The following is a 71503-nucleotide window of genomic DNA, read 5'->3' on the forward strand; positions in this document are numbered from 1 at the left end:
AAAGGTTAAGCTTTAGCTAAGGCTGACAGCTACCTTCACTTGATATAGCTCTCTTGCTTTCGGTATCTAGTTGGCTGTCTCTCTGTGGCAGAAAGCACAGTTACTGTGGTTTTGATCTTAGCTTTGTCTTGTAATTACTGTTTTCACAGAAATGACACATTTCTCTGGCATATTTTTTATACTGTAAAACAGCTGTGGAAGATTGACTCTATTTTTACCAAACTGTGTAGGGAAGTTTAGTTTCAAACTTAAAATTTAGGTATAGGCAGCTATCTTTGCGCTAGTATGTGTATAGTCAATGTATGTCTGCCATTTCATTAACACTACCATCTCTCCACCTGCAGTGTTGTTGCACATGCGTTTACCGAGCATATAACTAAAGCTATATCTGAAAAGTTGATTCTGAAATCCAGTCATGTCAATATTATTGACCATCTTTTGCTTATAGCAAGCCAGCTAATTCGAATTGAATTAATAATGCGTATACTGTGTGATTAAGGTCAAACATTGTCTTCACATGCTTCAGAGGTTTAGAAAGACACGTCGTTTCACATTCTAGTTTCTGAGGCATTACTAAGAGCTGATAACATGATTGGAGATGTACTGGCAAAGTAGTCTACAGTTTTTACCTGTGAATACGGGGCTTCTAAAGATTATGTTGCCTGCAGAAGTGGGGTTTCCAAACAATTATATTGACCAAAATTAGATCTTCAGAATCTCTGTGCCCCTCAGTTATACGCTTAGCTCTTCCTGTTTATTCATACATCCGTGTTAGACTAAGATCAAGTCTCATTAGTGAAATGGGGCCTTGATCCACCTCCTTTTAAGCACTGATCATTACATGGAGGAAAGACAGAAAAGTAGTCAAAGCGTTTTAGAGTCACACAGCTGACGTCCCAGTTCTGCCTCCTCCCCTGAGTCTCGTGTTCTCCAATTCTTCCCAGGTCTCTATTCACATCTTAGCTCGGCATGCTGCCCTCCTGCCTTTCTGCCCCCACCCTCCCCGCTGTCTAACTAATTGTCAAGGTTCTTGTTGGCATTATGCTAAAATGCGTCTCTCTGCAGCAAAAGCCGTCGGGTGATATGGAAGGTACCCTCGGCAAGGACTATTCCACTGAATGAGTGAATAAACTTGAGTGTGTGGATGGGAAAAGCTGCTCTAAAAATTTTGCTGTTCGCTCATGCTCTCTCGTCTTCCCATGTCGTAGATCCCTCTCTACAACTCCACAAACTGTTCCGTGGCTGTCCTAAAACCAAGCCCACTATCTCTCGTCCACGTTTCAATCCCACAAGCAGTCATTTACATTCAAACAGCAACTTCATCCCAGGTAGTAAGAAAACTAATTTCCCCACATTAATAGATCCCTTAGAAACGCCCACTTATTTCCTCCATAAAATACTTACCATAATCCTAATCAACTAAATCCGTCTGCTGATTGCTCCCTTTCTGCAAAGAAAAATAAGAATGTTTGGAATCAATTCGAGCACTCTTGGCCTACCTGTAGGATTGTTGGGGTAACAGCTAATAGCAACGAGCTGACAGGCTGTAGAGGGTTGATAAGCATTTCTCATTATCGAACCCCATTCACATAGCTGGCTGCCACATACACACACAGACACACACGCACACACACACACACACACACACACACACACGCACACGCACACACAGACAATCTCTCAGAGTAATAGATGTTCTCCAAAATATACTCCTCTCACAGTAACAATAGATATAAATAAATAAATCATTGACGGTGCATGTGTGTGGGGGAAAAAAAAAAAAAAGGCAAAGCATCTGGAAAGCTATAAACTGATGCATACCTAGACGGGATAAACAAAATAACAGAAAAGCCGTACCATACAATAGCTCGGCAGGAAAAGACCAGTTTGGCAAACCTCATGATCGCTTTTTGTTGTGACTGTCAGACATGCGGTTTCAACCCAGCGGCCATTTTCGAGGCCATAATTTGTTATCAGGCAAACGGTACGTTTAGCGTCTTTCAATCAGCGTCGTTCTACCTTAGACAAGTTTGCCGGTTGCCGGAAGCAAATGCAACTGTCCCGTGCTTGTTGTGTATCTTCATGATTATTGAGCGTCGCACAAGCGATTTTCAGTGCTTGTGACGGATGCACCGAAAGTAATGCAGCCTAATGTGAATCACAGATATGCAAATGCAGAGATACAAGCATCTCTGCTTTAAGAGGTCTGACAATTATGCGTACGGCAGATGTTCCTGGAATATCTGGACTAGGGAAGCACCAGTATCATATTTGTCTTTCATGTAACCCAGACCTCTAAATCACCACCCACGTTTTGTACAAAATGTACATGTAGAGTGGCTTCAGAAACTATTCGGACCCCTTTGCTTTTTGCAAATATCCTCACGTTGTAGATTTCATTTTAAATTTAAAAGAAATTCGATTTTTCTCATGATCTACACTCAATTACCCCGTAGTGACAATGAAACTATGTTTCTAGAAACCCATTTATTGAAACTCAAAAAACTGAGATCTCTCATTTCCAAAAGTATTAAGCCACTTTGTTGTGGCACTCCAAATTGTGGTCAGGTACATCCCGTTTGCTTTAATGATCCTTGAGACGTGTGTAGAACTTGAATGGAGTCCACCTGTGGCAGACTGAATTGATTGGACGTAGTTCAGGAAGGCACACACCTGTGTATATAAGGTTCCCGCAATTCACACTTCGCGTCAGGACCAAACCTTCCTTCCCCATTTTATTAGTATCTTATCTAGTTTCAGTAAGGCTTAGTGTTTGCATTGTATTGTCATGTCATAATGACATGCGTCACTTTATTCTCCTCTTTAGTTCGACATTTCATGCTTCCATGCAAACTGTACCCTTTTTGTTAGTACTTGGCACCTCTTTTGACATGAGACTAATATTACCATATAAGTGGGACTTTGCGGCAGCATAAGGGCAGCACATTTGGGTGCAAAGAAACAAGCGGCCGGACCGATAAGAAATTAAAGGCGTTGAAAAAAAACATATTTTCTCAGTCGGCTTCTTCCGAGGAACAACGAGATCCTCCATGAGCACAAAATGCTCTGCCAAAGTTGAAATGGTTTTGCTTATTTCACGCCAGCGGTCCCTGTACTTGTGTGTTTTTGTCTGAGGTTTTTTTCACTGGTTTGCAGTGGGTGGCTTCTCTGTCAGGAAAGCTGATCTCACGCACCTCCATGCACCAGTCGCCGTTTTTGAATCAAAATGTGATGACAGTCGCGGGGTTGTTTGCTTGTGCTGTCGGGCCACTGCCAATCAAATTTCATAAAACAACACCCACACAGTTCTATTTGCAATTAGACTGAGTTTCTGAGCGAATAGCTCCTAATCAATAATTATGAATTATTTCATAGATTTTTTTTTTTCAAACTTTAACTTTGTTGTTGTTGTATTTAATCATAAATACGGCAGATTATGATTTAAATTTTATAACCATGGGCATTTTAAGCACATGTACATTTACTAAGTGAAATCGGACCTGGACCCGGTCCTAGAAATGCTCTGAAGTCCAGCAGAGCCTCGGCGTGTTCATTCCGCACTGAGAGAGAGAGAAGACTACAGTTGTGAGGGGGCTGAGGCCGTTGTTCGGGTAAAGTGAGACAAATGAGACCCTGGAGAGCACTACTTAGCCGCTCATAAAGGTCAGATATGGAGCCACACCAGTGGATGCTAATCCTGACCCCGGGGACTGTGTGCACACGCGCCCGTGGATGCAATTGTTTCACAGGCCTGTGACATTTAAACCTGAATGAGCGCACAGTCCTGGGTGGTAGAACTTTGAACAGTGTGTGCATGCTTGTACGCCTATTTGGCTGAAAAGCAGTGGGCTTCGGTGCCCACGGAGGTTTAATTAGAAATGGCCTTGGGGGCAATTAAAACATCAGAGGCTATTTTCTCATGTAGACAACACCAACTGGTTACCACTGTACATATTCTCTTGATTTTGATTGTGCTGTTCCTGGCTAAACATTTAAAATGGTCGGCTTCCACAGAATGTGTTTAATGAACGGAGTGTGCTATCTTTTTTTCCCCCCCCAAAAAACCATTCAGCAATAATAAAAAAATGCCTTTTCATCCATAGGCATCTGTTTTTATTACGTATTAAAATAAGGATTTCACCTGACGGCGGGAGGTATCGTTAAGATGCAGCCACTGTGATATCATTATGAGGCATCACTGTACATTAGCCATTGTGTAGGCTACAGACACTATCTAATTGGTATTGTGCTAATAACACAGTGGCAGGCTGAAAACATGTAATCCTTTTCCCCGTGTGTTGGAGCTATAAGCTTGTCAGCGGGTCACACTGATTGGGGCACCTGAGAGCCCGTGGCAATGTAATTTGTGGGTTTGGGTTGAATGCAGCGGAGATAATGACTGGAGGGTCACAGCAACAGTTCAGCCCAAGTGTAATGAGCAGAAAAAGAATTCACAATTCAGTTAATGCATGTATGTGTTGTGTGTACTGGAGAGATAGAGCTGTATATACAGTGCTTCCTCTTGCGATGATTAATGCCGTCACTGTGTCTAAGGCGTTGTTTAAATTTTTCCATTTTTTGCTTTAGAAAAAAACACGTAAAAATTGATTTATTAAAAAAGTTTCTAATAACTTTAGACTTCAGTTTTGATGCGTCTACCCCACAAATCTATAAACGAAGCCACGTTCTCCCGGTAATATCTTCAAAAGACAAACCATGCAGCTGCTCATGACCTTTGCAGAAGGGCTCGGTGGATTCAGAGGAGAGACCCAAGATAATTCTACAGAAATACGAGCACATTCTCTGGCTTAAACCTACAAACTGAATAGATGCACAGCCTGTGCCAACACGGAAAATAAAAAATACAGAGCGCAGCTCTCGCATGCTGCATTCTGGCCACATCAGCGGCATGGTTCTGGTTTGATCAGTTTCATCCAGACTGAAGTATGTATCAACAATGTCTGGATGGACTGCCATGAAATTCTGTGCTGGCCCTTGTGGTCCCCGGAGAGTAAATGCTAATGCCTCCGGTGATCTCCTGACTTCACCTCTAGAGCCACCATCAGGCGGACCCTTTTCGGTTGAAGTGTCTCATCAACTGGACAGACTGCCATGCGACTTGGAACAGACACTCATGCCAGGGTGATTTGTAATAATTTTGGCCATCCTTAACTTTTCATCTAGAGCCACCATCGGGTCAAAATTTCACTTTGTCCAATGCTTCAGCCTCAGTTGCACCTTGTGTTTAATCCTAATAAGCTAAATGTTAGCAGGCTAAGAGGCTTAACTTAGATGGTGAACATGTTAACTGTTGTACCTGTTAACATCGGCGTAATAGCATTGTCATTATGAGTGCGTTAGCATGCAGTTAGCATTGTGTCAAAGCAGTGCCGGGGCTGTACTGCAGCCTCACAGAGCCAGTAGCATCGCTGCGGGGTCTTTGTCCTGCCACTTCACTGACGGTCTTTTCATAGTTTTCTGGCTGTTCTGGAAATTTCTGACAAAAATTTGATTAAATAATAAAACATGACGAAATATAACAAATTTTATTGAGGCACATTTGCACTCATAAAATTAACCACCTCACCCGAGGCCAGAGCACATTTTTGGCATCTCAGCTTGTAGTGGTTACTGATCCAGTTAATCACTTTTATTCTGTCAAATACTTGAAAATTCACTACATCTGTCATTTTATATTATTGTGTAAAACACCATCCATGAAATTAGTTATATAATCGTTTTAAACCGATATCAAAGCCTATACTCTTCAGAAATTACAAACAATTGCAAGACATTTGGAAAGTTATTTGAACGGTAAGTGATGTAGTGAAGACAATGACTAAATCTAACCAATATTTAAGGTTTTGTGATAAATCATTATTATTCTTGTCACACAGATGTCCATGCCTCCTCAAAACGAGGCATTGGCTCCATCTTGTGGTGCAAAGCAGCACTGCCATCCTAAGGATGACGGCGGTGGTGGTCGGAAGAACACGTCTAAAAGGACGTTTTACTCCATGGTGTGAAATGCAAAAGTCCCAACACCCCAGAGGTGTGGAGCAACATTAGACAGTATGTACTTCATTATGTTTATCTAGCCATTTTCAAATTCCCTTTTTTCCTCCTTCCCTCTCCCCCCGCTGTGCCTATCTCTGAGGCACATTGTATCATTAAATAAGAAAAGGATACCGTCAAAAACACAAGCAGCTTTAATTCAGGTACTGCTTTAGGAAATAACATTTCTTACAAAAACAGTCTATTACTACATGTGACACACAAGCTGACCAGAACCAAACTGTTCTTTTTTTTTTTTTTTTAAATTTAAAATGTCAAAAATAAAATTACATACAAATTAAAAAAAGAAATTCATCATTTTAAAAACAAAAACTTGTGAGCAGTTATACTGCAGAGTCAAATCACTGCTATTTAAAAACAGACATCTCAATGAAGTTGGTACCGATTTATCAAGATATCTTTATGAATAGAAGAAAAAAAGACATTAAATTATATTAGGATCCTGTTTGACTCTTGCCAACCTCATTATCTTGTCGAGTAATGTTATCAGTCATGAACAAAAAAAAAATTACATATTTCCTTCAATTTAAAACAAAAGTTCTACAATATAATGCAACTTAATGTCTGAGAAACGTTTAATCTAACTGACTAACAGACAATCAGTTTCTTCAAATCCGACCACTTAGTCCCCCTCACCTTCACCCTTCTCAACCTCCTCGTTGTCCTGTGGCAGATTTTTGTCATTTTCCTCTTCACCTCTCTTTTCTTCTTGGTTCGTCTCCCCTGCATTCTGTTTCTCCATCTCCTCCGGTTTGTTTGTATCTGTTTTTGCTGTGGTCACATCAGGCTTTGGTGCGTCCTCTTTTACTACTTCCTGAACATTGTACTTTCTATACAGCGTATAGTCTTTTACCACGCTGATGCAACACACTGCCTTGATGACCTCCACAATGATTGTCAGTTCTGGGTTTGTCAAATCCACTTTGTTTTTAGGATTCAGCTTCCCCACAAGACCTGCAGTTGTCAGCAAACAAAGGGTCAATTCAGTTTTATGCGCTGATCAGCAAAAAGGCGATTAAAAGGTCTTTTAAATTTCTCATCTGACAAAATTGCCAGATCAGTATTAGCTGGATTAAATTAAGTCAAAGCTACCTGCAATTGATTTGATGATTTCATCTCTCTTGTTGTGGCTGCTGTTGCGGGCCTTGAAGGCGATCTGATAGGTAGCACAATTTGGGGCTTTGAACCAAGGCTCCAAGAAAGTGGTCAGGTACTTCACCATATCATCCTGGAAGGCCTTGCATGTCCCAGTTACCTGAATCAAATCAAAACAAGGATCACACACTATCAAACAGTATTAAACTTAGATGATTTTTTGTCGATATACAGTTAGGTACATAAGTATTTGGACAGTAACACAACTTTCGTAATTTTGTTTCTGTACACCACTACAATGGATTTGAAATGAATCAATCAAGATGTGAATGAAGTGTAGACTTTCAGCTTTAATTCAAGGAGTTTTAAAAAGTATCACATTAACCATTCAGGAATTACAGCAATTTTTTATACATTTTTAAACATTTATATAACCCCTTGAATTAAAGCTGAAAGTCTGCACTTCAATCACATCTCGATGCCTTTGTTTCAAATCCATTGTGGTGGTGTACAGAGGTAAAATTACAACAATTGTGTCAAAGGCCAAATACGTATGTAATTAACTGTATACGTGAACATTGGTTTTGATTGTTATGAAAGGCTGAACACTCTATATGAACACAAGAGGCAGACTAATTAATGATGCAGGGCTAAAAGTTTGCCCAACTGTTGTGATTTAGACGTTTGCCCTATTAGAAGTGTTATATCTGTAAATGTTAAGTAATGTGTCGTTTTCAAAACCACCCTCTTAAAACTAAGCTGCTCCGAAGTCCCTCAACCTGTCGTATTATAACATCCTTCTATGCTGCCTGTGTTAAGTCACTTGTACCATATTAAAACACATTTAGGTTGACTGTAATGATTTGGCTTCTCACTGGTAGCATCCGAAGGATCACGCGGGACTTCTTCTTCTTGGTGGTGTGGAGATCAGAGAGGATGTGATGAACCAGCTTGTCAGATTCTAGGAGAAGGCCAAAATAACATTATAGCCATACTGCGGAAGGGCAAACCACCAACTACTCATTCAGTTAAACGCTTACCCAGGTTTTGAGTTCTGATGAAGATGACATTGTTTGCCCCGCTGTCCAAAGCCTGGAAGCGTCTCTCTTGTTTAGTTCCAGATGCTTGCAGCTGTGCCACTTCCTTCTTCAGTGCAACGTCAACGTCTTCTTCCTCAGCCTCCTCTTCTTCACTGCTGCTCCCAGTATTATCTTGCAACTGTGTGACCGTGAGAGTGGCACTTTTTCAATATACCGGATTAGGACTGCAAACAACAATGAGTTCCATTCGATTCATACCTTATATTTTTTAATCGTTGCGTCTATAACTTGTCAAGAAAATACAGAAAGGTTTCAAGCCTGCCCAAATTGCTTGTTTCCCCCCCCAACCACGTCCAAGAACCTGAAGACATTCCATTTCTGATGATATCACACAAAGAAAATTTAGCAATTGCTCACACTTGATAAACTGAAACCAGCATACTGTATATCTGTCATTTTTGCTTGACTATTCACTTAAATGGTTGGCTGTTTCAGCGCTGTATCGTATTGTCGGATTCAAGTTTTTGTCATTTCTGGCACTGAAGGAGAAGTAGTCAACATTGAAAAAAAGAGAGCAGGTTTAAATTTAAGTTTAAATTGTCATATGCATTAGAAGCAATGCATTCCACTGCAACGCTGCATCCTTTCTCCCTGGCTACCTTCATACAATGTAAAAGACAGAGACGCAACTAAAAAGTTAAATAAGGTCAAAGGTTTTTTTTCCACTACTGCGACAAGGTGGAGTTCACTCGTTCAACCTGCGCGGAAACTTTTGGAGAGCCACCATCAGAATGGCCTTTTTAGCGGTCAAACGCGGACAGGGATAAGCTTGTGTCCTCTGACCAAACGGCATGACAGGAATCGCTCAAGTGTTTCCTCACTCGCCTTCTCGGGTCCGTAGAGCCTGTCGGCGTATTCGCTGAGCAGATTGAAGGCCTCCGCGGTGCACTTCCTCTCGTTCATGTTGCATGTGATGAGAATCCCCTCCATGCCCACTTCCAGCTCTCGGGAGCCCTTCCACCGTTTGCTGTGGTGGCCGGCCACGTACCGCTTCTTGCTCCGCTTCCTCGACTCGTTCTGCGCGGCTGACATGTTAGCGGAGAGAGGCTTTTTGCGCGCTGGTTACAAACCACGTATTTAAGCTCAGTATAGCAGCGGGCTACCTCCTTGTTTTGGTTACTCCCCTTCGGCTGTATTAGCCGTTAGCTTAACAGCTGAGGCTAACACGGGCGTTTTCCGAGTTTTAAAACAGCAGCGACTTACAGTGCGAAAGCCATGAGAAGTTCGCGGTTCAGTCTGAACATGCACTCAGGGACGAAACTGTGGCTGTTTCACGGTTCAAGGAACGACGTCTCATTCAGTCACAACATAGCACGTTTTCTGGTGGCCCTGTACGGCGTGCGAGGAGGGACAAGAGTCTTCGACATTCTCGCGAAACACAAATATAACACTCGCGGAGCACCTTATTAGGAACACAGTGCTGGTACTGGGTAGTTCCTCGCTTTGCTGTCAAAACAGTCTCAGTTCTCCGTGGCCTTGATTCCACAAGATGTTGAAAAAGTTTCCTTTGACATTCTGCTCCATGTCGACGTGATTGCGTCACATCATTTCAGCAGGTTTTGTCAGCCATGTTCCACCACATCCCAGAGGTGGTCTACTGGATCAAGATCTGGTGACTGGGGAGGCCACTGAAGTACAATGGCCCCACTGTCATGTTCATGAAACCAGCTCGAGACCTTTGCTTTGTGACAAGGTGCGTCATCCTGCTGGTAGTAGCCATTAGAAGATGGTAAACTTGGACCGTAAAGGGATGCACATGGTCAGCAACGATACTCAGACAGGCTGCGGCATTCAAACCATGAGTGACTGGTACCAAGGGGCCCGAACTGTGCCAAGAAAACACTCCTCGTACCATTACCCCACCACCATCAGCCTGGCCTGTTCACACGAGGCAGGTTGGCTCCATGGATTCATGCTGTCAGACGCCAAATTCTGACCCTGCCATCTGCGTGCCTCAGCAGAAATCCAGATTCATCACACCAGCCTACGTTTTTCCAGTCTTCAACTGTCCAGTTTTGACGAGCCTGGACAGGAGTGGAACCCGACGTGGTCTTCTGCTTTTGTGGCCCATTGACTTGTTTTGCAGTCTGAGAGGCTTAACTGCTCGCCACATTGTAAAGAGCGGTTTATCTGAGTTACTGTTGCCTTTTTGTCAGTTCCAACTGGTCTGGCCCTTCTTTGACCTCTCTCATCTAAAAGTTGTTTCCGTCTGCAGAACTGGATTTTTTTTTTTGCTCCATTCTGCATAAACTCTATAGACTGTTGTACGGGAAAATCCTAGATCAGCAATTTCAGAAATATTCAAATCAGCCCGTCTGGCACCAACAATCATGCCACGGTCAAAGTCACTGAGATCACATTTTTCCCCCCAATTCTGATGTTTGACGTGAACATTAACTGAAGCTCCTGACCTGTATCTGCATGATTTTATGCATTGTACTGGTGTCGCCTAATTGGCTGATTGGATAATTGTATGAATGAGCAGATGTACAAGTGTTCCTAATAAAGTGCTTGGTGAGTGCTGTCACCACTTCTCGGCTGCTGTGCATGTTGTACAGCTCATATACAGTAAAGGCTGTGCTCAAACGGAAAAGCAAAATGAATGAAATAAAAAACTTATTGTTCTTATTTCATTAAGCACAATAAGCACAAATGAAACTCTCTTTATTATTATTACTATAATATTACCAACATTTAGATTGGATCTCCAAAGCAATAACATTTATTTTTGCATGACCATGATTATCAGTGTTAACTATCATTTCATTCATGACAAACGCCCAATACTAACGCATGTCTTAAAAATGTATGAAAGCAAAACATTTCAACGTATTCAATTTACAATGATGTGAGGAACGTAAAAGCAACCAATTTGCTTTTTTTGCATTGATGAAATTTGCTAATTGACAATCAATTATCAAAATTGGAATCACTAAGTTTAGCATTTAAAATATAGCCATTGATTTGACTGCTGTATGTACTTCATAAAAGGACAGCTCTCCAATATTCAGTATGCGGCAGAGGAATAAATTAAATGTCCTTCATTACCTCCAAGCATATCTCTTCAGAAGGTTTTTCTTTTTTCCCCCCAATATTAGAGAAGACACAGGTTGACCAACAAAATACAGTTATTCAGGAACCATCTTTGTGAGAGATGCTTATACTTTTCATTGACAATATCTCAGTCTCAGTGTGACTGGTATGATGGAGCAGGTGCAGCTGTTTCTCCGACACGCTAATAGCTTTTTCTTAGTGTTGACCTCTGCTGTGGACGACAGTTCAGAGTCGAGCGGATCTGACAGAGTGAGACAGAGAACGTGCCAGCAGAAGAGGCCGCTGCTCTGCTCTTCATCAGCGACAGCTCCCATTTGAAGAACTCACATCCCTTCTGGATCCTGCCTCCGCTGCCTGACCGGCGAACCGGACAGCAGTAAAACCCCCGGCCATGGTTCGGACCGCCGTTTGACACGACCTGTCGCTTTGAACGACGGCCGCATTCGCACAGTGGGGATGTGATCTTCTGCCCTCCTTTCGCTGTCGCAGAAATTGAGGAACGGTCGGTACACGATGAGAGTGTGTTGGCTGACAGAGAGCAGAGGGCATTCTTTGGGGTGTGCTGAGAGCTACATGAGGGAGGGTGGGAGGACACTGCAGCCTGTTTGGCTGGGTCAGTGTAGATGGTAAAGGAAGACTTTGGAGTCTCTTTGTGCTTCCCGTTTTGCGCGATGACTGGTTTGGGCTTGGCAAATGAGGTACTAGGCGTGGAGGTCTGTTCTGGGATGAAAGGTTTGTGCCTGAGTGAAGAGGGTGTGTTTGTCTTTGATTTTCCTGGGGCTCCATCTGACTTTTCTTGTTGTTGTAGAGAGGTTTTAAGTCCTATTTTGTGCCGATTTGTTTTGGAGCCCCAGGTAAAAATCTTTGGCACAGCAATATATGTATCTGGCTCTGAGATCGGTGAGTGCTGCTCCATCTTATTTAACTGATCCGTACTCATCTTCTTTGTAGATACAGAAGTTGTGGATAAATGACTGGTTTTAGAGTTGTTGTCAGCACTCATATTGCCCCTTAATGTGACCTGACCCCCTGTTAAATGTGAATTGTCAGGCTCTTCCCACACATAACATCCACTGTCAAAATGTGATACGTACTCAGTGTAACACTCTCTATCAGCTTCATTAATAACATAATCACCCGCCAACACCACATCGTCATATGAACCATGCCGCTCCTCTGTTTCCACTGAAAGATCTTCACTCTCCTCCTCCTCCACAAGTTCCACTGTGGCGGTTGTTTTTGAGAGCTGGTTTGGGTGAGGTAGATGAGAAAGGCAGCCCAGAGTAGTAGAACACAGAACAAGGCTTTTGCTGCTGTCACTGTGTGGTGAAGTACCGTTTACCACAACGGAAGAGGAAAGGATAGCGACAGCCTCTGATGTAACTGACCTCCTGCTGCGTCCCCACAGCGGCGTAGTTGTGCCATTCAGAACTGTCCTGGGGGAGATCAGGCTTTGACAGGTTTGAACAGTTCTCTGAGCTGAACTTGAGCTTTCCTTTGTGTCGAAATGTATTATGTTGTTCTCTGAACATGACTTTATTTGACATGATTTAGGAGGAATCTTGGATGCAGAGGGTTTTTTTTGGGTAAGCGGACTTTCCTCTTTATTGGTGTTGGGTTTTTCTTTCTTCTTGTCTGCAGTTGTGTTTCCAAACGTGGGTTTAACCATTGATGCGGTCTAGGAGAAGATGAGAGATATAATCAGCAACTCATACAATCCATTCCTGATTTTTCTTAGAACTGTACTGTAAAAAACAAAAACTTTATTTATAGTTATTGGTGTTATATTCTACAGCTCCTTGAGCTGCACGTTTATTATCTTGGTCTTCCTTCTTTCCCAGTCTCCAGAAAGATGTATTTCTTATTTCACGTTTCATCAAGAGCACAATTTAAAAATTGTACCACATAAAAAGGCAGGAAGACCACAGTTTATGATTCGCAGCAGTCCACTTTTATATTTGTTTATTTATATTAAAAAAAAAATCTTTGCAAAACATTTCTACATGTAAAAACTTTCTGAAACAAACAGGCTTCATCCATGGAGATCTCCATATCTTGTAGTCATCATCCGTAACAGGTTTTGCTTTTGGAGACAGAAGGGGGCTGAGTATTTAGGTGCTTGGATGCAACATTGGACGATGGCCACTCACCCTCTCGAGGCTTCTAGTGATCTTCATCACACACATATCCCTCATCATCCTCGCTGCCAGCTGAGCTGTATTTCGAGAGTCATCCAAACCTGAGGAAAGAGGAAAAAAAAAAATACAGGCTTAGAATATGGTTATTTTCTGTGTAGTTATTTGGACAGAAGAACTTTTGCTCGTTTTTTTTTTTTGGTACCTGAATGTTCTCTCCCTGAAAACTGTATTCCTAGATCTTGTAGTGCCCCGTTCAGGCCTTTGGGTTTCCTGTTGTAAAACAGCTGGAAAATGCAGAAACAGGATTTATTACAACATGAGGGACAAAATAATTAGGTCTTGTCAAACTGATTAGTCAACTGGCAGAAAAGTTTATTAATGAAAATTTGTTTAATCAGTTATTACTTTATTAAATACAATTGTTACAGCTTCTTAAATGCGAAAATTGCTGCTTTTTCCCGCTTTACATTGAATACCACTGGGTTGGGAAATGTTGTTCAGAAAAAATAAGCACTCTGAATAATTCATTTTGGGCTATGGTAACTAAATTTGTCATAATAAATAAAATCAAATAAAATCAAATGTGAAGAAAAAAGTAATGACAAGAATAATTGGTAGATTAATAAATTACAAAATGTATTGTTAGGTCATAATCATAAGTGAGACAGCTTGGAAGAGAGCAAATGTCAAAAGAGAAAGCGACTGAGCTTCCACTTACTCTGTATGTGCTTCTCAGGTCTATCCAGCTGTTGAGCACATCAGGTTTATGGAGCTGCTTGCGTTTACACTCGTACTGCAAACAAACTCCAAGATCCCAGTCTGATACGTGAAGCAAATGGCGGCACATTAAAATTCCTAATGTCACTGAATTTTCCGTATATCGGCAATTTCAATAAATTAAATTAAGTTGAAAATAAAACTCATGCTATTGTTGTAATGTGGTGTTTTGCTGCATGTGATGATGTGTCATTCAAAGTTCTTGTACAAGAGTTGTTATGCCTGACGATGAAAATGGCCTTTTAGTTGACATTTTGTCTGATCTTATCTCCAACGCGGGACGGAACCCCTTAACCGGGCCAACACCTAGTGAGGAGGCTCACAGTGTTCATTACACTGAGCAAGCAGGATTGTAGACCAATAAAAAAAAAAAAAAAAAAGACTTTTACCTGACCATGTGAGAAAAGTACACAGTTTTTGAGAAGGTGACGATGCAGAACACTTCTGTTGTCTATTGGGAAAGACCACACCCCTCTCAAGCTGCAGGTTTTGCAGCCAACGGCAGAACCGAGAAAGACAGATCTGGAGGGGAATCCCTGCCTCAACTTGCATCTACAAGACAGAGAAATGAAGCTGTCAGATGCAACGTAAATCTACATACGAGTCGACAGAACTAGAAAGTGCAGTGGTCTTCGTAGCCGTATAGTTTTGCATATGCACAGACACCTGTGTAATCCCGGTCAGCTCAGTGCAGAACTCGGACAGAATGGGGTGCTCCTGGGGTTGAACATACGTGTGAAACTCAGACTCGACTTCCCCTGAGGAGGTGTTCAGCAGAACGGCAGGAAACTCAACTACAGGAAGGTGGAAAGGAAAGAAGAGAGGGACAAGGGTTATTGGCAATAAGGGTGGAAAAGATAAGAAGAGGAAAACCAAAAAAAATCACTGCTACTTACTAATTTCCTGGCTGTAGTTGTTTTTCTCTCTCCAGCAAGTGGACTCAAAGTCAATCACAATCAGGTATGAAAATATTTGATCTGAGAGAAAGCAGAGGGTGTTACACAACCGCCACGGGGATCAAATTTAAACACCAAGTCTGTGCACACATCATCAATTCATACGACCGTACTCACTTGATACCAATGATTTCTTTGACCCAGAAGAAGGCTGACTCCGCTGCCTCAGTAACCCGAGGTCTCTGTTGAGGGATGGAGGGATTAAAGAAGTAAAAACCGAAGCTTAAATTAGCCCCAACAGAACATAATTTTTTCTTCGTATGAAAATACTGTCACGCTAAACTAAAAATCTGCAAGTTCATGCTGTTTTGGCCAGAACTACTTTGACTTTTTACTGAATAAAATGTGTACAAGTACTGATGACCTTTAAAGACTTTATAGACTCCATACACTCAACTGAACACAAATGTTTAACCTGGATATACAAACGTTTGTCTTTCCAGGTTTGTTATTTGGGTTGGCTGCTTAGCTAGTTAACAGGCTAAAGGCTGGTGGTTTATTAGTTACTTACTTGGCCAGTTTCTTTGTAGACATAACTGTTACTCCAACACGGGAACTGGTGAGATTTTTGTTACTTCTCTTAGAGAAAAAAGTGTGCTATTATGAAAGAGTCTCGGCAGTGGCTACTTCAAAAAAAGGCAGCAAAAATCGCGCTGTTTTTTTTTAAAAGAAAACGATGTATCAATCATTCTTAGCTCGATTCGTTCTGTCTGCAAGGCATAATCAACAACCGAAACAAATAGCCGATCATAGAAAAAATCACGACGTTATGTCGAACTACACTTCCGGCTTTACCACGTCCTATCGAAACAAAGGCATAAACACGAATGAAAATAAATAAATAAATGGCGATATGTGTCAGTTTTATCAGTAAAGCGTGATTTTCTCACACAGATATCGTCCAAATCTACTATATGCTAGCTACATGTAGTTACTGAAAGGCATCACAACAGTCCCGAATATCAAATATCATTTTATCCTGAAAGTTATAAATCGGAAGTAGTACTGATATTTTTGAACTTTATATCACAGTGTAACATGCAGCAGTGCCTGTGCCTTAGCCATGTGTTTATAACCTCTACAAGTGGTGAGAAATTTGGAACCAGTTGGACCAATAACATCCGGTATTTACACATTTTTACTCTCGTTTTTATTCTCACGCGTAAGCTGAACTTATAAATACTCCTTGAATGGCAAATGTACATGTGTAAATATATTTTCTAGCGTGTTGGCTAGTTAGGTGTGTAGTATCTCCTGTGTATTAAATCTAGTAATGAACCAACAAACCGACCCCAGACTTAAGTTCAACCCCCGAACCAGCGAAACAGGGAGGCCTTTAATTCCCACTGTTGTTAGGCACCTTTCAAAGCTCATATCCCCTGCTTTAATGTGGAATACACCATAAACACTGTACTGGCATGAGGCTGTTTAGCAGAAAAACCTAACGTGAAATACCAAATAAATTCACCCGCAGCTACAGACGAAGCTTAAACTCCCTGTATTTACCTGGCAGCTGCAGCACCAATAGAGCACACACATTATTATACAGTCACTACATATGCTCCTAACGCACACATCTTCTCACGATGGGATGAAGTACCTCAAACCGAGAACACCCAGTTTAAGTCCATCTGCTTGCTTCCCACAATCATTCTGTTGCGTTATAGCTGCACAAAAATTCAAAACAGCGGCATGTTATACTAAAGTATTACAGGTTTACAACATATTGAACAGTCACAGGATATTTCCCTCCTCTCAGTGTTAATTTTACAGCCCCACCTGGTGGAGGGTTAAGTTGCTTCAAAATACTAGTCAGCTCAATAGGTGCCAGTTGGCCTGGGTACCATTTGAACATTTTCAGTACTACTGCTTATATGGTACCAATACAAAAATATTACTTGTTGCGCTACCTCACATTAAGGAATACACTGTGCACATGTTTTTATACAAAATCCTTGGTCTTTTTTGTCTTAGTTGTGTATGATGTAGTTTACCTGCACAATTTTTCCAACTTTATTAAAACTAAAATAGTTTACGGCTATTTCCTGAAACAGTGATGCAGTAGGGCTTAGGGGGGAATTAATATTTTATCATTAATATGATAATATGATGATGATGATTCATGACTTGCACAAGCAAATATCAGATCAGAGAATAAGTAAACAGCTCTTAACACCTGACAAAGCATTCAATGCAGAGCTGCAGCGATTAGTTGATTAATAGATTAGTCGATCAGCAGAAAAGGAATTGGAAACTATTTTTGATAAGTGAATGATCACTTTCACCAAACGATCAATTTTTTTTTAAGCAAAAAGGCCAAATATTTTTGTGGGTTACAGCTTCTCAACTTTGAGAATTTAATGCTTTGCTGTGTCATATATCATAGTAAATTGAATACCTTTGGATTCTGTACTGTCGATTGGACAAGGGCCTTTGAAAATGTCTCCTTGGGCTCAAGGAAAAATCCATTGGGGATTTTTCACTATTTTCTGACATTTTATAGACAAAACAATGAATCGGGAAAAAAAAACAACAACTGGAAGATTAATCGATAACAAAGAAAAATTTTTCCTCATCCCTTATTCGGTGCCAGCTTGAGATTCTGGCGCTCAAAAAGTATTGAGCCCTAGCTGCCTGAACTCAGTGGTCCAATGCAAATTTAACGAGGAGCATGTGTAAAATGTAGCTGTACATAAACCTGTGTTGAAATTATGAAGCTCATCATAGACAGCCAGAGCTCATTTCAAATACTTGTTTTTATTTCCCAGTAGAAACATCAGCTTGAACATGGAGCCTTCATCATCAGCGGCAACAAGCAACAGACAGAAAAGAAAGAACATTGCCCCCACAGCACATGAGAAGGCCAAGAGATTAAAAACTGAGCAGGAAGGTGAGGGGGCGGTGGAGTGTGCACATCCGACCCGCTCGCCGCGGATCTCTGTGCTGCCCGGCCGCCTCCAACAACCTATTACACTGAATGAGCTGACAGAGCTGCTGCATTATGCCGCCCTGGGGAAGGCAGGTGGTATCAGACAGCCCAGGTAATGACTTTTGTAGCAAGATGTCATCTGTTTCATTGGCTCTCATCAAAGAACTCTCATTAACTTAATTATACTCTGTCCCTGTACATCAACAATCTTAAGACATCTAATTGAAGTACTTTATCTTGCAGACTACATCCCCCTTATACTTTTTATGTCTCGTTTTTCTGTCATCGTCCTCCCGTCTCTCTGCCAGTTGGTGTCGTCTCCGCCACCAGAGGAAGGTTAAAGGTGTGAATGTTGTCGTCGTGGAGGGTCTGACCCAGAGTCACTTTTACAAACACTACCTCACCCTGCCACACCTCAGGACCAAGTACAACTCTGTAAGTATCCAGAGGGCGATGTGAATGTAGTGGCGTGGATTATTTAAGCATTTTGGGATTTTTTACGTCTGCCTTTATCGGACCGTTACAGAGGCTCACCTTCACTGCATCATCTGACAACGTAGTGTCTGGAATCTTCAGCAGTGAAGTTCCTACATCGGACGCTCCATCGCTTTCCCAGATACACACGGAAAACAGTGAATTACACAAAGGTGAGGATCACGTACGTAGATATGCTCTGATATTAATACATTATTAAGTATAACATGAGATTGTTGTCCAGGAAATAGTTGTGATAAAATCACGATAAAGCTTACACGACACCCCACGCTTTCCTTAGAGCGATGGTGGAACGTAATTAATTACATTTACTCAAGTATTGTACTTGAGTACAATTTGGAGGTACTTTGTTTCTCAGCTAAAGGTACTAGTTACTTTTTATATTATGATTTTACATACAAATATCAACGCAATTACAACTTAAGCATAAAATATGGTGCATTGTTACAGTCTAAACTACCATTATATAAAATAGTTCAAATGAGCTCCACTTTGACCGACTACAACGATAAAATGCGGATTACATATTAAAGTGTCAGTAATAACGATTAAATCATAAAATATATAATGATATAATACTCACAGGGGCCACTATTCTGAGTACTTTTCCTTTTAATACTTTAAGTACATTTTGCTGATACTTCTGTTAATTCTTTTACATAAGTACAATTTAAATGCAGGACTTTGTAAAAGTATTTTTACAATGAGGTTACTGCTACTGTTACTTAAGTAAAGGATGAGAATTCTTCTTCACCGGTACCTAAAATGCCACTTTGCAGTTAGATGTTGAAATTCCAGTATGTCATTGCATTATGTTGAGGCTTTCGTTGTTTGTTTGCTTTCTCTCTCAGTGGTTTTGCTCTTGTTCCTAACTGCGACTGTCTGTGTTGATATGTGCACTCTGCTGCAGCACTGACGCATCACCCAGTGATCACCAAGTTCGGGACCCGGAGGAGAGGGCTGACAGCGTATGTGCTCACCCAGGAGGAGATGATCAAGAGACACTACCCTGTCAAAGGTGAATCCCTTCCTGACAAGGTCCACAGTAAGCCGGCTACATGTTTGTTTTTCATTCCTAGGAAAAGCTCCGTTTGGGGCGTGAAGACGCCGGTGTGGCGGGGAGGGAAGGCCTCGGCAGAGAAAAAGAGTTTAGTGTGGATATGTTCTCACGCTCTCTGTTGCTGTCCCTGACTCCATCTCTACCTCCTCACTTCTTGTTTGGTTTCTCTTGGCACAGGAATGCCGGGTTTTGAGGAATTTGTGTGCACAGACTGTGTCGACTGTGTGACTGACAGCAGCCCTCTATATGGACTTGACTGTGAAATGGTGAGTCTCTCTAAATGATTCTTAATGCAGTTTCAAACATATCCATGTTTCATGCCTTACTGATAGACGGGCACCAGTGTTGTGATATTGCAGTCTTGATACACCATTTTTATCGTACCGTCTCGAGTGATACGTCATGAATACACTGTTATACTTTGAATTATCCTAGATATGATTTTTGGATTTTTTTTTTTAAATGGCCTGTCGGTAGTATAAATGTGCTTTTTTTTTTTGTCAGGCAGAAATTATTCAGTAAAACAGACAAACAGTCGTATAAATGTGCATAAAAATAACATTCAGTTTTATCAGGTGTTTAACGGGCCTTTTTCCAATAGACAGAATGCTACTTTAAATGTAAGCATGTTTGTGTTACTGGTAGTCCATTTTGATATACATTTACCACCTCACAGAACGAGCTACATGTCACTTTGAAGCGCTTTTATTCCACTCCTAGCTCAACTGAAGAGCAGCTCAAATCATCAGACACCTCCTCTGGCTATGACTCTGTATTCTGTTTCGCCTCTCCTTTTTTTTTTTTAAATCAAACCGTGACTAAACTATGGCTCAAGCCCCCTGTTTTAAATATTTCCTCCATCATTTGGTGCTTCCTTTGTTGCTGTGTTTCCATTTCTTCAGCCGTCTTTTCTCAGAACCTGTATTGCGATGTTATCGCTTTTGTTGGCAAGATCTTGTCAAAATATTGTGTCCTGACTTATTCCGAGATTCCTGCCCGAGTCCCAAACAGCTCATTATTGTTTTACTGTTGTGTTTCAGTGTCTAACAGAAAAGGGAAATGAGCTGGCTCGTGTTTCTCTGGTGGATAGTGATGGGAACTGTGTGCTGGACGAGCTGGTGAAACCTCAGAACCGCATTCTCAACTACCTCACCAAGTACGCGCACACACACGCGCACGCATATGCTGTTGTGTTATAAATAACCAACATCACATACTATGATTAAATGTTAAAGGACGTTTCTGTAGCCTACGTTGCCGTGTGCCTTCTGATAGGTTCTCTGGCATCACCGCAGCGATGTTGCGACCGATCACGACCACCCTGCGGGACGTCCAGGCAAAGCTCAGGGCGCTGTTGCCGCGGGACGCTGTTCTGGTCGGCCATTCGCTCAACAACGACCTCGTGGCTCTGAAAGTGAGTGACATCTGAACTGACATTTTGAAGCGCAGGCTTGAGTTGGAGTCTGGTCTCGTCCTCCTGTGTTTTTGGTGTTTTTTGAATCCTTCTTGAAGATGCGGCAGGTGAAGCTTTGCATACATAACTGCAAGGAAATGAGAGTGAAGTGTGTGTTTAGTTAGAAAATGTCAACACCGTTTCTCTCTCTGTCCAGTCTCTTTGTCTTTAATTTTCTAAATGCCCTGCTTTTCTTAGAAACTGAGTGGTACTAACCCGAACCTCAGTAATGGACATAGAACCCGGGTGTCCGGACTGAGTTATTTCATTCTGGAGGGTTTTCACACAGACAAGTTTTTCATATAAAGAAGATTTGACCTGCGATGTGTCTCTGTCCTCCCTGCAGCTGATCCACCAGCATGTAATCGACACATCACTGCTGTACAGGAGAGAGTTCGGACAGAGGTTCAAGCTCAAGGTCCTGGCGGAGACGGTGCTGAAGTAAGTTTTCTCTTTTCTCTCTCTGCCTTTGTGCCTCTCTCGCCCACCATGGTTAATAATTCAGTTTTCCACTTGTGTCCCAGGAGGCAAATACAAACTGAAGAGAAGAAGGGTCATAATCCCATCGAGGATGCTGTGGCAGCCCTGGGGCTGGCCCAGTACTTTATTAAAACAGGACCTCGGAAGGTAACTCATTGCTCACTTACACACACACACACACACACACACACAGAGTTGACACATTTTCTGAGTCTGCTAACTGTCAGGTTGTAGAGCATCATCTGGAGGAGCTGTGGGGATACACAATAGAGGAGGAGTCCACTGACCGTGCATCTGCGCCCACACCGAGTCACAGGTACAGCACCTCATACAGTCTGTATCCCTCTTTGTTTTCTTTACATCTTGCCGCATTCACTCAGACCATGCCCACACCAAGTCAGTAGACCATATCCTTCCTCTGATGACATTACATAAGCCTCCTCACACACATCGTGGATACACATTGTTTTCAGCAGTTTCAGATTAACACCGTGTGGACCTAGTTTCTCTAACTTAGTCTGTATTTGTCTGAAATGTTCTCCTCAAACGTCTATGATTTTAGTTTTCCTACAGAATCATTTCAACCACAACCCAAGGGTTTATGAAGTTTAACCCCTTCCCGAGAATCCAAATGATAGGGGGAAAGATACGTCTTTTATCGCTGATGAAAGCATTGAAATCCGATCAAAAAAATTCCTCAACATCTTTGTTACTAATAGAAGGATTCTGGTCTTCATTCGCGATGTGAACTGCATCTTATCGCACATTCTGGTGCAGGTATATCTAACAAGTTCTCTGTCCTTCGTTCCTGTGCAGATTTGCTGACATGTTACAGAGAGTTGGCCGGTCAGTGGCCTATTTAGGGAAGCGCTCTGATGACGTGGCCCTGGATCTGTCCAATCAGCAGTGGCACAACTCTGACAAAGAGGTTAGAACCTGGGTGGTTTTGACTCAGGAACCCAGTCTACTCCCTCTGGACCTTTTACCTGATGAAACACTGGTGCTGGAACCTGAAATCAGCCGGGTTTTTCTAACCTGAATAAACGTTCTGGTTGATATAGAGCAGGTCTAATAAAGGGGGCCAAGCTCACTGAAAATGACAGAAGCTGAATTGACATTACCATGTGACTTTTGAACAAAGTTTGATTATTTATTTATTTATTAATGAATAAAGTTAATGTTTATTAACTGTAACTGCTGTGTCACCAGAGTATTTTACATTCAAATCAGCAGTGAACGGTTTGCTGTTTTCTTGCTACACTTTCTACTTGCTGCTTTCTGTGTATTTGCATCACTTTTCTCTGTTTTTCTTCGACTTCCTCTATGTCTTGTCCTTTCTTCATTCCCCCCTTACCATCCTCCCCCTAATCTCTTTTTTCCTCTTCTCCTTCTCTACCTCTGCAACTGTACCCTCTCTCCCTCAGGTGCTGGCCTCTTTCAGGAGACAGAACAAGTGTCCGTTCCTCTCGGTGCTCCAGTTCTCTTCCTTCTCAGACCACCCGAAGGGGTGCGTTGTTCATCAGCAGCAGCAGTACCAGAGGGTGAGTCGCTCATTCAACAAATTGTAAATTTAAAATAGCACAGTGTTCATTTCATGTAATATTTTCCGTGCCCGTATTTATCCTGCAGGTGTGTGTAAACCTACGCGATATGTGTGTAGTATTTGCGGGGCCGTTGCCTGCAGGTTTCTCCGAGAGGGAAGTGAAGCGGCTTTTTTGTTGCTGTGGACCGGTTCGGAGGATCAAAATGCTGAACACAACTGCCAGGGTAATTCTCGCCTACATTATGACCTTTCATTTGTTGCAATTTTCCATTTGATAAACTGTTGTTTGATTGTTTTGTTTTTTTCTCCATCATTTGACCAGTGAAGAACTTAATATCTCTTAAGACGTGGGGAACAATTAACTGGCCCTGTTCATTTTAATAGAAAGGAAGTGTGATGAGATGTATTTACACAGACACCCTAGGATCCTTTTGCTTTGCTGTGGTAGTCTGTGGAAGAGGAAAATAGCTCTGTGATCCAGGGTGACCATGAATCTTTTACAAAAATATTTTCCTCAACTTCAGTTCCTATTAAACTAGAGCTGTTCACATCGTTTTCCTCTCTCTGGATATGCCTTATTAATCCGAGTTGTCGTTTCCGACTATGTTTGGTCTCCAGGTCCATGCTGAGGTAGAGTTCGAGCTGCTGGAGGGAGCTAAGCTGGCTTTAAAAACTTTGAATGGACTTAATTTGCAGGGACAGTCCATCGAGGTCATTCTCTCCGCCTTTTTTCTTTTGCTTTTTGTTACTTATTCACTTTACATTATAGTTAAAGTTATTCCCAAACTTTTGTAGCTCACTTTGTCATATTTGCTTGTGTGTGCATTTTCCAGGTCAAGAGGCCTGTTCACGAGTCAATTCTGGACCTGGATCTGACTCTTGATGCTTTGATGGGTGACGCTCTCAACGCCAGTCACCTCTACGCCGTTAAATTAAAGCCCAGTATGGCTGAGCGCATAAACATTTCTGCAAGGGTCAATGGACACACATTAGATGCAGAATGTCCAGGTGTAACTTCTGTTAAAACAGCAAATGGGTTGCCCCCCCCTAAAGTAAACGGTAAACGGTTGCGGCTCACCACCGCAAAGCCTGAACTGTCTGAGGAAACAGTCAGAGAGACATTTGGTCGCTTTGGGACGGTGGAGAGAATCGTCCTGCCAGCCAAACCTGGAAAACGTGCAAGACATGCACATATAAGTGAGCAAAAAAGCTACGGTAGTCACTATCTCTTGTTCGTTTTGTGGGCGCTTCCACAAAAATTGTGAAATTCTGCATCTCGTTTGTGTCCGGCTGACAGAGTTTGAGAGTCCGGAGGGCACGCGTGCAGCCCTCAGCGCCGCTGACGATCTCTGGAAGGAGGACTACATCATCTGTCCATCCCTGACTCCGCCCCACTTGCGTTCGTGGGTTGCCATGACAACAGCGGGTGCTGAGGGGGAGGCTGAGGAGAGGACCCACAGGCACACCGGTTCTCGGGTAAGAGACAGGTTTGATTGACTCCAGTCGCGTTTGCTGGAGTGGCGCTGTCTGTGTGTCATTTACCGGGTCAGTTCTGGCTCAACTGTCTGCCATAGTGTCTTCTTATTTGTCAGCATGCTAACACACCACACACTGCCATTCAGCGCGCTAGGCTAGGATTCAGGCGTGTTAGCATGTAAGTTAGCTTTTATCTCAAACAGCTGAGCCTGACAGAGTAGTAGACTGGTCACCGCCGGGCAAAGCCATTGGGGCTGAGCCTGACAAACTGAGTCTGGTTTGGACATCCCCTGGCCAAAAGTGAAACTTTTGCCCCACTATTGGTAATCAATATATATATTATAATATTTTATATATTATAACTGTTGGCTCTGAAGAATTATTGTCTCCATTTTTCATCCATCCAAACATTTTGTTTTCTGGTGTGTAATGACAGTAGTAGCCACAGGGGGCTGCTAGCGTAGTTAGAGTCTGGCTCGCTTGGCCGCTTCCTGCCCTGTTCGAGGCGTCACAGACAGCAGCTGTTTGGGAGATGTTTGAACATCATAGTTGGGTGACTGTTCTGGCTTTCAGCTGCCAGCCTCAGTCAATTCTTGCCACGTCTTTTTCTGGACAAAAAGCTCACTTTGAAGACTGAGCTTTTCAGACTTAAGGTGGCTTTTTCTGGCTTATTTGTCATGACATTTCTGTCTAACAATGAGATTACGGTTCGTGCCTGCTCCGACATTTCTTGTCTTGGACGCATGATTATTGAAGCTTCTTGAAGTCGGAGGATTTGAAGAGGTTGCATTTAAGAAAGACTAGACAAGTATCTTTTGTGATCTGGTTTTTCCGGACGTTTCTCCTGTCTCACACACATGTGATGAAGACCCCAATGTAGTGTTTCCGTTATATACAAATTCCTTCCGCCGCTGCAATGTCATGAAGCCACAATTAGAGAGAGAGAGAGACAGAAGAGTGAAAAAAAGTAAGAGAAGAGAGATTTAACTAGCTGACAAAAAGTTCAAATATTTGTGAGGTGAGAGAATTATCTAACGTTACCATTGGACAAGTGGACAGGCAGGAGTATTGGAGGCGAGAGCCGCAGGAGAGTGAAGCGGGAGAGAAAGAGGAGAATTTAGGGAGAGAGGAGAGAAAACAGACTAAGCTCAAGTACAACAAACCCCCCCCCCCCGATGCTGAAAAAAAATCCTAGAGGAAACACTGCAATATGTATTATCTGCAGGACCAGGAAATGCAGCTCATGATGGGGAAGCTGGACCGCCGCCTGGGGAAGCTCTTCAGATCCCTCCCAGACGGCACCTTGTCTGTGGTTATGCTGCTTGGACATACCAGGTGAGGACTCTGTCAGTGTCTGGGAAGAACTGCCACCGAGCTTCATATTTCTAAACCGTCTCTTCTCTTCCCCAGTGCTCACGGTCACCTTCCCGGTTTGTGCTTCATGGAGGTCAAGTAGGGGTCTTGAGGGGGACAGTGGTCCGGCTCCGGGAACAAGCATAAACCGGCACTAACAAAAGACCTTCCACTCCAATGATGCCTGATCCGGTGGATCACCCGAACCAGCTGAAATCAATGAGGATTAAAAAAAAATTAAAAAAATAATGATAATAATAATAATAATAGAAAAATAAATTGCCAGAGATTTGTTTTTTTTAATGAAAGATCTGAGAGTAGCATGTCTGCATGATACACTTTTCTATTTGGTACATTCATATTAAAGGCAAGTTAAAGTCAAATGATTTACTAAAATGTGTTTTTTGTTGCAAAGCTAAAAAGGATTTTAGCTTTGCCTTTGGTACAAAATGATTTTCTTATTTCCATAACGATAAACCCTCCTCATTTGTATGGTCATTATTGTAAACTTGGCTTATGGTTTGACTTGGGTCGACTCTTAATTGGAAGCTGACAGTCATTTTGTTATGAGTGCAATCGTGGGAGGAACTGTGCAACACATGCTGAAGTGTAGTTTGCAAGTTTTCCAGACACCATTCGTCCTACTGTAAGAAAATCAGGCGGCAGTCTCATCAGATTATTTTATCATTATCATTATACACCCTCACCTATGAGCTGATGCATCATGGATACTTGTGATGTTACTAGATGAAACGATGAAACTTTTACAATGAAAAAGACTAAAGACTAATTCTAACTATTAGAAGTAATTATAATAATATTCTATGCTATTTTTTTGTGTGTTGTGCAAAACTGTTTTCAATCAACTTTTTTTTTTTTTTTCCATATGACTCTTCTCAATCAAAACAAGTCACCACCTTCATTCCAAGGACCAGGGACGGACTGGGATATAAAATATAGCCACTCTTAACTCATCAGTTATTACAGTATGTTCTGTTTAAACATTTTCAGAAAACATTTCAACACTGCTCACTTACAGGATAGTGCCTTAGGTGGTTAAATATGAGTATTACATTGTAAAAAAAAAAGCACTCTTACACAGCAAGTTGCTGTCTAAGTGCATTTGGAGGACTGACTCTTGACATCAGATGTGAGCTACATACATTTGATTACAAAACAAAAAGCCTCAAACTCTCTGGGTGTGAACTCAAACCACGACAGAATAAAAGCATAAAAACACACAACTTGTGAATCAGTGGGCTGCTGGTACTGTTGGGTACGGTTCTGGTCTTTGTGCTTATTGTAGTTGGGGGGTTGTGGCGGTTTGCAGCAGTCTAGTTGATCACAGACAGACAGTTGACGTGTGATGCTGTCGATCAACATCTTTATATCAACGAGTGACATCGACCGCGTTTTCTCTTTTGTTACTTGTTTCCAACTTTCGATTGGTCGGGTGTATTGGTATCGCCCACCTGTGACGGCAGCTCCTTACATCATCCATATTTACGTTACTGTTGTCAGTAAAATAATGTGGAGCCCCGAAACTGACAAAAAGGCAGTAAGAAGGTTATCAGACGAGTCACAGATACAACTCTAAACATTAACACAATGTACTGCAAGTTGGATCATTAAAATGGACTGTAAAAAGATATAAACCTTTATATTTTCAAATTAGTTTTTTTTTGTACTTCCCTACCTCAAATCAGTTGATAAAATAAACTTTGTTTTACTCTTATATCATTTCCTAACTCACCTTATTTTTCAGTTGTTTTTTTTTGTTGCACACAGTTAATCATCTATGTACTCAACACTTCCTGTTTTTCCTCACCACATTCGTAATTTTCCTCACCCTTTGCCCTGGACATCCACACAGACTCACCCATCTCATGAAGAAAATTTGGAATGTGGTGAGGGAAATGGGAAGTGCTGAGTTGGGGGAAGTCAGAAATAGATTTTAAAAATTCGACACGTGGTAAGCCAAGGGGGGGAAAAGTAAAAAAAAAAAAAATAGTAAAAATAAAATTACACAAGAAGACAAATCGTAGGGTAAAATAAACTTAGGTCTGAATTTATTTTACCAAATTTAGGAAGATATAAAACTTTGTATTTCTTTTTACAACTTACAGTTAACAGTATGATTTATTGACGTATTCATTTATATGAACTGAAGGAATTTAATAAAAAGGTAAAAGGAGTATTTTTTTTGGCTAAATGGAAGTTGTCAGTAGACTGACATGTATGATTCCAGTGAACAATTTCCAGTGAGAAACATGCTGTCTTCACCTAGAGACTATTTTTTTTTTTACAGAGGATTTCAGAGGACTGCTAGAGAGCTTTGTCACGTGGTGCAACAACAATCACCCAATAGCTCAACATCAGCAAAACCTATGAACGTGTGGTGGACTACCGGAGGAATGGGAGGTCTCTTGTCCTGGTTATCATCCAGGGAGAGGAAGTGAAGAGGGTGGACTGCTACTACTCAAATCAAAAAAAAAAAAAAAACAAAACACTGGACTGGACTGGACTCAACACTGAGGACGTCTTTGGGAAGGGACAGAGCAGACTGGTCTTCCTGAGGAGACTCAGATCCTTCGGTGTGCGCAACGGGCTCCTGCAGATCAGTTTGCGGTGGCGTGCTGGGGAGTAGGCATCACATCTTGGAGGTCGGCAGCCTCGGCGAGCTGTTCAGAGAGGCCCGCTAAGTGATCAGGTTAGATCTGGAACAGTGTGGAGGCAGTGGAATAAACTCTACAATGTGACTCGCAGCTTGTTGCAGAGAGAAGGACGAGATCGAATAAAACCCCGCTGAACTTCCCTACGTGTGTGTTCACATGCTCGACAAATAAAGCTGTTTCTGATAGAAGACAAAGTTTTAGCCATGACACTAGACAATGCTGCAAAGAAGCTACAAATTCTAAAACGTGGCTGCGGCTGCTTCTCACACACACACACACACACACACACACACACACACACACACACACACGATCCATACAATCACCACAGTTTCTAAGTGGGCACACAAGGTTAGTGTCACCAATTCAGTATCCGACTAACTGCGAAATACGGTAACAATATCTTCTTCTCTTCCTGAGTTATGGCGTTGAATAATGGCCAGAAAAAATGTTTTTGCAGAACATTAGGATTTCACAGCAAAGTTGACATTTTGGATATAAAATGTCATCACCTCATTATTTTATCCTGTTAGACATTTGAATGAAATGGTGTCATAATTAGTGCACTAATTCCTGAGTTATGGCCACAGTGACCTTGACCTTTCTGCACCAGATGTAATGAAATTCCCTCCAGGCGTTCCTGATATATCACGGTCACAAGAATGGGACGGACGTGAGATCACAGTCACCTCGACCTTTGACCACCAAAATCTAAATCATTTCACCCCCGAGTCCAAGTGAGCATTTGTGCCAAATGTGAAGAATTTCCCCTCAAGGTGTTCCTGCGATACCGCGCCCATGAGGGTGGGAGGGACGGGCGGACAACCCCAAAACATAACGCCTCTGGCCACGCTGGCGTGAACGCGTAACTACTAGAAGTTCCTAGAGCTGGTTACGGTGCAGTGACTAACATGGAGAACGCCCCTAGTTTCAGCTGATCAGTTTGAGAACAGAGGATACAGAGACAGAGATACTAAGAAACATTCTTTAATTCTTTCCCCTTTCCAAGGAAATATTTAAGGATTTTTAAACTTGATCTTATACAAAAATGTCTGTCTTCATAACGTTTACACATTTTGCATTAGAACATACTTTGACGTTGTAGATTGACACAGTTACAAAACATTAAACACAAAAAAAAGTGAAGAAAAACAATTCTGTACAAAAAAAAAAAAAAAAAAAAACGAAACAAGCACCTCATGAAGGGTCAAAATGCCACCAATAATAAATATCACATTATCATTGATAAGCTTATATACAGTGGCTTCCAAAAGTCTTTCCCACTTTCCCATTCACTTGAAACGGATAATGGTCTCAGACTTTTGGACCCCACTATATGTCTGATAAAACTGGCGGAGTTGACAGAACTTACGTTTTCTTTTAAAATGGAAAAATTTTTGACTGCATTAAAATACTAAATAACCCTGACATTGTAAACTACAGGACCTGTCAAGTGGTTTTTTTTTAACCGCTCAAAATTTATGAAACGGATTCACAGGGATACAAACACTAGAGAAAAAGTACATCTCCCTCACATGCACGAACTCGCACACAACTCACGCTCACAAAATATAAGACTGACTAGAGGTGACGCGTCATTAAAATTGATGAATGATTTCCAAAGTGATAGCATGGCTGTGCTGGCAGATTCCATTCTGAACACATCAGAGATTCAATGAACATTTCTAAAGTTTAGATCTCATGGTATATTTGTGTGTGTGTGTTTACCCAAAAAAGAGTTGCTTGCTCCTCCGGTAGAAGATCAAAATATGGCAGCTGTCGTTATGGCTTGTGTTCTCTCTTTCAATAGTCCAGTCAAGTAGCTTGGCTGGCAGCTTTGGACACGGTATCCACAGCTTTTGAGCGAACAAATGAATTTGGGGTATGCACCACTCCCAGCGATGTATGACCTTACAGGAGAGTGCCCCGAGTGCTTAGGAAGAGACTCTGAGCAGAAGCCCAGTGTGGGACAGTGGCCTCTCCACTCCTCACCTCTCGCTACCAGACCTCAGGAACTTCAAACAGCGATGTCGTAGATTCAGCCGCTGTACACGAGAGGGAGAGACATGTTAAGATAACAAGAAGCACACTTAAAGTACCCTGATTTGCAGGTGATCATATAGAGATCTTGTTGACTGGAACATTGATCCCTCGGAATCGTAGGCTTTTTGCCACGTTAGCGTTGTTGTGCTGAGTATGACAATGTCAGTGTGGGAATCCATCATTCTGGTTCAGATTAAATCTCAACAACTGCAGGGATTGTCGTGAAATTTTGTAGAGACATTCATGGTCCCCAGAGGATCAATCCTAATAACTTTGGTGACTCCCCTGACTTTCCCCTCTAGTTTTAGTCCCACCATGTGTGTGTGTTGAGTGAAGTGGCCAGCAACTATTGGATGGACTGCAATGAAATTTGGTACAGACACTCAGGAAGGATTTTAATCACTCTGGTGATCCTTTTAACGTTTCATTAAGTTCCAGCCGGCCGAACTAATGAAATTTCCCATCAGCTTCAGCTGTACTTTGTGTTTAATACTATTTAGCAAAATGTTCGCAAGCTAACACGTCGAGATGTTGCACAAATTAAACACCATACCTGCTAAACATCAGCATGTTAACATTGTCACCGTGAGCATTGGGATGTTGTCATTTTGTTTTAAAAAAGATAAGTTTGCCTACTCAGAAATACCATCAATTTGCATGTCTTTAGTGCTACACAATTATGGGGGGAAAAAAAAAAAAAAAAAAAAATCTACACAGTGGAAAGCCATGATTCATTACTTGTTGCTGATGTAGAGACAAATATAAATGAATTACTTTTGATACTGAAGAAATCATCATAATGCAATGATTAGGAGGCAAAGGAACATAATAATTCCTATTCGTTTATAGTTGGATTAATGGACATCAGATTCAAAAGGTTTAACAAGCCCTGACAAACACACCTTCAGACTTCTTTTTGTTCTTTTGACCTTTCCTCCCGTGGACCGTCGGAGCTTGTTGCCAGGTAACCGTCCCTTCAGCATCACTGCCTGGATCTGTGCCCTCATGACTTTCCTCATCAGGGACTGGACTTAACCCTGCTGAGTCTGATGCATCTCTGCGGGGCACAGCAAGCATTAACAGGCTTAAATCAAAGCCAACAGGCTAAAAAGTAACGGCATAAATGATCACCTCCACTTCACGTACGTTGTCTTTAACCAGCCCTCTGATGTCTTGCTCTCAACAGCTTCAGCATTCGCCTTTCCACTTGTATCTAAGGAACACAGTGACAACTGGAGCATGAGAGACTACATTAGACCTCCTTATACGTCATGTATATTTTTACCCAGTAATTCACGTGACAGAGAACACAAAATTTGAAAATACAGCAAAATCAGGCTTAGACAACCTTTAAAGTTAGGCGGGAGTAAAGTCAGTGTGTAACACCAACCATCACAAAACTTATGCTGGTCAAGCAAGTTCAAAACCAAGACACAGGGGGTTAAAACAGCCCCAGACACAGGACCAATGGCTACTTATTGTTCAAGAAATCTTAAAAAAATCGACACATATCTTGAAATACAAAAAGCACAACCGGAAGAAAAATGAAAAAAAGTTGTGATGATTTAAAACTCACAGCAGTAACATCAGAAGGGATGTTAAAATGAATCCAGCAAACCATATGTTGCAAAACTCTTGTCCGTAAATATTTCAGTGAGGGGGAGGGAGAGAAAAAAAAAAACAAAAAAAAAAAACCCCCAAGATACATTATTGAAATTACTTGGTCTGAAATGATTGCCCTGAGATTTCCGTTATGAGTTGGCGGTTATATATATATATATATATATATATATATATAAAATTGACTTGACTCTGTGCATCCTCAATTGAAATGAAACGCTAAAATGTCAAGCAAAAATGCGTGTGAAGACCATGTTGTCAATCCAGAATGCATCTGACCCGTCTGTTTGGAGTAGGTGGCCATATAAAAATCCGACGTTAAAACTAATGCCTTGGTTGTGACGATTATTCACAATGCCACCTGTCCTCTTCCCTAGGCCACACTAAATCTCTGCTAAGTACTATCTTAGGGGAAACCTGCATCTTACCAAACTACAGCAGGAAAGTACGTATGCATGCATATGTTCACACACCATCAGTTTTCATCTTCTTGCTGCCTGTGCTATCCGGGTATGAGAAGTGACTCCAGCCATCTGCAATTAGAGGTTCTCCGCTCCCCTGCTCTCCCTGAACCGGACTGATGCTGCGTTTCCTCACACCCCTGGAACAAAAAAAAGGAATAGGCCATACATACAGCAGTATGTAAATAAAAACTAGAGATACTGGCAGAAAAATCCACACAGAATATTATGTTGGAGAGGGGGAAAAAAAAAAAAAAAAAAGTAGTGTGCAGCAGCACAGGCGTACCTGGAATATCCAAAGCCACCTGCAGAAGCAGAGGTGGTGTAGTGAGGTTTCACCCAGCCGTCCTCTCCCCAGGTTTTGGCAGTCTGCCCAAACTTCTCCTTCTCCTGCTGCTTGCCCTGGATGTACTCTGCATATGTTTGGATCCTGTAACTCTCTGCATAGCGACTGGTGTTCATAGCTGCAGGATGAGAGGAAGACGATAACGGATTGCTTCAACATTTTTTTTTTGTTTTTGCGCAGATGACAAGGCTCCAGTCTCGTGTGAGGAAGGAGGTCAGACTCACCTATCTGTACCTGGTCTGTTTGACTTAGGGACACAAATGCTGATGTGTCATCTATCCATGAAACCTGGATGTTCCCTGAGTAGATAACAGAAGTAGAAAGTGAGTGATAAATTATAGGTCATACTGGTTTGCAAGCAGAATTAACGTACAAAATAATGTCTTACCAAAGGCACTAAAGAGCTGGTAGAGGTCACTAGTCTTCCATTCTTTTGGGAAGGTGACATACAGGACATGGTCTCTTTTGGGTTGCACTGTAGAAGAATAGCAGAATGAATGAAGGAATGAATGAAATAAAAATCAATCAATCCAATCAATCAAATCAAATCAAACAGTGAAGGGTGAGGTGGAGAAGTGGCATCTGCGGTATTAATTTTAACCTTCGTTAAGTGATATTTCATATCAATGCTGAATCAAAAGAAAACTCAAAAGCTCAAGATAGCAAGTAGCCAGTTGAGAAATGTAAGTACCTAGAAGGCCAAAATATACAGCTAAGATGATAGCATACCAGGGCTGAGGCTTTGTGTTGGTGTTTTTTTCCCCTAGTGGTCAAAATAACACTTAAAGCAGCTTAAAAGGTGCCCTGTGGAATTCTGTATGCTTAAGGCCCCACAAGCATGTTAAATGCATTTCCATCCTTAAAACATTTACAAGGTAAATTCTAAATATATATATTTTTTAAAATGTGCATTGTTTACATCCATGTTTGCTAGCTTGCAATCTTCCTCTTCACTACCTTTGCCACGTGCATTGCTACTGTTTTCTGTGTATTACTGCCACCAACTATCATTCAGCAGAATAGTGCGAATCAGGCAACAGGAATGTGTATTGTTGGTGCACAATAGGTACAAAACAGGGACCCACTTATAAAAAAAAAGTATTACTCCAAGGAGCTACTATTGGTCAAAAACTCCATAGGGCACCTTTAAGTATGGCAAAACTTCCAAGCAGTAGGTAATGCAACAATTCTGGCATATAGCCATGCTGTGCTACAATATTTTACTCACAATCTGGTCCTGTGATGTTGAGGTAGGGAATATCTATTATCCTCATCAGGAAAAGTCTTGAGGACAGAAAGCAGAAGTATAAGCCTCTCTTTGAAGTCTTATAACACTTAATAAAAGAGTGTTGTAAATAAATTTAAGTGCATCTCTTACTTGTTGAAGAAAGGTTCAATGAGTTTGGATCGAGCTGAGATGTAAGCTTTGGGTGGAGTCAAGAAAGAGCCTGAAAAGAAAATGTCAAGCAGACCAACTTAGACAATTTATATATTAAAACACATTTTTATATTTGCAAACAGGACCGGTCTTGATTGTGTGTGTTACCCAGGTAGTTGGCCATGGAGATGAAACAGAGGCCAGTGATGTAGGCATCGTACCCTGCCTCATGGAGCTGCTCCTGGGCCGTGTCATAACTGGGGAACCCCTCTGCCGTTTCTGAAACAGTACAGAGAAGAAAAAAAAAAAAAAGTCTCAGCAGGATTTATTTATAGCGAAGAATATTTCAGGCAAATGTTAAGTGTATTTACTCACCAACTTGTGGTGGCTTGAAGGGGCTCTCCTTCAGCTGTTTCTCCAGCTCTGCCAGAGAGGTGTTAGTGATCAGCTCCTACAAACACAAAAGGTGTTAAAATTAAAAAAACACACAAAAACAACAACAACAACAACGTTAAATGTTATAATTTAGAGAACACAAAATCATGAAAGAAATCTTTGGAGTGATGCATACTTTTTTGCTCGAGTTGCCTTTTTAGGCCATATTCATAACCAGTTAAATACAAACTGCGTTCATTAGTCACATCTTAAAAACTCACTTACTGGTTGAGAATGTTGACAAAAGACAAATTTGACCCTGCTTCACAGTAACTCCCAGTATAATTTTACAGTGCAGAGAACAAATTTACCGGACAACAGACTTACTTACTAAAGATAACAAACTAAACAAATATAAGTTAACATGTCTACCTTAAATGGCTGAGTGGAAGCCATCAACTTTGTGTCCAGAAGTCTGCAAGTCAATTGGTAAGACAGATAAACAACACATAGAACAAAATAAAAGCAAAGAACAGCATCTGTTGTGAAGACATGAAAACAAATTTAGCAAAAGAGTGGTGTTACCTTGGGAAGACACACATTGTGACCTCTTTAAAGTCTTGAAGATCCTGCAGAAAAGAGCATTGGTATAAATTATGCATAGAGGACATTACTTAGCTTTAAACTGCCATTTTGTGTAGCAAAAAAAAGGTCCCATATTTAAAATATTCATCTTGAGTGTGTACCTCTGGAAGAGGGCAGTAGAACTGGTGGATGGTGTGCATCACATCCAACAGCATGTTGTGGCCAACCACAAGTTTACCCTGTGCGTCAGATTAAATGGGTTAGGCGTACAAGTCTGATTTAACAAACCCAAAAGGTATTTCAAACAACTAGAACACTCTGAATTGGCAATAAAAAACTATAACCAAGGTTGAATAATGTATCTTGTGAAATAGTTTTCCTGATTCATGACAGTCTATACTTTAGTATCACTGTTTATGGGTTTTTTGTGTGTGTGCGCTATTCAAAACCTTTAACTATGAGAGGTACTTTAACAGAAAAAAAAGTAGCTGTTGACTCACAGATTTCGAGACGGCGTGGATGACCCTGGAGAAGCCGACAGCATCATTTAGCTCCTCCTGTTGGGGGAAGAGACGTGTGGGGTAAAAATATTAGGTGGAGTCAGAAAGTAGCGCATTCTCCTCAACAACAATGTCACAAAAATGTATGCATTTCTAAACTCAATACACTATCTTGATGAATAGAACAGGAGTGTGACTGGAATATTTTTATTTTTTATTTGTAAACTCACCTGCTCTCTCTCTAGTTTCTGCTGCTCCCTCCTCTTCCTCTCCTCTTCATCTACTTTGCTGACCTGGATGTATCGCTCCTTCTGCAAACATACAGAAATCACATCCATAATTCTACATAACAACAAACCAGGAGGCAAGATAAGTTGAAGTAAAACATTTTCTAACCTTTTCTGTTTCCATGGTTTCCACATGAAGCCCCTTGGGAAACCTGTGAGAGCAAGAGAAAATGTTAATCTATTACAAACAAACACAGTAACAAAAATAATGGCCAAGTGCTAAGTGACTCACTTCCAGTTCAGGGTCTGGTATATCAGCTTTCTCTGAAAGCTGGTAAGGAAATATAAATATATACACAGATTAAAATACAAATATCGACGTGGTAAATACAAACAAACAGGGTAGATGTGGCTTTATGAGAGAAGGGCTAGATTACCCAGTACACGGGTCCAAATCCAAAGTCTTCTCTGAGTTAGTGAAGAGGGCCTCGACTTTCTCTCTGTGTGGAAAAAGAGATATATTTTATTTATTTATTTTTTTAAAATAAATACTACCATGGTCTGAGCCACAACGCTGCCTTCGGTGTATGCGTTTTCCCCTCACAGCTGGAATCTGGGATACTCCATATGTACTGTAACACTTACACCACCCTGTTGATGAAGTCTTTATGTTCCTCAGGTACATGCGCGGGGCCTTTGGAGGATGATGGGGAGATGTAGGTTGGTGTCCCTACACCGTTAGCATGCTGATGCCTCCTCTCCTCTGTCTGCTCCCTCAGCTGGGCTTCCTCTTCTTGATTTAGGTACGGGATTCCTTTTGAAAACCAGGAAGATCTGAATTTTACTTCTGCGTAGTGAACTGAAGTTCTGTAGTTGCTCTACCCACTGACTGTCCTTGAACACTTGCCAAACTCAGTTTATTGCTTTATATCAAATTAATATTTGTGACACAGAGTCCACGTTCCAGAAAGTCTACTGCAAGATGAAAAAAATAAAAACAAAACTGGTTGAGCTATAGTTTTTGCAAGATGTCAGGCATTTTTTAAACTCCTCAATGTTGTCAACAAATTCACAGCATTGGGAAAAAGGAAGAGGAAAATACAAGTGAACCAGAGCAATCATTGCTCCTGCGGGTTCTGCTAAGCCTCTACAGCTTCTATGTGTAATTGCAATTTTGAAGCTATAGACCTAAGTGGCAGCATAACCCTCTACTTTCACTGGCAACATGGTTGCCACAGTTTGGAAAATAAAGACTTTCCCCAGACTGTAAACGTCAACTAGGTTTCTACAAAGGCGGTTCCAAATAAAATCAGGCCGAAATGACATTTCATTTTGTCAGAGGTCTGGAACCAGGCTAACAAGAGACCACTATCACAAGTCTGAGTGATAAGCAAAAAAAAAACAAACAAAAAAAAAAAACCCCAGAACCAGCTGTTCCAGTACCGGTAACAGCTTGTTCTTACTTAACATAGAGACCCGGTAATATGTAAAGAAAAAGAAAAAGAAAAAAGAAGAAGAAAAAAGAAGAAGAAAAAGAAAAAAGAAAAAAGAAGAAGAAAAAGAAAAAAGAAAAAGAAAAAAAAGAACAAAAAACAACTTTAAATACTAGTGCAAAAAACAAAACCCGAGTTGTAGTACTAATCTGAAAAGGATTCCTTTTTCAGTACAAAATACCTTCTTCAGAAACCTCTTTTTATTTAAAAATTACTTAAACTTTCCAAATTCCAAAACAAGATTTTGATCTAAATCAGGCGATAACTAATTCAAGAACAAACTGACCAAGCATTCACTACCAGCTTATGTAGTTATGTAAGAGTTTGATACGTGTTGCTATGAACTCAAATCAGTTGGTAGGTCAGGTATTGAGGAGAGAGCCCCAGCACTAGACATCATGAGACAAAAAGGGCATTTCACTGTCAGTCTGTGTTACACTCACCATGACAGAACACCTTGTTGAAGTCAAATCCCTGACTGGCCAGAAAGTCAATACTGGAACTCTGAAACGACAAAGACGATCTTCCAACTTTCAAGCAAAAAACCTAAACAGCGAAATAATCTTCTCATATCTTACGAAGCAGGAAGTATTTTAAACCATCTATAAACACTGTTTCTAAAAGTTGCTTATCTCAGTTGTTCACCGGGAAGTAACACCATTACCCTGACGAACAACACTGACTTACTTGGCAGATGAACTTTATGTCAGGGGACGTCCTGTTGAACGGTTTCGGGAATATATAAAAATTGAAAGGCTTCGTGACATACCTGGAGAGAAACAGAAAATGGAGGATAAAAGCTGGATCACTTCCATTATTAGTACTTAGTTGACAACTGTTTTTGCATAAAACCCTGACAATGGCCTTGGCAATGGAACTTGGGATAAATCAGTTGGTACACAGTAAATATAAATGGGACCCTGGGGCAGTGGCCCACTTGTTAGTCCAGCCTCGCTAAATTCAGGAGATGGTACAAGGAGTAACTGTAATTTATCAGTCTGACAATGCACACAAATTTATCCTGTCCGAGTAGCGTGTTCAAAAACTGTCTCCCAGAGGACTCGCAACAAGTTGGCGCCTTCTCTGAAGAACCTACTGAAGAACCACGTTGGTCTCAAAATATGATCTTTTCTTAATATAATAAATAAGACATCTAATTATGAGCAGTCGACAGTGTTAGGAGTCCTTTGGGAGATGGTACATCTAATTTGTCGCACGATGCCAGGGTCAGATTTGAAATTCTGAATATGTTCAGCAGATGTCACTCACTTTGACTTTGCCTGATCGTACTTGAATGTACACAGTCCAAACTGGAACAGCAGAAAGTCCATGGAATGCTGGTGGACAGAGAGAGAAAGAGGTTTAGTGAGATAAAAACAAACAATATAATGCTGCAGGTCAATGGAAGGAAACTGGGATGCACTGGATCTACGTCCCGCAGGAGTTTCAGCCTCTCCTCCTTGTGCGCATGTTTGTCCTCGCCCCCCCTCAGCCCCTGTGCATTTGTTCCTTTCTCCTATATTTGGGAATGGTGTGCTTGAGTTTTGTCTCCCTTGTGTTCATGTAGTCTTGTCCTCCTTCCAGGTCTTCATCGCCAAGAGGGGAGGTCCTGTCTGTCTGGCAGGGTCTGGAAGTTGCTCGATCATATCCTTCACATATATATATATATTTTTTCCCCATTAAAAAGATTTTCCGGGGAGTTTTTCCTTCTCAGATTCGAAGGTTTAAGATTAGAGGGTGTTGCATGGCTGTACAGACTGTAAACCCCCTTGAGGCAAAATGTGCGATTTGTGATAACGGGATTATAAATAAAACTGGCTCGACTTGATTGGAGGTTTGCAGCAACTAATACACTCTGCTGACCTTTTTAAGCTTCGTGTATCGCTCCTCCGGTGTGTCCAGCCCGTTGGTTAGTGCAGAGACATTTGGACCGTCGCTTATCCCTAAAGAGAAAAAAAAAACAAAACAAACCACAAAAACACATGTCACATTTTGCAGACACAGCGTTGGCGTTTTCCAATCCCCACTCGTCTGCTCCAACTCTTACACGGTTACCTGAAAATTCTCCATCGATGGCAAGGAAGTCAGCGTCCTCTATCGCGCTGTACACCGTGTTTAAACAGTCTTTATAATCTGGGAAAAGTGAAAGTGCATTAATACCGTATTAGTAAATTAGCGCGATGCGGGAAGCGCGCTAGCCAGCAGAGGAGCACACGAACCCGCAGCCGTGCTTCTTCCCTCGCAGCCACCTAGCTAGTTAGCTAGCTGGTAGCGCAAACAAAAGAATGAAAGAGCCCTGCCCATTATAAACCCACCCCATGTCAGTACTCCGTTCTACATTTTCACGATGTACAAGGCGAACTAAGAAAACAAAGTGTGCGAAATGTGGCTGGCTACTCACTCTTTCGTGTCACCTCCATCCCTGCACAATGACTGAACCCGGCTGACGGCTAACGCTAACTAGCTTCCGTCAACTGGCTTTTAACCGTTTTACAAACACTTCCGGGCCGCTGCTGCGAGACGAGCTGCCGCTGGGAAGCTCCCGTGTATTTATACACGCTAGACATGTTCCGTGTTTTTTTTTTTTTTTTTAAGTCATTTAAGACGGAACTATATTCATTACAATACATATGTCAGGCTATTTATTACAGTAGGTGCTGGCTGCAAGAGGAGTGAGCGTGGAGGGATGTAACTAGGTACATTTGTGGTAGTAAAAATTTGAGGTACTTGTACTTCACTTCACTCACAGAGTCTCAGGTTTACGTTTATTTATCTTTGCTCGGCTTTGTTTTCCTCGTTTTTGCTGTACCTTCCCTGGACGTTGTCATTGGCACCGTGTTCTGTGTGTAAGTACGGCGGGATCCGCTGGAATACCGGAGTCAAATTCCTTGTATGGATAAAACAAACACACACACACACACACACACACACACACACACACACACACACACACACACGGCCAATAAAGCGGATTTTTTTCCGATTCCGAGATCGAGATTCGTACAGAGAAAAACGTACGAAGAGCGTAAGAAATGTGAATCTGTGTTAAAGATTAAACTGCTCAGCGGCAGTGGCGTTCAGAAGAGTTCAGATCCTTCACTTCAGTGGCCTGAAACTACTAATACCACAGTGTAGAAACACTCTGGTCCGAGTTAAAAGTCCTGCACTGAAAATCTCACTGAAGCTAAAGTATCTAAGTATGATCAGGAAAAAGGAATTTACAGTATTAAAAGTAAAACAACTCAATACAGAAGAATGTCTCCCCTGAGACTAGATTATTATTACTTATGCATAAATGTGTAAGCAACATTTTACTGTTGTAGTTGGTTGAGGTGGAGTTAATTTTAACTATTTTTTTTTTATAGGACTGTAACTAAAGATTATCTTCATTTTTGGATGAATCTTCTGGTTATTTTCTCTGTTAATCAGTCGATTGTTCGGTTTTGTAAAAATTCAGCAAATAGTTGGAAATGCCGTCACAGTTAGCCACAGGCCAGAGTGACACTTTCAGAACGCTTGTTTTGTCTGACCAAAAGCCCAAACTTCAGAATTATTAAAACATAAATTTAAAATATTGAAATAATTAAAAGGAAAAGCAGCAAATGCTCACAGCTGAGAAGCTGGAACCATAAAAATCTTTGGTATTTTTGCAGGAAAAATGACTTGACAATTTTCAAAATCATTAAACTTTCTGTCAGTCAACTGATCGATTAACCGACTAATTGTTTCAGTCAATTCAGCAGTAGTTGCGTATACTGTTGGGTACTTTAATTTACACATGACAAAGCATCATATTTTACTGCTTGTACACTTTATGTTAATGATTAGCTGATTGACAGAAAATGAGTTGGCAACTACTTTTAATGATTTAATTTTCATGTATCATTTCATGGTTCCAGCTTCTCAAAATGAAATGTTGGTGCTTTTCCTTTGAATATTCTTAATAATCTTAAGTTATTGTTAATAATTTTGAGTTTTGTACTGTTGGTTGGATGAGACAAGCTTTGTGATGTGTCACGTAGGCCTCTGGCTCATTGTGATGGACATTTTTGACAATTTTCTGACTTTTTAAAAACAAAACAATCAATTAAATAATCAAAAAAATAATCAGTTAATTAATATAAACATAAAATAGTTCAAAATTAGCTCAATGTCCATAAGTTTCAACAGTAAAATGATGCTTACACATTAATGCATAGTAATAATAATGAAATGTATTATAGTATAACTCTCTCAGGATTCATTTTTCTGTATGAGGTACTTGAGTACTTTTAATAATACAGGAGTGTTACTAAAACTAACCTGCCACTCCTTTAACTAAGTTGACAGAAAAATGTACGCACGAGCATAAAACCACAGAAAATCAGTGAAAATCAGTAACTTTTTCATATTTCAGGATGCCAGTCAGAGGATATCAGGTCAGAAAGTAATGGACAACCAATATTTTGAAGCAGGAAGTTCTCCAGTCATACGCCATCGTTCTTAGTAATTGAAACAGATTGCAAGCAGAGCATCTAAGCAATGCAGTGCTGTAAAAAAAAGAAAGCTTGTAAAACTTTAAGTTTATGTACTTTTTTTTATACATTTAATATTATATAAATTTTGTCCACTGCGATATATTATGTCTGTCTCAACCCCTGGATTTGTTTGTTTTTGGCTTGTATGTGTCTCTCCATATTTATATTTAATCTATTATTTTATCACAGTTTGCACCTGTACTTGAATTTTGCAATGCTGAACCTCTTGTCTACCTGTGTGTTTATACAGCTATTCTTTTTCTTTTTTTTTTGCAAAAGACTCTTAACTATCTAAACCTCTAAAATCTCCTTGTATTATGTTTTATGCAACATCTAAGGATAGGGTGCATCACATTTAGGGAGGAACACGCTCCCTAAATGGAGCTTTTCTGTCAAATCATGCAGGGGAAATTAAAGAATGTTGGTCACAAGGAGAAATCCAGAGAAAAGATTTAATTACAGAGACCAAAAATATAGGCTTACTTCTTAGCTGGAGCCACCAAACATTGGGACTAAAGGGCAAGGAAACATACTGGATAAAATCCATCACAGTGCTTACATATTTGCCTCGCATATTCCTATCAAGACCCACAAAATCCGCCTTGCACAAGAGCATGTATTGTGGCTCTTACTATGGATCGTGAATGTATCTGCTACACTTATGGGGTTTAAGTTCCTGATGCAGCGTAAGGCGGTGTCTCTGAAGTCAGCCTGGCAGTGCAGCTGCCACAGAGTTTCAAAGAGACAGAACAGTTTCTGCAATCATTATCTACACTTTGTATTGTATGATGAATATATGAAAGTCTTTTTCAGAATAAAATCTCTTCCCAGTGAAAGCAGGGGTGAGGTGTTCTCTCCATTGAAATGCAAAGATGACATTTCAAAAAGTACGGACAGGGGGATTTTTTTTTTTTCCTTTATTGAAGCAGGAAAAGGCTTCAGCTTTAATGTCTACTGTTTTCTCCAGGGGCATAAAACCGTAGAATTATATCTTTTTTGACAGAATCTTACAAATATGGAAATCAATAGCTTGTATAGTCTTCAGCTTTAAGGGTTTTAAACATATAAAATAATTCTATATTATCTCACTGTAAGTCAATTATAGTTGTCTATGCATGTAATGAGCTTCATTTTCTATAACATTGTATGTAGAATTTTACACTCACTCTAGATTATTATTATTATATATTTTTTCAAGATACCAACAAGCAGAGGAGAAAATAACTTCAAATTTTGCAACTGAGATCAAAATCTAGAAGCATCTTACTTCAGAACAAACTAAAGAAAAAAGGAAGAGGGAGGAAACAAACAAACATCAGGATGACAAGCAATTTGATGTACAGGTTGGTGTTGAACCTCCTGGGCATTTGCTGCCTATAGCACCACCAGCAGTGCCTTAGGTTAAAATAACAAAAACAAAAACAAAACCAGGCAACTGTGGTAAGCCTGATGGGTCATCAGCTGGGGACCACCAGTCATTGATGGTTCGCCCCTTTAATCCCAGTACATCTTCAGGTGGCAGGACGGTAGCAGAGATTTCTCCCTGCTTCCCCTTGTTAATGCCATAGGGGTTGCCTGGCACCGAAACTCCTATGCTTCACTTCAACCACAGCCAAAAGCTGCCCTTCTCGGCCTCCTCTGCCAGATCTTTAATCGCTTGTTGATGTTTTGCCCCTGTGACTCCCATGTCACGGAGAAGCCTGGATGTTGAGGATCTGACAAAGCGCCGGCATCGCACCTCCGCAGGGAGGAGGAAAGCCCTCCAGCCAGCCTCCCTTCACTTGTCTGCCACGTCAGATTACTTTGACTACTTTCGCTCATAGGAAGCCTCAAACCCCTCCTCCCATGGGATTGTAAATTCTGTGAGCAGGATGTTCTCGGCGGCCACGGACCACATCACTATGTCAGGCTGGAGGGATGTAGAGGTTATCTCCCTCGGGAACTGGAGGATGGCTGCCGAGGTTGAATCTTATGTTCCAGTTCTTGCCAGGTGTTAGGAGTCTTGCTGAATCTCTCTCGCAGAGGTCTTTGGCACTCAATCTGGACCTGGTGAACTGGATGAGGTGCTTGGCTGAAGAAGCCTGTTGTTTGGTCTGCTGTTTGCGTCTGGCCTGGATGTTTCATAACACCAGCCAGTTCCCTCAGCACAAGGTCATGCCACCATCTGCAGCTCCCTTGGGACAATGCTGTCCTACATCCTGATGGGATGTGCTTGAGATTAGAGTTGGTAGTGTCACAAAGGGGGCAGCTTTCCTCATTGCCAATTCACTGGTGGAGGTACCGGGGGCAAGGTAAAGTGTCATATGTTGCTCTGATCGGGAAGCTGAGTCTGGCCTGCAGGCTTCCATGGATCAGACCAGGATAATGGCCTGTCTGTGGTTCCTTCCCACATTGTCCAGCCTCCTTGGCGTTCTTGTGCAACCACCTTGATTTTATAGCAAACCTGCTCTGTCCTTGTCACTTATTCCGCCACCATGATTTTCCTTCATTCCTCCGTGGCCTTCGACCAGAAAAGAGCCCCACCCCAGGCCTCATTGCTGAGTGTTCTACACACCCTGGAAAGTCTGGCATGCCAGCCTTCAGGTAGCTGGTGTTGATGTAGCCATTTTTCATGTCAAAGTTGGTCATCCTCTTGGCCGTGATAGAGAAGAAAAATTTCCCCTCTACATTAAGTAGAGCAATGCACCTGAACTGGCTGATTTTGCAGACTGCGGTAGCTCTCTACCACTCTGATGGGATGAGTTGATTTTTTCCATGCAGCTCTGATGAGGTTCCGGGGTATTTTCAGGACGCCAACGCAGTTCTTGTAGACCTTGTATGGTATCCCATTGGGGCTTGGAGTTTATGCTGCTCTCGCTGTTCTGACGACCTCTGTCACCTCACAAGCAAAGATTTCAAGCAAAGATTTAAGTGACACGGAAAAATTAAGTTACAGTAGAGCACATCGTGGTGACAAATGCTTATGTAACTCATAATGACGGGGCAAATGAAATAGATTTAATTAAATATGCTTGACGAGTGGGAGTGAGCATGTTTGTGTGTGCTGAACCTCAACGGAGGGCACTTGAATCACAATTGATCTATGGGCCTTTATTTTTGAATGACCTTTAAGGTGTCATTTCAGATTTACTGCCGTTATCTTCTTCTCCCACACACTCTGCAGCAGAATGGTGGAGTATTACTGAAAAACTGCAAACATACTCAGATTTGTCATACTTTACGTTGATTAGTCATAATGTGACTGAAATGTCACCTCTAACAGCTGACCCAAACCTGAACGAGCTTATACATTTCTGAGAAAAAACATACCCTGAAAGGTTTTCCCATTCTTTTCACCGTCAGACATCAGCGACCTGTTCTGGTCAGTGAGTAAGTGATAAACATGCTTGCGCTACCTTGACTTAACCTGTTCCCTATCACTCTGCGGGGAATCCGTTTCTCTAAATGACGTTTGCACTTCGTTGAGCGGTAAAATTTATAATACTGAGAACATTTTTTGAAGTCAGTCTTAAATCAATACTGACATGTCCGCACCGTATGTACACTGTAATAGTATTTGGTCTCTGTAATTGCTCCTTCTGTCCAAACAAGGCTGCAAAGAAATCTCTTCTTAAAGCGATGTCAATGTAAGTCCTTAAATAAATTCAGCTGAAGGTAATACAACGTCTCAGCAATCTGAGTTATACAAACGTCGTGGGTTTGAGTTACATTGTTTTTAGTACCGAATTTCCCCTTTGTTTTGTGAAAAGTCAGACTGAATCTCATACTAAAAACACTGTAACTCTGGAAGGTACTGAACTAAGACTGCTGAAGCCTCACCTGAACTTTGAAAGTAATTTTTACACAGAATGACTGTGCATTTTGTCCCCCATCGCTTACATTGAAATTGGAAATTACAAATCACTCTGCTGATTCAATTCAGTTCTTTCAGTTCAGTTCAAAGATTCATAGTCATCGGCTACGTAGTATGTTCCCTTTTTTCCTAAGTTCAGCAGTTGCATCACCGTTCAGAGGCAGCTCAGTACGTACAACAGTAGGTGAATGCCTTCCTTACTGTCCTGCTGTTCAGTTCCAGCTGTACTGAAGTTGTTCAGTCCAGTACAAACGTAGCCTATGCAACCACAGCAAATAAGGTTCATTGTTCAGCAGCCTACTATTTATGACAGAGTTATCAGATTACGATTGTCTTTCACTGTCTTTTAATATGCTTTTAACCAGGAACCAATGCAGTGTTAATTACAGCGGAGCTAAAAACAGGGTTCTCAGTCACCACTTTGGAGCCTGACTGGCTAAAGCGGCTGATTCGAAAACTACTTCCATGTACAAATGGGCACGTCAGTACTGTTTTAAGACAGACTTATGTGAACCTCTTCTATAATGGACAGCGACAATGGAGCGATGAATGGAAATGCGAGGAGAGAGTGAGCGATGGGGGGTGACACGCAACAAAGGTCCCCAGCCAAACACGAACTGACGCAGTCTCATGGAAGCAACCAAACCTCGAAGATGAGACAAGACATACTTAGACATTTCAGAATTAAGGTCAATGTTGTATGAGTAGTACCTGTATACATAATATGTTAGGTAATATGATGTGTGTTTTACAGTTGCTAACATTAACCAGTCAAACTCACAGCCAGGACTGACCCATTACGGGGCCACAGGGCAAAAGATAAGCTGTGTGCAGAGTGTATGTAGCCGGACACCTGTCAGTCACTGTCAGTCAAGTTCAGTGCACACACCAGACCACACATGACAGCATCATCATATTTTGCTTGGAGTCCCATATCCAACCAGTCTTGCTATGGTGGAATATTAATTGGCCCCAGGTTTGTGGTGTTTGTCGAAATAGTTTGTTGGGGTGATTTTATTAAACACAGAATCCTCATTTAGGAATATGCACCCTGTTCGTGGTCTGATAATAAAACTGAGCCGCCATTTTGTTTCACGTTATTATTCAGTCTACACTAAAGTTGTGGTAGCAGCTGTTAGGAGCAGTTTTTGTTTTTAAGTCAATTAAACACATATTCTGATTTAAGATTTGTTATTTGTATAAGTTTACAACGGCCTGTATAGATGACTCAATTTCATCCACACCTTTTGCTATTTTCGTGGCTAATGTTTCCTGCTGCTATTTTTATGGTTGGGGCTATGGAATGTGACATACCAATTTATAATCGCGTCTGCTAGTCTCTAATAGGTTTGGCTGCTTTTCCAACCAGGAGCACAAACGTAATTGAGCACAACACCAGACCTATTAGAACTGTTGAAAAAATTGGAGATGTGGACAGTGAGCTATGGATCCAGTCCACAATTTCACCATAATATCAAATGAAATGTTAAGGTTTTAAGAATATATTTTGACACAGGCCCACTACAGGATAAGGATGTAAGATTTGTTAGTAATCACCACCCAGAGGTCCTCATCACTGAAGTTGATTTGGGGATTTTGTAGTGCATATATTCTCTAACTCATTTGTAGGCAAATTACCACAAACCAACTGATACACAGTGAACTTGGGGCTCTGAAAGTCTGGACTTCTTGGGCTGTTGCTCTCTTTGATAGATAGATTCAAAAAATGCAGGCTGGATAATGAAACAGCAAACTCGGAGAGTTATTAGGGAGGGAACATCAGCAAAGCCTTTTGCACTTGGTATAGGTGAAACAATACAATGTAAAGAGCTCAGTTATCTCACCTGTCGTGCTTTCATCCCTGAACAGGGCATGCGGTTTAGAAATTAGATGGATTTTAAAAAAACTCCTATCAACCACCATTTTCAAGCTTATGTATCCCCGTTGCCTGCTTAAATTGTGTTGTAACATAATAAACCAGTGTCAAAAGTTGCAACCTACTTGGTCTGAGATCCCCTTAGAAAATAGCACTGTCTAGTTGTGTCTCCTTGTCACGTTTCAGATGTCTGAGTTGGTAGCAGTTCTACCGAAAACATTTCCCCCTTTAAATTTCGTAGATAGCCTCATTCAAACAACTCTTTTGAGGCCCACAGAGGTATAACTTTCCTGTATTTCACAAAAGACAAAGATTAAAGAACACCCTGAAACCTGTGAAGAGATTTGTGTTATCAGAACACAGTTTTTTCTTCTTTCCTCTCCCATTGATCATCTCACGACCCCTCAGATTTACCTTGTGAGGCTTTGGAGTTGCCCAACCCCTAGTTTGGGAACCACTGCACTCAAGTAGATAACTGTGTAAGTAGTTAAAACCGGCTCCATCAGTGAAATGCTGCTCACACATTGATGCATTACATATTTTTGCCTATGATGTATTAACAATCTAATAATTTCATACATAATACTATATTAGTCAAAGGGGGGCGACCTTGCAAAATCTGCACTAATGCTTTTGATAGTAAATTTTGCTGATATTACTTCTTAAGTAGGATTTTGAATGCAGGACTTTTACTTTTTAAGGAGTAATTTTACATTGTGATATTGGTAATTTTACTTGAATAAGGGATCTGAAAGGCAGGCTAAGCGCTGCACAGTTCACTGAACATTACCCTCTTCATACACTCCTTTGTAAAGATCCCTTCGCTGTAACAGTGTCACACCTGGATACCCAATTAGAAAATTTTTCCTAATTCCTTTGAGATGACTTCTACATCCATTTTTACATCTGTCCTTGTCAGCGCTGTGGGTAAAACAAATCCCAAAACGTCCCCAAACGTCCTCTAGGTTAGAAAAGAAATGTCGGTTTGACTACAATGGAAGCTAGACAGCCACCACGGGAGGGCACTATACTCCACAATTTCAGATGAGTTATCTTGCCTTTATAGAGTCCTTCTTCCCTCCCCTTTAACCCACACACACACACACACACACACACACGTGCGCGCGCGCATGGTTGAGCTCACTATAAAAGCTCTCTACTCTCTCTCTCTTTTTTTTTTTTCTGTTTCATCAAAGCACATCATACCTTTTACAGTCAAGAGGAGCACAAGGGTGAGGCCATAGACTGGGTAGCGTCAGGAGGTGAATGAAAGAAAGGGAGAGAGGCAGTCGAGGTCGGAGAGAGGATGGTAGCTGCAATTTAAGGGAAAAGCAGGCTGAGGGGAGACCATTAGCATCAGTCAAGTGAGTGTGTCCATGTGTGTGTGTGTGTGTGTGTTTTATGTTGTTTGTTTGGACATCTCCACAATCAACCTTTTTTAAAGCAGACAAAGAAATTGAAGAGAGGCCACCGTGGTTAGAAGTGGTAAAGAAGGAAAATATGTCAGTGAAAGAGGCAATCAGGAAGGCTGGATGAAGGTCAAGGGGGACGAGAGACCGGAGATTTGTAATCCAGCAGGTGCATAAAAAAAGGACACTTAAGACTGAAGGAGCACAGGTGGATGTAATGTGACAGTTTGTGGTTCCATAAACATTTTTCTAGGCTGTCACACACATAAAAGTGTATATATACACATGCAAACACACACATACACACACACACACACACACACACACACACACACACACACACACACGGAGGTGCTCCCATTTTTATAACCTGCTCAGACAGTCGTGTTATTGCTCTCCTAATCATGCGTGAGATTAGGCTGCAACGCACAAGCAAAAACCTGCTGTTGACACATCCTATGCCATTTCATCTCACACACACACACACACACACACACACACACACACACACACACACACACACACACACACCCGCACACACACACATTCACACACGCAAGCACACACACACACACACTCTGTTTTGACTGGTCCTCTAGTGAATAGAAACTGATTTGCTTTCAGGCCAAACAGAGGAATGAATAAGTATGGTTTATCACTCTATAATTGTAGGGTGGGGATGGGAACGGAACAGAGACGTAGCTGTGAAAAGGATAAAAGTTTTTCAGAGTTGTGGAAGTGTAACAGAGTAAGTAAGAACAAAGAACAAATTGATGGCAATTTGGGGAGAGGAGCTTTTCTGGCTGCCTCTCTCTGGTCTGGTTCTTTGTTTAAAAAGAACTTGTGGGAGGATGAGGGGTTTGATTCGGATGAAAAGAAGAGCCGGAGTGAATCTCGGCTGTGGAGACACTAAGAAGGAGGAGGTCTCACTCTCAGAGGTGAGACTCAGAATGTGTACCAACCAACTTACGGAAAACGGCTTCATTTATCATGTTTGGACTCTAGATATATCACACATGATCGGAGAAGTGCAGAATTTCTGGCTTCCCATTTTGTTTGCTGTCGAGGACGCTGGAATCTCCAACCGAACACGTACTGTATGTACAGAATAAGAATCCAGATTTGTCTCTGTGACTTTGGAGCAGAGAGATTCAACAGCTCGTGAGCACACAAGGATAACAGAGAGCCCAGGACCCACAAGAGACAACAGACATTGCATTTCACTTCATATAAACTATATATACCAAATTTTAAATATTCTTGCAGTGAGTAACTGCAACTAAGTAAAAAAAAAAAAACAATGGTAACTGGATGATATAATAATTATATATATATATATATATATATAAATGAGCTAATCGATTTTTTTATATTAACATGGGTCAAATTACTATGAGTAATGTGTTAAAAAGTTGCTCGTATTGATGAATTTACAGAGAATTATCACCTGACTTTGCAGTTTCCCACCGCTCTACGAAGCATTTGAGCATCCTTAAGCTCATTGTTTTGGTTTTATTGTCCGCAGCTTTACTGTTTTGATTCAGTTTCACCGCGCTCATCAGCGTTGTTGCCAGATGCCCAACGCAGCTGTTTTCAGCAAAAAAAAACAAACAAAAAAAAACTTTGATAATCCACTATACCCTAACTACCCAGACAGACAAAGATAGCGACTAACTGGTGAAGATAGTTGAGCCTTTTTAGCAGATAAGAGAGCCAGATATTTTCCTGAGGAGTTGGTGGAGACCATAACTCAGCTAAAAGGAGGGTGAATATTAAACTTAGATTCATCAGGTGGCCAGAAACATGGCTCTGAATTAATGCATGCCACTGCATGTCTGCTGGATGTGTAAATACGCAACTGTTTGCCGACACACTTGGCATATCAGTTTTATAAGTTGATCTTACTGTAATATTGTGTTTACAGCTTGTTGCGCTGCCCCCCAAGTGGCCAGAAACTAAACGATTGCAGGTTTAATCTTTCAAACGCATGTAAGTTGCACATTTTCAAATGTACATACTAGTATCTAAAAGTGTGCGAATTGCTGTTGATTAGCCTCAGGTTCAGTCTTTTCTTGCAAGTGTCATTCGCAAGTTTACAACTTAATACCCAACTCTTTACCGCGGGATGGAGTTTCTGTGCTCCGTCTCACCCTGTACCCGGCCTGTTGGCTCATGTTAGCACTGCAGGCGAAAGTGGCCAAAATCAGATTTTGTGTCTCGTGTGTGAGTCCTTGTAAAGACACAGGGAACGAAAAAAATAATCAAACTGATTAAGACATTTTCAGCAGCATATCTGATCGGTGGCAATGTGACTTCAGTCTTGTGAGGTACAGTGAGGTGTTAAACTTGATAAGTATTTGGCTTCATCGCTTGTGAAACTCAAAGTGACATAACAAGGCCACAGGAGGATGTGGCTGCGATGTCAAGGCCAAATTAAGATTCTTAAAACTATAGAAGCTAAAGATGTGGCTGGATAATATTTTACACTGAGCAGTTTTTTTGTAACTAACTCATCTATGAACCACTGAAGATGTGTGATGACACCATATGAGCAGTAGGACTGTTACATCTTTTGTATTGTTTTTTTTTTTTCCACACACAGGTCAGCACAGGAGGATAAAGCGCAACGTGAATAACGTGGCAAGTATGTTGGCCTTGGATTTGCAGGTAGGTGTTAGCGTTCGCTCTCTCTGTCTTACACATGAAACACAGTCATCAACATGGGGATTATATGTTGATGACTGACTATAACTTCTAATAGAACCCACACATGGACAGACCTTTACATACACACACATACAAACACACACACGGACACACACACACACACACACACGGGCACACGGGCACGCACACGCACATACAAACACCCACACGGACACACACACTTACACAGAGCTGAGCATTAGATGATGATAATCGCAGCCTGTGATGGCACTCACTGCCACAGTAATTTTATGAATCACTTCCAATTTCCCAGGCCTCTGACTCTGCAAGATAGGGGGGCAGTTAGCATTCAGTTTTCTGAAAAACTGCCAGTCTTATCCCCATTCTGATGTTCAATACTATCTCTAGCTGCAAGATACAAGATAGATAGATAGATAGATAGATAGATAGATAGATAGATAGACAGATAGATTCAATATAAGAATTGGACCCAAAAGCAGCACTCAGACTCAGACACATTTCAGCAGTTCCAAAAGGCAGTTTACTGTTGGGAAGTTGTAAAGAAGGTTTTGGTCAGTGGACCGGGCAGACAGGGGGATCATGAATCTGAGCCAGGGAAGACAATGGAGAGGAGTTGTTCTTCTGGTGAACCTGAGGAACATTCAGACAAGGGATTAACGGGGATCAAACAGCACAAGGGTAAACACTAGCAGAACATGAACTTTGGCTGCAGCGTTAGTGCCGCGTTGGCAAACTGAGCGTTCTGGTGAAGACAGGAGCGAAGTAGCGGCGTTAAAATACTGCGGGTGCTTGTTGTATTGAGGAGCTGATGAATTGAAGGTGGATTGACGGGAGAAGGAACCGGATCGCCACGCCCAGGCGGACACGCCCACACACACACACACACACACACACACACACACACACACACAAACAGAGAGAGGGACAAACAGGGGACATACGAGACATACGAGAGGGGATAAAACGGCAGAAACACTGGGAACAAAGGAGAGGCACAGCCGGTAGCGTAACATGGATAGATAGATAGATAGGCTGAGACTATGCACCTTTCAAATAGCTCTGTATTGTTGTTGCTGTCTCTTTCATCATTCAGCTGTGTGGAAGATATAGAAAACCATGCACCCCTGCTTGTTTTATCTCTTTCAGTCTCCGTATCTTTTATATATGCAGGTATGCAGTCTAATGCACGATCCTTGCCAATCCTCAAAACATGACATACTGTATGGTTAGATTGTTTTTCACCTGTATGCGTACTTCATTCCCTCCAGAATCTTAAATACTGTGTTCACTAGCTAATTGCTTACTTTGTCTATCTGCCATTTGGTGCTGAGCAGGTACAGTACAATTGGTTGATGCGAGCTGAACAGAACAGCTGCCGGTTGTGGCTGGGACCTAGACTGATGAGAGATTTGAGACTGAAAGCAGTCACTAAACAGTCAGGCTGTGGGTCTGAAAAAATCAAAACAATGAGCTGAAAGATGCTAAAATGCTCAGAGAGTTGAGGGAAACTGAAGACTTTGGTGGTAGTCCTTAGCAGGTTCTTCACTACGAGCTACTATTTTAACATTAAACATAGATCATTTGATCCATTCCTTCAAAAATATTTACTAGTGCAGCTTTAAATGTGTGTATGCTAATTACTTTAACGCCACTGTCAACCACAACAGGTGTGAAGCGACAGGTTGCCTGATCCACATTGGTCATTGTCAGAGTATTGAGAGCATCTCCAAGTGTACAGATCTCAACTTCAAAAACATCATCAGTCGAATGACACAGTGGTATTTTTTTAAATAAATCACCTCAGCGGTTTCAAAAAGAGTGTGTTGTTTAAAATGATGGGTTTGTTTATAAAAATTCTGACTGTTTCACACCCTGGTTCTGAATCTGCAGCCAAGATTAAAAGTTTAAATGGAGTGCTTTTAAAAAATATATCCAAAGAGACTAAAAAAAATGTTTCTGTGTTGCCACTTCATTTAACTGAAAAATGGCTTTCAGGCTCTGCTGGATCTAGATTTCTGGCTTGTTATGACTGGATAGACTTGATGATTTAATAAATCTTTCACCCAAACACAACATTTGAGACAAATTGTTGAATTTAAAAAAAGGCAGGGACAAAAAAAAGATATTTTCCACATAAGTCCAGTCAACAGAATCCATTTGGTAAACCAGTTTTTCCTTAGATCAAAATCCTTGTTTGTTTACATGACTCCTAAAATACCCACTTTTTAATGTTTCTGAATGATCATATTAATATGTGTGATAAAATATCCCAATTTTAGTTCAAATTTTTAAACCAAGAAGATAGTATCCTCACACATTCACCACTATCGCCAATAAAATGTTCATCAAGGGAGAAAAAATAGCTGCACGGTCTCCATCCAACATTAGAAATTATACATAGGCTACGTTTCAATCCAGTACAATGACATCTCCAACTTCAGCCCCAAAAAAACAGGTCAAACCAGACAGTAGCCCAGCAGAGTTAATTTGCAAATCGTTGCGAAATGGGTGGTTCTTGTAGCTTACTGACATCAGGACTAGTTTGCCGTCTAGATAATATGTTAACACAGTTTGTTAGAGAAATGTAGTTATACCATCAGCTCCTGTCTCACGACTGTCCACAAACCATTCCTTTTTTTTCTCTTTTTTTTTTTTTTGCAGGAGGTGTTGCAATAAATTACACAGGTGCACCTGGGTAACAGGCTTTTCCTGTAGTCGTATGCTTCATTCTGACTCAATAACCTCCTTCACCCATTTACTATCTAAAGCCTGGCCCCAACAATGCACAAAAATGTCAGGTTGGACAAATCCCACCGTCTGGCATCTGAGACGAGCCGGTGGAATACTCACAGTCACAGACTGAGTTTACATGGCCCACGACACTCTTTGTGTCCCATCACTGCAAATTTCATTTTGATCTGTTTTTCCATGGCTATACATGAGAGTTGATTCGTGCACAGTAATAGCTCATGCATCATCAAGTAGCTGGATTTCTGTATGTGAGTCATATTTTGATAAAGGCATATACACCGATCAGCCACCACACTGTGGTGTGTATACATATATATATATATATATATATATATATTTATTTATATATAGTGGTTCACCATGTTGGTCCAGACCGAAATATCTCAACAATTACTTGATGGTTTGCCATGAAATTTGGTCCAGACATTCATGGTTCCCAGAGGATGAATCCTAATGACTTTGGTGATTCTCTGACTTTTCTTCTAGCACCACCATGAGATTGACATTTGTGGGGCCGAATGAAATGTCTCAACAACTAGCGACTGGATAGCCACGAACCTTTTTTACAGACATTCATGGTCCGGAGAAGATGAATCCTAATAACTTTGGTGATTCCTCTTACATTTTGTGTAGCAACATTGCTGGGTCAAAGTTTTCACTTTTCTTGTGAAATACGTCACTGTTTATAATGGTGGGAGTGGCACACAATTTTGTACAGACATTCATGGTGCTCAGAGTCTGAGTCCTAATGATGTTGCTGATCCCCCTTACTTTGCCCCTAGCTTTTGACCATGAGGTTGACATCTCAGGTTTTGTGGTAAAGTGTCTCATCAATTATTGGATGGGCTGCCATGAAATTTGGTACAGACTTACATGTCTTCCTTAGAATGAACTGTAATCACTTTGACAGTGATCCCTGAACTTTTCTTCTAGTGTAATAATCTGTTTAGGATTTCAACCAAATATCTTTATGGCCAAACACCTGCAAAACTGACACTGACAGTGTTGTTATCCTCAGCTGTAGTTCGTGTTTAATGCTCTTTGGATAATGTTGGCATGCCACACCTGAAATACGATGGCATAAATTTTTGTGTGTACTAAAATGTGACAATCCTGATAAAAATATCTACCGTTGCTGAAAGTTTTACAGTGAATAGGAGGAAACAAAATCTAAAAGAGAAACTCAAACTTTATCATCTAAAAGCTCACAGTACTTATAATCCTGTTTGACTGCTAAGTCATCTGTGGAAAGTGAAGAGCAATCACTGCCTATCGTCACAAAGGTGATATAAGGCACTAGGATAGGAAAGTAATATGTGCAAGATTGCCAGATCGCAGACTGCTCATGAATTTTTCAACCGCTGCATGAAATGTATTGATTCAAAAAAAAATTCTCAGGTCTTATTACATCATTTTTAGTGGTGTCCTTTCTTCACCTCCTTTGTCTCTCCAAGCTAACCTCTTCTCTGTCTAATATCCTCACTCTGTGTTGGCATCCTCTCTCTTTTAGCATTTATTTATTATGAGCCTACTTTTCACTTTTCTCTTTGAACTCCAGTCTGCCGGTCTGTCTCAGTCAGCGTCCTCAATTTTCACTGACCAAACGGCTTCTCAGTTAAAGCCTGAATTATATTTCGGCATCACGGTGTATTGTGGTCCCATTGTGGGTCCCTCGTGGATAGGAGTTATTATAATTATCATTAATTTTAGTTAGTGACACTACAGCAACATAGCTAGCTACTGAAACCGTTGTGCAGTCTTTGATTGCCAAACTATTCATGTCATTCACTTTTGGACAGAAAGGTATGATTGACTTGGAATGGAAACTGTGTTGTTTAAAAGGAAAAGGTCAGTCAGCCTTCGTTCAGCTTGCCTGAAGCTGTCCTCAGTACCAGTCCCCGCAGGCACCGGAAACCCGGCGGATACGAGGCAAGCAACCAAAGCTGACCAGTGGCAATTCTTGCAATCTCTCCAGAGACCTGTCTAGCCGCAGAAGACTTGTAGCCATATTTTCGAAGAGGTACACATCAGCTAAGTTGTTGCTAGGGAGGCTACATGCGGGAGCTCCGTTTGTATGCTGTGGCCACACATGTACACAAGAATGAATACAGCTTAAGGGGCACCTGGGAGCCTAGGGGTTAAGGTGGAGAGCCCGGTTCTTGTAATTCCCCATGTCTTTCCTCTCGTTTCCTGTCACTTCTCGGCTATCCAATAAAGGCAAAAAATGCCCCAAAAATAATCATAATACTAATGAAATAATATAACCACAGCTTTTTTAAGCTTTATGTGATAACTTGACACCTTAGTGACACACTGGACACTGAAAATTCAGAGCTTGCAGCTGCAGTCTATTAGACTGATAAAGGTTCGGGGGTAGCCAGTGACACCTCTGTCCCATTGATGTCATTACAATGTCAGTTGAAACTGAAGTTGTGGCAGCATTTGGAAGACGAGGATCAGCTAATCTATTTTACTTCGATATTCAGATTTAAGAGTTCTCATTTCTGTAAACCAACTTACAGCGACCTGTGTGGATCTCACCCACGCCTGTCACTATTTTTGTGCCCATTTTTGTGCCGCTTTTTTTTTTTTCATAGATTAAACTGGGCAGCTGGCTAGCTATGAAGGAAGATTACATCCCCATTAATAATCCCACCTACAAAAGCTCAGGTTGGTGGATGATTCTCCAACCAGGGAAAGAGCCGTCAATGAGCACAAGAGGTGTAGAAGCAGGTGAGCAGTCGATTATACTTTTAAGGAACTTAAACACTCTCAGTGAACAAGTAGCAAATGTATGCTGCTTGGTGCCTCATTAAATGGCAACAACTATTTTTTGGTCATTTCTGTTCATTATAAAACAAAAAAATCCTGTGCAGTGCTACAATTTTGTACAATCCAGTACACAATAGATCAGAACAAGCAGTTCAGAAGTATCTGTGTAAAAAAAAGTCAATTTCCCTTCAATTTTTTTTTTTTTAGCCATGCTTCTGCTGCTCTGTATACCCATAATTTATCTTCTTATGTGACAATGTGCAACGAGTTAAGTCAAGCATTCAATAGAAACCATACAGTACTGTTTAATAGTGGTAGTCAAGAACCCAGGAACAAGAATCCCTGCGAAGAAAAGAAAAATAAAATAAAATAAAACACATACAGTGGGGACAAAAACAAATCATTCAGGCAATGTTTTCCCCCACACCTTTTTATTATTTTCACCACATAGCAGATAAAAGCAGCTTTTGTCAGTATAGAGTTCATACAAACAGGCTCATCTATCTATCTGTGTGTGTGATGAAAACAGAGAGAGAAGAGAAGACAGAATTTATGATACATCTCACACACACACACACACACACACACACACACACACACACACACACACACACACACACACACACACACACACAGAGTTAATCTCGTACAGCCTGTGTTGAGGGAGGAATCTGAGGTAGGTTGAGTTCAGCCTTGAAGGGGAAAGAGAAGTGATGATAGAGAAATGATGAGAGGGAAAAAAGGAGAGAAAAGAAATGAGAAATAATGAGAGGGCGATCATGTGAGGGGTTTGGGGCTGTTCTCATTTTATAACTTGGCAATAGATATATACACACACACTCGAACCCGCATATACACACGCATGTCTTTTTTTCATCTGATATGCACAAACTAGACATCAAACTAAAATTTTTTTCTTGGTGGTTGGTGTTATTTAGTTGTAGGTTTACTCTGTGAGTGCATTCATGTATGATGTGTGTATTTAAATTACTGGTGTGTAAACGTGTCATCATGCATGTAAAGAGTTTATTACACATGCTCAAAAAGAAGGATTGATTATGTGCTGTAAAATGACATCCAGCACATCGTGGCCTTGACTTGCAGCACCAGACGCGAGCAGGAAATGAGATTGTGTTTACTAGCGTGTCACACAAGTGCACACATATACACGCATTACCCCCCCCCCACACACACGCAAACACGGGAGAGGAAAAAGTCATATTCTCATTTGTAGCTGAGAGACGAAATTCAACATTCCCTCATTAAAATCACTGTCAGAAATGTAATGCAATATATGGTGCAGAAATATGTCATTTCATACACCGTGCAAAAAAGAGAAAATTATCTCGTGCTGACAAATGTGTTTGTGTGTGTGGGCATATATTGCAATGTCTATAACAGAAGCTTGTTCCCTTTGTCTGCTCCCTTTCTCTCTTTTTTTTTTTCTTTCCATTTTTAGTAATTGCAAAACATTTTTGTGAGTTCAGTTTGAGCTTGCTATTCTTTTTTCCTCCGCCAGTGAATTTTTGTCTCTGCTTGCAACAATATTCTACACCCATTTTGCTCAAGTGGAGGTCTATAAAACGAATCTTTTCACGGCCAACCGTTTTAGAAGGAACTGATATGAAATCTGTTTAAATTAAATACCAGCCTTAGTGCGGATATTTCTCGGCTCAGGAGGTTTCCAGACTGATTTGGCGCCAATCAAGATGATGCTCAGTGTATAAGTAAAGTGAAAGCAAATGATGACATTTGCATTTTCAGAAGTAACTACAGACATCCTCTCCAAACCAAAGAGGATTTATAATTTGAATATTTTCAATCTCAATTTCAATATTTGGCAGTGAGATCCAGGTAAGTACAGTTTAAATAAAACTGCCCACCTTGAACACTATAATGTGGCTCACAGTGATAACGACATATGTAACTTTTTTACACTTTCTAGTTCTTGTTGTTTTGATGAATGAATCTAAATAATATATATTTGTACGTTTCCTGACACAGATTAAGAATTAACAACTCCCTTTAACCAAACTGGTTTCCGCTGTATTCCTGTTCATGTATTGTGCATCTCAATCAGCTGTAAATTGGAAGATAAATGATAACTTGATAAACCTTGCCTGAGAACCCCTCAACAAAAGAGCTTTACACAAGGTGCGTAATTAATAAAAGTGGCACGACAAAGGCATGCTGATAAATTTAGAATAAATTTCAAAAGACAGCATTAAAATAAATACAGGTTACAATGTTAAGAAAGGCCCAGTAAAGATTTCAAACAAGATTTAAGGCCATGCACACCGATGGGTTATCCACACAGGTGGATTCTCTTATTGTGGTTCATTACACCTTACATGGGTGGACAGGTGCGATGTCCAAAATCGCTCCCTGCTTACTACATAGTGCACTATATTAACTGTCTGCCATGTCATTGTAAGTGTCCAAAGTCTGAATGTGAAATTGAAAAAGACTATACTATAGAGCCCTCAAAAATCCCTAAGACTGTGCTCCCATGAAGAACAACAGCATCAGTCGTTTCAGCAAGTGCCCCAAAACGAAATACAATTACTACCAAGTGACAAAGACCTCTAGTGGCCGTAGTAATTACGATGAGAGCAAAGGCGGAGAGGAATTCAGGTCATGGTGTTCTAGATCGACAGAGTCTGCATGGGGAGGAGGTCCCGGTGGATGGATGGGCCGACAAAACATCACACGTTGAACACAAGAGACTGGTGTTTCTTGTTTCAGACTGACAGTCGGTGTCGTTTTTATCTAAACCATAACCACGATAACCATCACCAAGTGTTTATTAATGTAACCACAACGACAGAACTTCCCTAACCTTAAACTTAAAGTACTTATTTTAATCCAAACCTTTCCCTAAACCCAACCAGGGTTTTTTTTGTTGCTTAAACCTATCCAAACATTAACCAGAATGTTGTATCAGATCAGAAAACCCATCTATGTGTCGCTCTAGAGGGCGGGGACAAATTATGTATTTCGTTGTTAAATGTGGGCGACTTGTTGTAAATCCCTACATTGGGCCGATGAAATGAAAAGAGCAGTGTTGTTCCCACAATCCCACAATGCAATGCATCACATTTTATAAACTGTGAAAAGCAAAGAGGAAACGAGGGAGTGGAGACAGCGTATGTTTGATCGACAACTCCCCCTCTCCCCAGCTTTGTTGCGTCTGCTAGGACTTTAACCTAAGCGGAGATCTAATCTGCGGGAATAAGAACACCTGGATGGGTGTACAGGGCCTTAAATACAATCTAATCATATTTCTAAAGAGCTTAGTGGCCAGGACTGCAAATGTCTGGTCTCCTTTGCATTTAGGCTTAGTTGTTGGTATAGTTGACCACAGACTTTGTTAAAAGGTTTATTGCTGACCAAAATATTATTTTGACCAAAAAAAAGGTCTTAACTCAAGGTTCACTCACTACCGTTTTCCTGGAGCTGAAAGAGTTAACTTTTTCAGGATAGAGTTAAGTTGAAAGTCCCTGAAAAAGCTAGAGAGTGGACCTTGAGTGTAGTTTAGATTTTTTTTATACGTCAAATTTTAAAACTGATTCTAAAATGAACTGGTGCCCATTATTGCATCACGTCAGAGGTCAGTAAAAAAACGCCCCTGTACATAAACTGAAGGACGATTACTGCATCAAAGAAAATATCTCAGTGAAATATCTCAGAAATTGAGATACAACTTGGTCTTGTTAAAAAAAAAAAATAAGCCAAGCAGTTTGCATAGAAGCATTGCATCTTACAAAGAGATTTTAAATGGAAGGAGATCACAATGCAGGCGGCTGCCGTTACAACCTTGCATAGAACTGTGCAGGAATTTAAAAGATGGTTAAATTAAAAACTGCACCGAAAGCACGTTGAAGCTAACGTCAGTGCCCATGAATGAGGCTGGGGAACTGATGATGTGTGTGAAATCCATAAACTAGACTTGAGGACTTTCTTAAATCCCGATTTTGCAGACATCGATATGAATTAATGAATCACGAAAAAGGGCAATTATTAATTGCCTCCCAGGTGAAGAAAAAAGGGCTTATTCTGGTCCCGAGCACAGACATAACTCACAGCTTGAACCAATAATACGCTCACTGACCGGGGCTGGAGGCCCGGGCCTCTCTTAATTATTACACCACTCATGCCTGCGTGGAGCAGGCTGAACTGTAGCCTGTGAGCAAAACACGCAAACAGACTCAGAGAGAAGTTTTACTTCCGCGAACACATTTGCACTCCTTGTTCATAAGGGTGGAAGGTGAACTGCACTGTGGGTTTCGAAAGTCCCAGAGTGAGCCATTTTTCATCCCAGATGAGATGCTCTGTTCCGGGGCATTCCCTCTCCCAGCAGCCCCTCCTCCCGGCAGGGTAGTCCATATATCCTCCCCTTGACATTTATAGCATGAGCTGTTGCACTGCTGTTTACTGTCTGCACATACATGCTCTTTCTATTTTTCTCTTCCACATATGCACATACTGTACATGGAGAGACTCCTATTTATGTAATAAAGAGAGCTTTAAATGATCTCAGGTCGGCAGCAGGTCATAAAGATGAAGATTAAATCCTGTCTGTAGTGATTTTCTTAGATTTTCCCTATTGACATAGTTAACGTATTCATGTCTTCCAGATGGTATTACTGGTTTCACCGTGTTATTTTTTACGACGTTTTAAATATCTGTTCTTGTGGCCTCGACAGTCACCTGGAAAATAAAGGAAACAATGCGTCAGACTAGCCACAGTAGCTGCTGCCCACCCTCGGAGAAGCCATCATAGCAGTTTGTGAACTGGAGTGTGTGCAGTACCACATGTGAGGAAGAATTGCAGGGGATGAATCTAATAAAATCTTGAATCTCTGTAAATTGTTGTGCAGAGAGAGAGAGAGAGAGAGAGAGAGAGATATGTGAGAGCCTTCATAAGAAGATATGCAAACGCGCTGCCTTTGAGTGTCAACATGTCAAAAGGAAGTCCCAGTCAGTATAAAAAAAAAAGAAAAAAAGAGAAGTCTTTTAGGCCGGGGCGGCAGAAATGAACTGTGGAGCTGCTCAAGCTCTGCTTTTAGCGGAAACATTTCACAATTCAATGCGCGGTGGAGCTAAAGAAAAAAAAAAACCTTCAGCGAGCTACGCAGGAAAATGAAATTACCATATGTCTGATGATGAATGCAGGAAGATATCTACTCCTGCATGTTATGACACCCATTTAAGGTGCTGCTAATGTCACATCATTGTGACACAATGCAAATGGGATGTACGTATAGTGTATTGTGCACGCGAAACAGACTCAAAAGCATCAATTTACCCAGACCACAGAAAACATTTTCTCATTTACCAAGTGTCATGCAGTTCAGTTGATATTAGATGGTTCTGCAGCGCGACATTCAGTTCCTAGTGCTATGTCCTTTAAGTAGCGAGTACACATGTAAGGTGGAGGGTGGCGGACGGGTTGTACAGCACATCCGTCCAGGCAGGAGACCAGAGTTGACGTCCTATTGCAGACCAACCAGCCTTGTCTCCAAAAATGACGTTTGAAAAGTTATTACTACTTATTTACAACGGCAAATACATTCTGAAAGAATAAGGTTTTCCAGATTACATTTTGTAATCAAGATAATAACGACAGATTTTTTTAATTAACATATCTGCAAATAAAAAAAATGTTCAGAAAGAGTTTATTTGCAGGTCGTTTGCAGAACAAATTTTTTTAGTTGTTTCCCCTACAACAACTGCTCGTGGCAACTGAAGCATGATTCATGTTTTTATGGTCGCGTTTAGCTAACTTGGTTAATTTTACGAAAGGATCTTGGTCTTGGTCTCGAAAAAAGGTGACACTGCTACAAGGCAGGAAGTGTTTACTTTTTAAATATCTAAACCTGCATTAACTGACTTTTTTGGCCACCAACAAGCTACGACTAGAACACTGACATTATCCACCTTTCAAGTTGATATGGCTAATGTGTAGTAACAGTTTTTTATTATTTACGCAGATAGAAGAGCAGCATTAACAACATATATGTTACATTTCATGTTTCTGGCCACCTGATGAAGCCCAATATTCACTCCCGTTGTAGCTCGGTTTTTTGGCTTTTTAAGAGAGGTGTCAGTGAAAACAGCTGCTGGGGTTTGGAAACAGTCCTGATGATGGCGGTGAGAGTGAACCGAAACGGTGAAGTTGCGGAGGTCAAACCAAGGTTACCATGTTGTCGCTGAAAACTTCCACCGTGGCCTGGAAGTTTGCAGAATTGAGAATATTGCTATTCTGTCCGCCAACACTGCTGAGTCACACATAATTCCAGTTGTATTTGTTCAGGTTTTGGAGATATGTTCAACTGCCAACGTGCAATCTCCAAAACAGTGAGAAAAAAAAAAGAAAAAACAAACAAACAGACATCTCTTTGGTCAAAAGTATTTCCAATGAAGATTTTTCACAGTGATGGCGGTGGAGTAACCAGGATATTGCTTCTGGAAAGAGATGTTACCGTTTGTTTTTTTCACCACTTTGAGAGCGGCAATTGAAATTCAATTTACCGCCATTGTACTGGGGCGTAGGCAGGCACCTCAGAGACTGATATTTTGAAGTCGGGGGATATTAGGGAATTTTCTATCGGGTTACACAGGTCGAGCATGGGCTTTGATGTCTCAGGCGAAACAGCAGCAAATCTTTCTGAAAGGCACACTTTCTCTCCTTGAGACGTTGGGCAGCTCGCTCGGGGTATCTGGGGAAAAACAGAGCCATTCTGATAAAAGTGGTGCAGCGTTGCTGTAGTAGCCAAGGTCAAAGGAGCTGGCTGTTTTTGCCTGCCTAGACGCCATAGATTGGGGTCTGCTAGAAACCGTGGGCATAGCCTTGAACAGTGGCTCCTGATCAGGATGCGCTAACGTTATACTGAAGGCTACATGCAACGTGATCTGAACTAACGCGGGTAAAAACCATTCCCCTGTTTACAGACTAATGAACCAGTAGACTAACTCCACAGAATGTGGAGGGATTGAGCTTGACCATTTCTGGGCGTAAAGTATTCGTAGCATAATCTGTAGGGGTTAAAAGACACAAGGGCATTGAGCTTCAGAATGGAGATGGCATCATGCATATAAACTTGTATTGATAATTTCTCCATTCTCCTTGGCCAAGCTTCGATAAATATATTCAGCATAAAGACATCTTGGGCTCCTGAACACTTTCTTCACTGATGAGTTGACAGCAAAATCTCAACAACAGGGGGAATCAAACAGATATGTACCACCAGTGATAAGCAAGAAAATCTGTTTGTGTTATTTGCTTGAGCTAATTCTTGAAGTGGTGAAATAAAAGTTACTATTTGCTGCTGCTCTAGAACGAGGTGAAATTGTCAGAGGACTCATTTTTGTAAAATTGTGGGCAATTGGGATTCCTTCACTGTGGCAGCAAGGCAAAGATCACTGATATCTCTGAAAGATTCCTGGATATTACAATCACAGGACATCTGCTGCTACTAATGTTCTCCCTGGGGACTTACAAGGACTGAATATTAAGGAATGAGTGGTGGTGGTGTAGATTATGAAAACAGTGAGTTTATATGATAGTTTTTCTTGAAGCCTGCGATAGGAGAGAAGCACACAGTAAGTCTTCCAAACACGCAGATTCATAAACAAACTCATAACGGTGACCTTCAACCAAACACATGCACAAGATCATACAGTTAATGTGATGTTATGGTTGACAGATGACCTTTAACTGACGGAGCCTCCATCTGAAACCCTGCAATCTCAGAAAGAGACTTGCTAGACACACACACACACACACTCTCGCAGCTACATTTCTACATCCATGGTACCAACATAAATACCGGTATATTTATATGTTTGTTCACTGTTGAAATTTTTAGTTCAACAGCCTCCAGCCGAGCATTTCATAACGGCTGCCAGTTCACTGAATCCACAATTCAATCCATCTTAATATTCGGTATTAGTGTGTGGGGTTGAGTGCCAAGTGTATTACAATTAGCCAAGAAAATGTGGTTACTCTGTGGCCTCCAAGCAAATATTCATGCAGCTAACATTTTTATTTTGTTGGACAAAGATTCCTTGTAGCTCCTGTGTGTGCGCTTTTTTTCAAATACAGTACAGTATAGTACAGTACGTGTGTATGCGTCGTAGAGTACAAATCAATAGACAGACATTAATCAATGACGGTTGGAGTCTAATTTGCCAACAATGCATCATCCAAGACAAACAAACAATGCTTCAAAGATACACACATTACAGGAAAAAAAAAAATTGATTATTGTCCATAGATTTGTACTTCAAAATGCACAGATGCAGTACATGCAGACACACACACACACACACACACACACACACACACACACACACACACACACACACACACACACACACACACACACACACACACACACACACACACACACACACACACACACACACACAAAGGGCTGAGTGCTGGTGCTCTACATCCCTGTGAATGCATGTAATTTCAGTAAAAATACACGCAGCACCATACAGCATAAGCCTCTTACAATATAATTAACAAACAGCACTCCAGAATAGAATATGATGATACGGCACATTTCTCGAATGTTCCTTCCAAACACAAAGTAACCGTGTACCATTTGATAAATAAGCCTAATAAAATAAATAAACATGCAGCGCTGATACACAGAAGTGCTTTGATTTTGTAACTGAATGTGAAACAATTTCTGTGTTCGCCGCTGAACTCTACTGTAAAGAAAATAGTGTAATCTGAAAAGGAGCTTTTCTTGCGTAGCTGCAGGCTATGAGGTGTATGCTCTGTGATTATAGGGCAAGCAGGCAAATACAAATTGAGGTGAAAAAGGGTTTATATGGCTCTCTGCCTGATCAAAAGTCATGAGAACTTTTTTCTTATTGTATTTCCCCTCTTTTTATTGTCTGCAATCTATTGTCCTGATCATCTCTGCCGCACTGAAATGTGTTTTCTCTCTGAATATCCTTTTACAGCTTTCTGAAGGGAACGCAATTTTGAAGCCTGGGCTCTGTTTCAGTCGAGCAAAAGGTTCATCCCAAGGTTCTTTCTCAGGGCACGGAAAAAAAAAGATCTCTGCCATTGTAAGTGTGGCTCCAATCAGTAGGGGTCATGTGCGATCACTGCCAAGGTACCCTCAATTTCGGCTGTGTAACCTGCCATGGTAATTTTAGGGAAAAATGGAGGACCCCCCCCCCCATTAATGCATTGGAGCTTGATCCTATCACAGCAAGTAGAAAGTCAAATTTATTTATGAGGCACAATGCATACACTGAAGCAGTTATAATGGCAGTTTAAATATGAGAAATGGTACCGTACATGTAATAAGTTATTCAAAAGAATCTGAAATGACAAAATATATACATTCATACCCTAAGACAAGGTTATGTTAGTTTTTATATAATAAAAGATTCAATGAATTAATTCAAAGACAAGACAGATAGAAAATACAGATGGGATTGGACTGTATTTTACTGATTCTTAGAGGGATCATACCTTCACACACACGAAATAACATGAATCTGCATAAGAATATTGATTTTAAGATAAAAGTAAAGCCTATGATGACTCAGGTTGTCATTTTCAAAGATCCTTGTATAGAAATCACAGTGACTCTAGAACTTTGGTTAAAGAATGGGTGACATTCTGCTTTTCTGTCTAACAAATATAAAGTTATCTGCCACCGAAGGTCATTGATAATGCAGAATTATATAATGTATTCTTCTAAAAATGGCTTCTAGCAGACAATCAGAATCACAGCGGCTTTTTATTTAAGCCTGGCATTTGCAATATGAATAAGAACATTATATTTTCGCAAGCAAATGTAGAGTTACTGTAACCTGTGTCCCAGAAATACTTAAACTAGGCTCAGCAGTATTTACTTTTGGCAGTTAGTGTAGAAAAAATAAATAAATAAAAGATTACATCAGATTAGATAAGAGCAACAGCAAAAATAGAACCAAATAAAGTGCAGGTTTGCACTTGATCGGGGAACAGTTAGGAATCGGTTAAGCCGTGCTTACAATAAATGTCACGTCAAGCTGGACGTGCTGCACCTTGGTCACTTTGCTGGCCACCTTGACCGGCTTAGCCAGCCTATCTTTAATTAACAGAACGAAGCAACCAAATTAATCCACGATGCAGCGTAATACAATATAATAAAATCAACCCCACATTCAAAAGGCAAGCAAATTTTGTCACTTTATTTTGTCACTGTTTCAAGAATCTGATTAAAATGGATATGTAGTGAACTTTGTTTTGGCCATTCTTTCCTTTATAAGATTGACAGAGCTGAAAGGAAATAAGGGGATTACACGATCAGCTTCTTGAACCCTAAAGGCATCAGGATACCCTGTTTTGGTGAAACTCAACCTTAGTGCACATTAAAGCTCTTAACCCTAAGTTAATTAAAAAAAAAAGAAAAAAAAAAAAGACATCTGTGCAGCGCGGACGGGCTGGACATACCAAACTGCCTGATTTGCATGGGTGACATAAGATATTAAGCCCTAACTTGATGGGAAAAAACAACTATTACCTGTATTTCTGGAGAGAGACTGATGGATATTTGGAGCTGCATGCATTACCAATCATTGAAAAAAAAAAGAAAAAGGGATTCACACTCAGCTGTGGTGGTTCCTACAAACACAATCTTTGAGTTTAGGTAACTTCCTACATAGAATTGGGCATATTATATTGTACGTATGATTTTTTTTAAAAAATGTTCCAGTTTTTAAATCCTTAGTGAGAAAGGTGGGTGTCAAGTCTTCTGTAATATTCCTTTATGAGATTCTGTTTTTCTATGTGTGTGGGTGTATGAGGGTAGCCGCGGGTAAACCTCAGGGGGCGTAGGCATAACTGAAACGCCACTGTAAGCTAAAAGAAAAAAGTTTCCCTAAATGCTGTTGAAATGCTTAGCCAGGAGTTTAACTGGGGAAAATTACTCCTAAAAGTACGCAGACCAGTAAGGTAAACCACGGATACTGGGACAGAACCATTAAAAAGAAAAGAATCGACAAGATTTGGTCTCGAACCTCTTGAGAAACACAGAAAATCTGAAAGAGCATTACACATTCAGTATCATGACAACAGATAAATATTTTTCCATGTCCATTTCCCTGTAAACTAAAGTTCAAAGTTCATTCTTAACTTTGGAAACTCACAGCAAGGTCCATTTAGGAGCTGTTCTAGTGCTTTCGATCATATCACATCACAATCGGTGTACAGAGCACAGGAAGGAGGATGCAAACGCAGGCAGGCAGGCAGGCACAGTATAGTGATTCATAAACTGAAAAAGGCTTGAAGATAATCAGAGAGGCAGGAAGGTACACGGAACAGCTTCGTGTACAAAAACAGAGCAGGTAACCGGAGTCCACAGCACAAAGGACACAAAAGACACCGATTCAACAATCCAGCAGGGAACAGGTGCAACTGGCTGGTATCTACTGACGGGGCTGATGGGAAAATTGGGAACGGGTGTGTGAGTGGGCGGGGGAGGGTCAGGTAACTGGGATTACAAGAAAAGTCCGGCGGTATCTGGTTGCTGAGTGGAGAAGAGCGGAAGAAAATGCACGAAATGGGAAATATATGGCACAACCGCCCACAGTGCATTTTGGTTCTGTCTGATCTTGTGTCTGGCCTTTTATTTGCTTCAAGGTTTTATTACAAAGTTCCCCGGTTACCATTTATTTTGATGATAATTGGTAAAGCTTGGCATACACACCGCTGACTTCTCCCTGTGTCAGGATTTTGCTCGAGTGCAGCAACCAAGATTTGATCTACACAGACCCACCCATCTACTACAGTATATGCAGAGAGTGACGTCTGAGAGACGCAGGGAGAGACTATAGAGACTATATTATATTCATGTCTTCCAGCAGACACATCCAAGGCTACCAAACTAACAGAAATTTTGATCAGCAGAGGTTTCAGATTGTGTTGATTGCCGTTGGGAAGGATTTATTAAGGGCAGAGAACCGTGACAATCTATCGCTGTCCCCTGAAGGAAAGAGCGCTCGGACCGGCTGGATGGGGATTTGCCTGAAGCCCTACTAAGAAACACAGGGAACAGCTGTCCTTGACACATACACAGTGCACACAAATATCCGTGCGGGCTCGCAGACAAAGACATGCACATGGACACGTTCAGGCGGAGCGCACGCACACACGCTCAAACTGAGCCTGTCCATTGTTGCTTGAGGGCACATCTTTGCAGGGAGAGAAGAGGCTCTACAGGATGGGCACAGGAGAAGCCCACGGGGCCAACGCATTCATATCACAACCTCATATCTCCTGCGCTGTGTCACAGGCGGAAAAGACCTCACACGTGAGTTTCGAATTATTTGTGCTTTTCATTGAACGCAACCACTTTAATCCTGTAAAATAATTACAAGAAAACAGTTTTCCCACCATTTGGCTGTCTCTTGACCTCTCTCTCCATTTGTCTCTCTTTTCTCTGTTTAAATAATTCCATGGCTCAAGAGTCCTGCAGCAGTTCTTAACATAGTAGGCCATTAAACGGGCTCATCTAAAACAAGACACTGTTTAAATTGTGTGGGAGCAGATAAATCAATGTCTCACACATACACGCACATACATGAACATAAAACGGGGTCTTAAGGGAAGGGTTAAAGCGCTGGTGAGTTATGGCAGCCATTAGGGTTTTCAAATGAAGCGTTTCTTGCATATTGGTTTCTGTTGTTTCACTGACACTGTTCATTCTTCCCCTCAATCAGTCTTTACACGTACAGCGGATACTTTAAAAATGCTATAAACGGATTGCTTTGATTAATGGAAACACTTTTGGCAAACGAGCTGCTTGCAACAACATGCTAGTATTGTGTTTAAAACTTGAGGACCATTTCAAGATTGTAATACGGGGCAAATCTTTAAACAACAAGTAGATTGGGAGAGGATTTTGTTATCTTGGAAGTACACTATAAAAAAATATAATCATTTTCATTACAGATTTTACATCCCACACATTCCGTTTCAATCAGCTATCACCAAAACCATTTAAGATGGCAAGCTCAAATCTTCAAAACGTATAAAGGACTTTATGAATTTGTTTGTCTAGCTTGGAATGTAAAACTTTATCAGGCTTTGAAATATTTGTCAGTGTCTGTACGCAGATAATTAGAAGCTTACTGGAACAATTCCAGCCAAATGCTCTACTTAAAGGCAAGACGCAGACATAATGGATCCTCTATGATAAAGTCAAGAAAGGAATACATTCATGTAGGTATTGTTGAATATTTCACCTGATGGCTTCTTACGTAAACTGAACACAAAAACAGACAGTTGCTTGTTTCTGGAGAAGGACGTCTTCTTGAGGTTGGATCTGAGAGAAGACCTCAGGCTGATACTTAATACGGCTTCCACAAACGCAAACTGTGGGCCGTGACGCCCAAGCACGCCAAAGCTTAATATCCACAGACTGATATGACTGAAAGAGGGAAGTATACTTTAAAATGTAGCCCCTAAACTATATGTCTACGTACATGCTCAGTAATCATGGAAGGACATCCCAAGTACTCAGTCAAAGGCAGCTGAATTGGAAACATTTTTCATCTAGACACACCTGCACATCCACCTGCCTTGGACTCAGAACCCCTAGAGCATTATTTCCCAACTTGGGGGTCATGACCCACTCAAAGGATTGTGATATTAATTGGAAGGATCACGAGGTTATCACCAGTGTAGAAAAATGGGGGAAAAAAATCTCTTTTCCTTCCTTTTTTTTTTTTTTTTTTTGCAAGGTACTGTACACTTTTACTAGTTAAGGCCTCTTAAATGTGTACAGGTAAAACAGTCTGTGAAGGGAAAATCAATCTTGGGATGAACTTCGTGAATCACGGATGTGCAGTGCTTTGTGTTAATGGATCACAAGCAAAAACACACTGAAAAGTACGGTGGTTTGGAACCACTGTACTTTTCGGTGTACTTTG

At 41.0% G+C, this 71503-nt stretch overlaps 4 protein-coding genes across 5 annotated transcripts; 1 reads left to right on the top strand and 3 right to left on the bottom strand.

Annotated features, from left to right (window-relative positions):
- Nucleotides 1-6186: 6186 nt before the first annotated feature.
- thumpd1 (THUMP domain containing 1) lies at nucleotides 6187-9817 on the bottom strand. The gene is made up of 5 exons (XM_040145385.1): nucleotides 9096-9817; nucleotides 8211-8388; nucleotides 8046-8131; nucleotides 7168-7330; nucleotides 6187-7029 (listed from the first exon to the last, which is right to left on the bottom strand). Exons 1-5 carry the CDS (start codon nucleotides 9300-9302, stop codon nucleotides 6698-6700), a joined length of 966 nt encoding a protein of 321 aa, XP_040001319.1. The 5' UTR covers nucleotides 9303-9817; the 3' UTR covers nucleotides 6187-6697.
- Nucleotides 9818-11224: 1407 nt separating this feature from the next.
- Nucleotides 11225-15902, bottom strand: eri2 (ERI1 exoribonuclease family member 2). The gene is made up of 9 exons (XM_040145379.1): nucleotides 15707-15902; nucleotides 15313-15377; nucleotides 15136-15216; nucleotides 14906-15033; nucleotides 14629-14791; nucleotides 14181-14281; nucleotides 13665-13746; nucleotides 13475-13563; nucleotides 11225-13002 (listed from the first exon to the last, which is right to left on the bottom strand). The coding sequence occupies exons 1-9, from the start codon at nucleotides 15727-15729 to the stop codon at nucleotides 11506-11508; spliced, it is 2229 nt and encodes a 742-aa protein (XP_040001313.1). The 5' UTR covers nucleotides 15730-15902; the 3' UTR covers nucleotides 11225-11505.
- Nucleotides 15903-16228: 326 nt separating this feature from the next.
- LOC120799890 (RNA exonuclease 5-like) lies at nucleotides 16229-26786 on the top strand. 2 transcript variants are annotated; one of them, XM_040145376.1, is made up of 19 exons: nucleotides 16229-16319; nucleotides 17964-18236; nucleotides 18433-18559; nucleotides 18651-18771; nucleotides 19530-19637; nucleotides 19857-19945; nucleotides 20720-20835; nucleotides 20955-21093; nucleotides 21479-21573; nucleotides 21657-21759; nucleotides 21840-21928; nucleotides 22429-22540; nucleotides 23037-23153; nucleotides 23242-23379; nucleotides 23774-23866; nucleotides 23989-24352; nucleotides 24453-24631; nucleotides 25857-25966; nucleotides 26042-26786. In XM_040145376.1, exons 1-19 carry the CDS (start codon nucleotides 16234-16236, stop codon nucleotides 26085-26087), a joined length of 2505 nt encoding a protein of 834 aa, XP_040001310.1. In that variant the 5' UTR covers nucleotides 16229-16233; the 3' UTR covers nucleotides 26088-26786. The 2 variants fall into 2 exon arrangements, with proteins under 2 accessions (XP_040001310.1, XP_040001312.1); XM_040145378.1 differs by having other exon boundaries at nucleotides 16232-16319; nucleotides 17967-18236.
- Nucleotides 26787-29630: 2844 nt separating this feature from the next.
- On the bottom strand, nucleotides 29631-40202 carry parn (poly(A)-specific ribonuclease (deadenylation nuclease)). Its single transcript, XM_040145383.1, has 26 exons — nucleotides 40089-40202; nucleotides 39743-39820; nucleotides 39551-39630; nucleotides 38957-39024; nucleotides 38375-38456; nucleotides 38131-38191; nucleotides 36840-37008; nucleotides 36632-36694; nucleotides 36487-36525; nucleotides 36364-36406; nucleotides 36198-36278; nucleotides 35968-36024; nucleotides 35629-35706; nucleotides 35468-35511; nucleotides 35315-35357; nucleotides 34883-34958; nucleotides 34676-34786; nucleotides 34508-34577; nucleotides 34358-34413; nucleotides 33518-33604; nucleotides 33354-33428; nucleotides 33070-33247; nucleotides 32796-32923; nucleotides 31849-31915; nucleotides 31605-31759; nucleotides 29631-30704 (listed from the first exon to the last, which is right to left on the bottom strand). Exons 1-26 carry the CDS (start codon nucleotides 40105-40107, stop codon nucleotides 30658-30660), a joined length of 2055 nt encoding a protein of 684 aa, XP_040001317.1. The 5' UTR covers nucleotides 40108-40202; the 3' UTR covers nucleotides 29631-30657.
- Nucleotides 40203-71503: the final 31301 nt, after the last annotated feature.

The sequence above is a fragment of the Xiphias gladius genome, chromosome 15 (assembly GCF_016859285.1).
Source record: "Xiphias gladius isolate SHS-SW01 ecotype Sanya breed wild chromosome 15, ASM1685928v1, whole genome shotgun sequence".
Taxonomy (NCBI): Eukaryota; Metazoa; Chordata; class Actinopteri; order Istiophoriformes; family Xiphiidae; genus Xiphias; species Xiphias gladius.

Coding starts and splice junctions, on each gene's coding strand:
- thumpd1 (XM_040145385.1), bottom strand. CDS start 9,302: ATGTCAGCCGCGCAGAACGAGTCGAGGAAGCGGAGCAAGAAGCGGTAC. Junction 8,132..8,210: donor CATCAGAACTCAAAACCTGG/GTAAGCGTTTAA, acceptor GCCTTCTCCTAG/AATCTGACAAGCTGGTTCAT. Junction 7,331..8,045: donor TGATCCTTCGGATGCTACCA/GTGAGAAGCCAA, acceptor GATTTGATTCAG/GTAACTGGGACATGCAAGGC.
- eri2 (XM_040145379.1), bottom strand. CDS start 15,729: ATGTCTACAAAGAAACTGGCCAA. Junction 14,792..14,905: donor AGCTGACCGGGATTACACAG/GTGTCTGTGCAT, acceptor TCTGTCTTGTAG/ATGCAAGTTGAGGCAGGGAT. Junction 13,564..13,664: donor TTCAGGGAGAGAACATTCAG/GTACCAAAAAAA, acceptor CTCTTTCCTCAG/GTTTGGATGACTCTCGAAAT.
- LOC120799890 (XM_040145376.1), top strand. CDS start 16,234: ATGCAGCAGTGCCTGTGCCTTAGCCATGTGTTTATAACCTCTACAAGT. Junction 20,836..20,954: donor ATTCTCAACTACCTCACCAA/GTACGCGCACAC, acceptor GCCTTCTGATAG/GTTCTCTGGCATCACCGCAG. Junction 21,094..21,478: donor ACGACCTCGTGGCTCTGAAA/GTGAGTGACATC, acceptor TCCTCCCTGCAG/CTGATCCACCAGCATGTAAT.
- parn (XM_040145383.1), bottom strand. Junction 35,707..35,967: donor TCCACGCCGTCTCGAAATCT/GTGAGTCAACAG, acceptor TCTGACGCACAG/GGTAAACTTGTGGTTGGCCA. Junction 31,760..31,848: donor GAGGGCTGGTTAAAGACAAC/GTACGTGAAGTG, acceptor TGTGCCCCGCAG/AGATGCATCAGACTCAGCAG.